This window comes from Aegilops tauschii, chromosome 6, assembly GCF_002575655.3.
Source record: "Aegilops tauschii subsp. strangulata cultivar AL8/78 chromosome 6, Aet v6.0, whole genome shotgun sequence".
In the NCBI taxonomy this organism is placed as follows: domain Eukaryota; kingdom Viridiplantae; phylum Streptophyta; class Magnoliopsida; order Poales; family Poaceae; genus Aegilops; species Aegilops tauschii.
In genome coordinates this window covers 108,533,741-108,605,343 of record NC_053040.3, presented here as the reverse complement: position 1 = coordinate 108,605,343, position 71,603 = coordinate 108,533,741, and the positions used below count along the sequence as shown (strand labels likewise).

The window sequence follows — 71,603 nt, the reverse complement described above, 5'->3', positions numbered from 1 at the left end:
AGTCCGGCGCACAGATTGTCTTCGACATTGCAAGGCGGGTTCCTCCTCCGAATACTCCATAGAAGATTTTGAACACAAGGATAGTGTCCGGCTCTGCAAAACAAATTCCACATACCACCGTAGAGAGAATAATATTCCCACAAATCTAATCTGCTGACGCATTTTGCAGCATGACATCACACCACGGCCTGGTCATTATTCGAACCGTTTTTCACAACCAGCCACATCACATATTGCGAGGCGGTTTCCTTGGCACGTCTTGTCGAAGCAGAGATCGTGTCCCCTTATCACGGGATTCTCATCAATAGGGGTGTGGGTAACCCAGCCGCGCCATCAATTACGATGCTTGGGGAATAAGCGATTTTACCAGGTAGGTGGGGAGGCGCATAGCCTCTTCCGCCCTTATAAAGGGACAAGGATTCACCCTTTTCACCTACGCCTTCTTCCTCCTAGCTCATCCATTCTTGCGCACTCGAGCTCTAGCGCCCAAGTTCGCGTTTTTCTCCTCAAACCACTCCAAGCATGTCCGGAGCGGGAGACAAGTGGATGGTCTCCTCCGTCACGGAGGAGAACATCACAAAGCTACGGGGAGCTGGATATCTAGCCGCAGATACCGCACACCGGCTTCCAGATGCGGGGCAGATCATCCCTACGCCGGAGCCCCATGAGAGGGTAGTTTTCCTTACCCACTTCATCCGCGGACTGGGATTTCCCCTCCACCCGTTTGTCCGCGGGCTCATGTTGTACTACGGGCTGGACTTTCATGATCTGGCCCCAAATTTCATCCTCAACATCTCGGCGTTTATCATCGTGTGCGAGGCCTTCCTCCGCATCCAACCACATTTCGGCCTGTGGCTGAAGACCTTCAATGTTAAACCGAAGGTGGTGGTCGGCCAGCAAGCGGAGTGCAGAGGCGCCATGGTGGGCAAAATGCCCAACGTCACCTGGCTCGAAGGCTCCTATGTGGAGACCATAAAGGGGTGGCAATCGGGGTGGTTCTATATCACCGAGCCGCGCGACACCAACTGGGTGGCGGCCCCCAAATTTCGATCCGGAATCCCCATGCGGCTCACCTCCTGGAAAGAGAAGGGCCTGTCCTGGGGTTCCCCGGTAGAGCTGACCGGACTCCAGAAATGCATCAGAAACATGATGAGCGAGAAAATCAAGCTCGTCAACGTGGTCCAAGTCATGCTCTTCCGCCGGATCCTCCCGTGTCAACGACGGGCATTCAATTTCTGGGAGTTCGACCCGGCCGAGCACCAGACGCTGCGAGAGCTCTTCGACACGACGCACAAGGACGTCTGGAAGGTGCTGTTCAAGGGTGCCGAGGTACCTCCTCCCCTCACCGAGGACCGCGGACTCAGTGCAAAGCGTCCTGCCAATCCGGTGAGTTTTTCATATCTCATAGGATGTTTATTTTCCCCAGTTTAATCATGTGCGGGATCTAAGCCTCCATGCTATTTAACAGGACTGGGTAGAGACAGCGGAGCAGATCGATTGCCCTGCCCCCCTGCCTGAAGATCCTGCAGATGCTCTCCTAACGGAGATGCTGGTTCCGGCGCCTTACGGGGTGCCGGTGAAGAAGGCCAAGAAGAAGGCCGCGGGGACCCGAAAGGGTTATATTGGACTCATCGTCCGAAAACTCCGAGGCGCACTCCTCCCACGAAAATGAGGAGGAGGAAGAGGAAAGTCCCCCCCCCCAGCCGGGGGGGGGGGGACAAGAAAAGGAAGGCCGCCCCAACCGGGGAGGCTGAAGGGTCCAAGAAGGGAAGGACCCTCCTCCCGGACTGCTCCACGACGGCCGCCTACAGCGACGACGAGTGGTTGCCCAGGGACAAGCCCCTGGCGAAGCCGTAAGTATCCGGATTCCATAGTAATTCATGGTATGTTTTATTGCACTGCTTCTCATCACGCCGAACATGATTATGCAGTCCATCCCGAGCCCATGTCGACGTATCTTCGTCGGATGGTTCTTTGGACCCGTCGGATATGAATAGCGATTCACTTCCGACCGCCTCCACCCCTCGCCCTACGGACAACGTCGAGGTGTTGTCTCAAAGGGCACCAAGCCGAGGGGAGGTAGTCCTGGAGGCGCCTCAAGGCGATGTTCCGGACCCTGGGCGCAAGGGGAGCAAGACTCCCACAGGCTCCGAATTCGGCCCCCAGCCGAACACTGCGTCGGAACCTCCAGTGGTTCCGGACTCTGTCAGGCGACCCCCCGTTAAGAGGGGCAAGCCGCCTGTGCCGGTGGCCTCTTCCATCCAGAGGCATCAGACAACTTGCTGGAAGCGCTTCGCGGCGCTTCCATTGACGAAGAACACCGCACTATCATGAGTGCAGTGGCCAAGAAGGTTCAGTCTGCCAAGAGCGGACTGACTGAAGCCTGTGCCAGCCTCCTAACAGGCTTTGAGGTAAGTGACCAGATTATAAGAGAATGTTACCTCATAGACACTAGCCCCTGATGCTCTGTTCGGCTTTTGCGAAGAAAGGCCGAATAGAGGATCAAATAATAACCGCAGGAGTCTAATCGAAATATGTCTATGTGCATATGCAGGCTTCACTACTAGCCGCTGCCGCACGTACTGCGGAGGTCGTCGCACTGAAGCGGGACCTTGAGCGGTCCAAAGAAGAGCTCGGCCTTGCCAAAAGGCAGCTCGAAGAGAACAAAGGTAAGTTATACCCCGTCTGTATGTTGATAAGAAAAAACAAGGGTGGTTGCTTAGATCATAGGATCGTCATGAATTTTGCCAGGGGCCACGACCGAAGTGGCGACCCTGAAGAAGGCGCTGACCGAGGCTGAGGACAAGGCGGCCAAGGAGCGCATTGAGCGGGAAAAACAAGAGGCCCGGGTGGGCGAGGTGCAGCAAGAGCTCCAGGCTCTCGTCAAGAAACACGAGTCCTTGGAGCTTGACTCTAAGACGCGAGAGTCCGAGCTTGCGAAGGCCCTCGAAAGCGCACAACACGCCAAGGCCGAAGCCCAAAAGGCCCTCCAGTAAATTGAGGCAGTTAAGAAGATAGCGGCGGGTAAGGCATTCATTATGCAAAGCAAGCATGTGAAAGAAAATTTCCTTTTACTTACCCGAGTTTGGAGCTCTCCAGGAGCGTTCGCAGATCTGCCCCGCAGTGTGTCAGATGCCGCGGAGTTCTACCGGGCCGAGGAGGGGAGCTCAACGGAGAAATTGTTATGGTCTTAGTATATTGGGACCGAACGCCCCATGCCATTGAGCGACCAGCTGAAGCAACTGGTCGAGCTCCACAAGGCAGCCGAACAGGCCATGAAGGGTCTTATAGTCCGGATGTGGCCTGGCGATCCCCTGCCCGATAGCTACTTCGGCCTGGTGAGGCGGCTTGTGAATGCCTGCCCACGGCTTGAAGTCATAAAGCGGTCCGTCTGCATCGAGGGCGTGCGCAGGGCTTTTGCCCAAGCAAAGGTGCACTGGGCGAAGCTGGACGCCAGAAGCTAGTGAAGGAGGGGCCGCCAGAAGGCAAGGAGCATCGCCACCCCGAGATGTATTATAACAGTGTCCTGAAGGGTTCTCGCCTTGTGGCGGAGCAATGTACTAAGGATGTAATATTCGAATGAATGTACTCATGCGATCCTGTAATATGAAACGAGTTCATTTGTGCTATGCAACGCTTGTGAATTTAAAATATTACCTTCTGTGCGGCCGTTTATAAAATCTGAGAGTTGGCCAGTCGTCGGCTTCTGCCCCCATGTAACTAGTACTGAGGTGTTCGGGATAAACCTGAGCACTCTTTATCCCAATTTTGGGTCCTTCGAGGGAGGTGTTCAGCACAACGAACCAGGCAATCAGACTATAAGGCTTTATCACTCCCACTTAGCCATAGAAGTCTACAATTTTAAATTTTGGCGAAGCCCCTAGTACTCGGAAGGCCGAATTTGGGGCACTATATACGCCTAAGTCGGGCAAGGCCGACTCCTCGCCCGATGCGGAAAAAGTCTTTAAGGACTTGAGACCTCTCGACCAGCGACCAGCTCTCGCCTTATCATGACAGTCAGTTTTCGGCTTTCTCTACTGAGGTGATCGTCCGGAAGAACTGGGGCACAATCGCAGTAGTTCTCCCAGTGCTACCTTAGCCGATATTGCGAAACGTAGGGTACCAAAACATGGGAGCCGGGCAAACCCAACTATTGACCCAAGACATGATTCGGAGCTGATGCATATAATGCTATAAGTTCAGGGTGCCGCACTGTCGAAAGTGTTCAGACTTCTCACGCCGTATTATGGGGTATACTGAAGCCCCTAGCGTACTGGTCGTACCAGAATGTACGGGTGCAAGTTGTCGTAAACAGACAAGAAAAAAGAAGGGTAATGCAATTATAGACTAATGCTACACATTGTTATTTAAATAATACGTCGAAGCGTACTGATACAAGTAGTGCAATAAGCAAAAAATAGGACTATTTGACATGTCCTATCCAAGGATAAGCTGTGTATGGGTATTAAAAATGGGTACTTTGATAGAGACCACCTGGGGATTCCCTTGTACGTCTTAGCTTCTTGCCTCCTTGGTTGTTCTTATCCGTAATGTGTCCAGCAATCAGACTGCCGGAAAGGGCTTCCAGAGAATAAGATCCTGAAAGAGAGGAAATGATAAAGGTATACAGCCCCTGGGGCGGTTGAGCCGCATTGTGGGACGTGCCCTGGTCGTGCCCCCGCCTATTCCCATGGTATTTTTAGTGCGTAATTATGTACGCGCGGCACAGATTTCGTCGCTTGACTGGGACTAGGACGGGGGCCGAATTGCTAGGCAAGCTCTGAACGTGCTAGGCGATCCTGTTGCAGGTTACTCCGGACTCGCTTGAAGGTGTCCGGGGGCTTTATCGCCGAATTGGCGGTTTGCCTTGAAAGGCTGCTTTGTGCCTCAGGTGCGAGGGCCGCGGTGTGCTCCTCCATGCGGAGCGAGCGTTCTGTGTTTCCATTGACTGTTATAACCCCGCGGGGTCCTGGCATTTTGAGCTTGAGGTATGCATAATGCGGTACCGCATTGAATCTGGCAAATGCGGTTCGCCCGAGCAGTGCGTGATAGCCACTGCGGAACGGGACGATATCGAAGATTAACTCCTCGCTTCGGAAGTTGTCCGGAGATCCGAAGACCACTTCCAGTGTGATTGAGCCCGTGCAATGGGCCTCTACACCTGGGATGACACCTTTAAAGGTGGTTTTAGTGGGTTTGATCCTCGAGGGTCTATACCCATTTTGCGCACTGTATCCTGATAGAGCAGGTTCAGGCTGCTGCCGCCATCCATAAGGACTCGAGTGAGGTGAAATCCGTCGATGATGGGGTCAAGGACCAATGCGGCAGATCCGCCATGTCGGATACTAGTGGGGTGGTCCCTGCGATCGAAGGTGATCGGGCAAGAGGACCATGGGTTGAACTTTGGGGCGACTGGCTCCGTCGCATAGACATCCCTTAGTGCATGTTTCCGTTCCCTCTTGGGAATGTGGGTTGCGTATATCATGTTCACCGTTTTCACTTGTGGAGGGAACCTCTTCTGTCCTCCTGTGTTCGGCGGCCGGGGCTCCTCCTCGTCGTCGCTATGCAGCCCCTTGTCCCTGTTTTCGGCATTCAACTTGCCGGCCTGCTTGAACACCCAGCATTCTCTGTTGGTGTGATTGGCTGGCTTATCGGGGGTGCCGTGAATTTGACACGAGCGATCGAGTATGCGGTCCAAACTGGACGGGCCTGGATTGCTTCTTTTGAACGGTTTCTTCCGCTGACCGGGTTTAGAGCCGCTGAATCCGGCATTGACTGCCGTGTCCTCGGCGTTGTCGCCGTTGTTGCGGCGCTTGTGTCTGTTACGATGCGGTCTGCCGTTAGTATCCTTTGTATCTGAAGTGCCATGACTTCTTGATGTGTTGTTGCTGCGAGCCAACCAGCTGTCTTCGCCCGCACAAAAGCGGGTCATGAGTGTCGTGAGGGCTGCCATAGACTTCGGCTTCTCCTGGCCGAGGTGCCGGGCGAGCCACTCGTCACAAATGTTATGCTTAAATGCCGCTAAGGCCTCTGCATCCGGACAGTCAACAATTTGGTTTTTCTTAGTTAGGAACCAGGTCCAGAATTGCCTGGCCGATTCCCCTGGCTGCTGAGTTATATGACTCAAGTCATCAGCATCCGGTGGTCGCACATAAGTGCCCTGGAAGTTGTCAAGGAATGCATCTTCCAAATCCTCCCAACTGCCAACGGAGTCTACTGGCAAGCTATTCAGCCAATGCCGAGCTGGTCCTTTGAGTTTTAGTGCGAGGTACTTGATGGCATGTAAATCATCACCGCGAGCCATGTGGATGTGGAGGAGGAAATCCTCGATCCATACCGCGGGGTCTGTTGTACCATCATATGATTCAATATTTATGGGTTTAAAACCCTCTGGGAACTCGTGATCCATTACTTCATCACTGAAGCATAGGGGGTGTGCGGCGCCTCTGTGCCGGGCTATATCACGACGCAGTTCATATGAGTCTCGTCTGTTGTATTCGGCCCGGCCGGATTTTGCTTTTAGTGTATCCGGCGTGACGGTCATCCTCCCGCGTTGGCGTGCGCCCCCGTGTTCCGTAGATCGATCTTGCATGTTTTGCCTTGTTTTCCAATACGTCTCGCAGGTCCTGCGTGTTGCCCCGGGCCTTGGTATTTTTGTTTGAGTGGCAGCGGGGTGCGGGCTGGACTTCGGGCTGATATGCCTCTCTGTCTCGGCCACGAGGTGGCCGATCTGCCGCATCATACGTTGGTGGTGTATGTTTTAATGCTTCCTCCTCGAGTCGAGGTAGCAGCCTGCGCTTTGGGTAACTCTTGGTTGGGCGCTCGAGTTCGTATTCCTCGGCTGCCAGGACTTCGGTCCATCTATCCGCTAGCAGATCTTGATCAGCTCGAAGCTGTTGTTGCTTTTTCTTCAGGCTGTTTGCTGTGGCTATAAGCCGGCGCTTGAAGCGCTCCTGCTCGACGGGATCCTCAGGCACGACAAATTCTTCGTCACCGAGGCTCACTTCGTCTTCGGAGAGAGGCATGTAATTGTCATCCTCTGATTCTCTGTTTGCTGCCTGTTCCGGAGGGCTAGCTTGCTCATCCTCCCGCTCGAGGTCTGGCTGGAGGGGATTATCGTCGTCTTCGGCACTATCCGGAGCGTTATTGTCTCTTGTGCCGGTATCGCTGCTTTTGCTATGGCGAGACTTGGAGCGGCGCCGCTGACGTTGGTGCTTGGGTTGCTTCTTGCAGGGGTCATCCTCCGCTGTCTTATCGCCATTGCCTTCTTTGGGGGTATCCACCATGTATATATCATATGATGAGGTGGCGGTCCAGCGCCCTGTGGGCGGTGGTTCCTGTTCGTCTCCTGCATTGTCGTCCATACCGTCGATGTCTTCGGAGTCGAAGTCGAGCATGTTGGGAATCGTAGCATAATTTAAAATTTTCCTACGCTCACCAAGATGCATCTATGGAGTCTACTAGCAACGAGGGGAAAGGAGTGGATCTACATACCCTTGTAGATCGCGAGCGGAAGCGTTCCAATGAACGTGGATGACGGAGTCGTACTCGCCGTGATCCAAATCACCGATGACCGAGTGCCGAACGGACGGCACCTCCGCGTTCAACACACGTACGGTGCAGCGACGTCTCCTCCTTCTTGATCCAGCAAGGGGGAAGGAGAGGTTGATGGAGATCCAACAGCACGACGGCGTGGTGGTGGATGTAGCGGGTCTCCGGCAGGGCTTCGCCGAGCTTCTGCGAGAGAGAGAGAGGTGTTGCAGGGGAGGAGGGAGGCGCCCAAGGCTTAGATGTTGCTGCCCTCCCTTCCCCCCACTATATATAGGGCCAAGGGAGAGGGGGGGCGCAGCCTTGCCCCTTCCTTCAAGGAAGGGTGCGGCCAGGGGGGAGTCCTTCCCCCCCAAGGCACCTCGGAGGTGCCTTCCCCCTTTAGGACTCTCCCTTCTTTCTTATCTCTTGCGCATGGGCCTCTTGGGGCTGGTGCCCTTGGCCCATATAGGCCAAGGCGCACCCCTTACAGCCCATGTGGCCCCCCGGGGCTGGTGGACCCCCGGACCCCTTTCGGCACTCCCGGTACAATACCGATAAAGCGAGAAACTTTTCCGGCGACCAAAATAAGACTTCCCATATATAAATCTTTACCTCCGGACCATTCCGGAACCTCTCGTGACGTCCGGGATCTCATCCGGGACTCCGAACAACTTTCGGGTTTCCGCATACATATATCTCTACAACCCTAGCGTCACCGGACCTTAAGTGTGTAGACCCTACGGGTTCGGGAGACATGCAGACATGACCGAGACGCCTCTCCGGTCAATAACCAACAGCGGGATATGGATATCCATGTTGGCTCCCACATGTTCCACGATGATATCATCGGATGAACCACGGTGTCGAGGATTCAATCAATCCGTATGCAATTCCCTTTGTCAATCGGTATGTTACTTGCCCGAGATTCGATCGTCGGTATCCCAATACCTTGTTCAATCTCGTTACCGGCAAGTCTCTTTACTCGTACCGCAATGCATGATCCCGTGACTAACGCCTTAGTCATATTGAGCTCATTATGATGATGCATTACCGAGTGGGCCCAAAGATACCTCTCCGTCACACGGAGTGACAAATCCCAGTCTCGATCCGTGCCAACCCAACAGACACTTTCGGAGATACCCGTAATGCACCTTTATAGTCACCCAGTTACTTGTGACGTTTGGCACACCCAAAGCACTCCTACGGTATCCGGGAGTTGCACGATCTCATGGTCCAAGGAAAAGATACTTGACATTGGAAAAGCTCTAGCAAACGAAACTACACGATCTTTTATGCTATGCTTAGGATTGGGTCTTGTCCATCACATCATTCTCCTAATGATGTGATCCCGTTATCAATGACATCCAATGTCCATAGTCAGGAAACCATGACTATCTGTTGATCAACGAGCTAGTCAACTAGAGGCTTACTAGGGACAGGTTGTGGTCTATGTATTCACACATGTATCACGATTTCCGGACAATACAATTATAGCATGAATAATAGACAATTACCATGAACAAAGAAATATAATAATAACCATTTATTATTGCCTCTAGGGCATATTTCCAACAGTCTCCCACTTGCACTAGAGTCAATAATCTAGTTACATTGTGATGAATCGAACACCCATTGCGTCCTGGTGTTGATCATGTTTTGCCCTAGGGAGAGGTTTAGTCAACGGATCTGCTACATTCAGGTCCGTGTGCACTTTACAAATATCTATGTCTCCATTTTGAACACTTTCACGAATGGAGTTGAAGCGACGCTTGATATGTCTGGTCTTCCTGTGAAACCTGGGCTCCTTCGCAAGGGCAATAGCTCCAGTGTTGTCACAAAAGAGAGTCATTGGGCCCGACGCATTGGGAATCACCCCTAGGTCGGTAATGAACTCCTTCATCCAGACTGCTTCCTGTGCTGCCTCCGAGGCTGCCATGTACTCCGCTTCACATGTAGATCCCGCCACGACGCTTTGCTTGCAACTGCACCAGCTTACTGCTCCTCTATTCAATATATACACGTATCCGGTCTGTGACTTCGAGTCATCCAGATCTGTGTCGAAGCTAGCGTCGACGTAACCCTTTACGACGAGCTCTTCGTCACCTCCATAAACGAGAAACATATCCTTAGTCCTTTTCAGGTACTTCAGGATATTCTTGACCGCTGTCCAGTGTTCCTTGCCGGGATTACTTTGGTACCTTCCTACCAAACTTACGGCAAGGTTTACATCAGGTCTGGTACACAGCATGGCATACATAATAGACCCTATGGCCGAGGCATAGGGGATGACACTCATCTGTTCTATATCTTCTGCCGTGGTCGGGCATTGAGCCGTGCTCAATTGCACACCTTGCAATACAGGCAAGAACCCCTTCTTGGACTGATCCATACTGAACTTCTTCAATATCTTGTCAAGGTATGTACTCTGTGAAAGACCAATGAGGCGTCTTGATCTATCTCTATAGATTTTGATGCCTAATATATAAGCAGCTTCTCCAAGGTCCTTCATTGAAAAACACTTATTCAAATAGGCCTTTATACTTTCCAATAATTCTACATCATTTCCCATCAATAATATGTCATCCACATATAATATGAGAAATGCTACAGAGCTCCCACTCACTTTCTTGTAAACACAGGCTTCTCCATAAGTCTGTGTAAACCCAAACGCTTTGATCATCTCATCAAAGCGAATGTTCCAACTCCGAGATGCTTGCACCAGCCCATAGATTGAGCGTTGGAGCTTGCATACTTTGTTAGCATTCTTAGGATCGACAAAACCTTCCGGCTGCATCATATACAACTCTTCCTTAAGGAAGCCGTTAAGGAATGCCGTTTTGACGTCCATCTGCCATATCTCATAATCATAGTATGCGGCAATTGCTAACATGATTCGGACAGACTTCAGCTTCGCTACGGGTGAGAAAGTCTCATCGTAGTCAACCCCTTGAACTTGTCGATAACCCTTAGCGACAAGTCGAGCTTTGTAGATGGTCACATTACCATCTGCGTCCGTCTTCTTCTTAAAGATCCATTTGTTTTCTATGGCTCGCCGCTCATCGGGCAAGTCAGTCAAAGTCCATACTTTGTTTTCATACATGGATTCTATCTCGGATTTCATGGCTTCTAGCCATTTGTCGGAATCCGGGCCCGCCATCGCTTCTTCATAGTTCGAAGGTTCACCGTTGTCTAACAACATGATTTCAAGGACAGGGTTGCCGTACCACTCTGGTGCGGAACGTGTCCTTGTGGACCTACGAAGTTCAGTGGCAACTTGATCCGAAGCTTCATGATCATCATCATTAACTTCCTCCCCCGTCGGTGTAGGCACCACAGGAACATTTTCCCGCGCTGCGCTATTTTCCGACTCGGAAGGGGTGACTATCACCTCATCAAGTTCCACTTTCCTCCCACTCAATTCTTTCGAGAGAAACTCCTTCTCTAGAAAGGACCCGTTCTTGGCAACGAAGATCTTGCCTTCGGATCTGAGGTAGAAGGTGTACCCAATAGTTTCCTTAGGGTATCCTATGAAGACGCATTTTTCCGATTTGGGTTCGAGCTTTTCAGGTTGAAGTTTCTTGACATAAGCATCGCATCCCCAAACTTTTAGAAACGACAGCTTAGGTTTCTTCCCAAACCATAATTCATACGGTGTCGTCTCAACGGATTTAGACGGTGCCCTATTTAAAGTGAATGCGGCAGTCTCTAAAGCATAACCCCAAAATGAGAGCGGTAAATCGGTAAGAGACATCATAGATCGCACCATATCCAATAGAGTGCGATTACGACGTTCGGACACACCATTTCTCTGAGGTGTTCCAGGCGGCGTGAGTTGTGAAACTATTCCACATTTCCTTAAGTGTGTACCAAATTCGTGACTTAAATATTCTCCACCACGATCTGATCGTAAGAATTTTATTTTCCTGTCACGTTGATTCTCAACCTCACTCTGAAATTCCTTGAACTTTTCAAAGGTTTCAGACTTGTGTTTTATTAGGTAGACATACCCATATCTACTTAAATCATCAGTGAGAGTGAGAACATAACGATATCCTCCGCGAGCCTCAATACTCATTGGACCACACACATCGGTATGTATGATTTCCAATAAGTTGGTTGCTCGCTCCATTGTTCCGGAGAACGGAGTCTTGGTCATCTTACCCATGAGGCATGGTTCGCACGTGTCAAATGATTCGTAATCAAGAGACTCCAAAAGTCCATCTGCATGGAGCTTCTTCATGCGCTTGACACCAATGTGACCAAGGCGGCAGTGCCACAAGTATGTGGGACTATCGTTATCAACTTTACATCTTTTGGTATTCACACTATGAACATGTGTAACATCACGTTCGAGATTTATCAAAAATAAACCATTGACCAGCGGGGCATGACCATAAAACATATCTCTCAAATAAATAGAACAACCATTATTCTCAGATTTAAATGAGTAGCCATCTCGAATTAAACGAGATCCAGATACAATGTTCATGCTCAAAGCTGGCACTAAATAACAATTATTGAGGTTTAAAACTAATCCCGTGGGTAGATGCAGAGGTAGCGTGCCGACGGCGATCACATCGACCTTGGAACCATTCCCGACACGCATCGTCACCTCGTCCTTTGCCAGTCTCCGTTTATTCCGTAGTTCCTGTTTTGAGTTACAAATATGAGCAACCGCACCGGTATCAAATACCCAGGAGCTACTACGAGTACTGGTAAGGTACACATCAATTACTTGTATATCACATATACCTTGGGTGTTGCCAGCCTTCTTCTTGTCCGCTAAATATTTGGGGCAGTTCCGCTTCCAGTGACCACTTCCCTTGCAGTAAAAGCACTCAGTCTCGGGCTTGGGTCCATTCTTTGACTTCTTCCCGGTAACTGGCTTACCGGGCGCGGCAACTCCCTTGCCGTCCTTCTTGAAGTTCTTCTTACCCTTGCCCTTCTTGAACTTAGTGGTTTTATTCACCATCAACACTTGATGTTCTTTTCTGATCTCTACCTCAGCTGATTTCAGCATTGAATATACCTCGGGAATGGTCTTTTCCATCCCCTGCATATTGTAGTTCATCACAAAGCTCTTGTAGCTTGGTGGAAGCGACTGGAGGATTCTGTCAATGACCGCGTCATCCGGGAGATTAACTCCCAGCTGAGACAAGCGGTTGTGCAACCCAGACATTCTGAGTATGTGCTCACTAACAGAACTGTTCTCCTCCATTTTACAGCTGAAGAACTTGTCGGAGACATCATATCTCTCGACCCGGGCATGAGCTTGAAAAACCAGTTTCAGCTCCTCGAACATCTCATATGCTCCATGTTTCTCAAAACGCTTTTGGAGACCCGGTTCTAAGCTGTAAAGCATGCCGCACTGAACGAGGGAGTAATCATCAGCACGCTGCTGCCAAGCGTTCATAATGTCTTGGTTCTCAGGGATTGGTGCTTCACCTAGCGGTGCTTCTAAGACATAATCTTTCTTGGCTGCTATGAGGATGATCCTCAGGTTCCGGACCCAGTCCGTATAGTTGCTGCCATCATCTTTCAGCTTGGTTTTCTCTAGGAACGCGTTGAAATTGAGGACAACGTGGGCCATTTGATCTACAATACATAGTGTAAAGATTTTAGACTAAGTTCATGATAATTAAGTTCATATAATCAAATTATTTAATGAACTCCCACTCAGATAGACATCCCTCTCGTCATCTAAGTGAAACATGATCCGAGTTCAACTAGGCCGTGTCCGATCATCACGTGAGACGGACTAGTCAAGATCGGTGAACATCTCCATGTTGATCGTATCTTCTATACGACTCATGCTCGACCTTTCGGTCCTCCGTGTTCCGAGGCCATGTCTGTACATGCTAGGCTCGTCAAGTCAACCTAAGTGTATTGCGTGTGTTCCGAGGCCATGTCTGTACATGCTAGGCTCGTCAACACCCGTTGTATTCGAACGTTAGGATCTATCACACCCGATCATCACGTGGTGCTTCGAAACAACGAACCTTCGCAACGGTGCACAGTTAGGGTGAACACTTTCTTGAAATTATTATAAGGGATCATCTTACTTACTACCGTCGTTCTAAGCAAATAAGATGCAAAAACATGATAAACATCACATGCAATCATATAGTGACATGATATGGCCAATATCATCATGCTCCTTTGATCTCCATCTTCGGGGCACCATGATCATCTTCTTCACCGGCATGACACCATGATCTCCATCATCATGATCTCCATCATTGTGTCTTCATGAAGTCGTCACGCCAATGATTACTTCTACTTGTATGGCTAACGCGTTTAGCAACAAAGTAAAGTAAATTACATGGCGTTATTCAATGACACGCAGGTCATGCAAAATAATAAAGACAACTCCTATGGCTCCTGCCGGTTGTCATACTCATCGACATGCAAGTCGTGATTCCTATTACAAGAATATGATCAATCTCATACATCACATATATCATTCATCACATCTTCTGGCCATATCATATCACATATATCACTTGCTGCAAAAACAAGTTAGACATCCTCTAATTGTTGTTGCAAGTTTTACGTGGTTTGTAGGTTTCTAACAAGAACGTTTTCTTACCTACGTATGACCACAACGTGATTTGCCAATTTCTATTTACCCTTCATAAGGACCCTTTTCATCGAATCCGTTCCGACTAAAGTAGGAGAGACAGACACCCGCTAGCCACCTTATGCATCTAGTGCATGTCAGTCGGTGGAACCTGTCTCACGTAAGAGTACGTGTAAGGTCGGTCTGGGCCGCTTCATCCTACAATGCCGCCGAAACAAGAAAAGACTAGTAGCGGCAAGAAGAATTGGCAACATCAACGCCCACAACTTCTTTGTGTTCTACTCGTGCATAGTAACTACGCATAGGCCTGGCTCATGATGCCACTGTTGGGAATCGTAGCATAATTTAAAATTTTCCTACGCTCACCAAGATGCATCTATGGAGTCTACTAGCAACGAGGGGAAAGGAGTGGATCTACATACCCTTGTAGATCGCGAGCGGAAGCGTTCCAATGAACGTGGATGACGGAGTCGTACTCGCCGTGATCCAAATCACCGATGACCGAGTGCCGAACGGACGGCACCTCCGCGTTCAACACACGTACGGTGCAGCGACGTCTCCTCCTTCTTGATCCAGCAAGGGGGAAGGAGAGGTTGATGGAGATCCAACAGCACGACGGCGTGGTGGTGGATGTAGCGGGTCTCCGGCAGGGCTTCGCCGAGCTTCTGCGAGAGAGAGAGAGGTGTTGCAGGGGAGGAGGGAGGCGCCCAAGGCTTAGATGTTGCTGCCCCCCCTTCCCCCCACTATATATAGGGCCAAGGGAGAGGGGGGGGCGCAGCCTTGCCCCTTCCTTCAAGGAAGGGTGCGGCCAGGGGGGAGTCCTTCCCCCCCAAGGCACCTCGGAGGTGCCTTCCCCCTTTAGGACTCTCCCTTCTTTCTTATCTCTTGCGCATGGGCCTCTTGGGGCTGGTGCCCTTGGCCCATATAGGCCAAGGCGCACCCCTTACAGCCCATGTGGCCCCCCGGGGCAGGTGGACCCCATTGGTGGACCCCCGGACCCCTTTCGGCACTCCCGGTACAATACCGATAAAGCGAGAAACTTTTCCGGCGACCAAAATAAGACTTCCCATATATAAATCTTTACCTCCGGACCATTCCGGAACCTCTCGTGACGTCCGGGATCTCATCCGGGACTCCGAACAACTTTCGGGTTTCCGCATACATATATCTCTACAACCCTAGCGTCACCGGACCTTAAGTGTGTAGACCCTACGGGTTCGGGAGACATGCAGACATGACCGAGACGCCTCTCCGGTCAATAACCAACAGCGGGATCTGGATATCCATGTTGGATCCCACATGTTCCACGATGATATCATCGGATGAACCACGGTGTCGAGGATTCAATTAATCCGTATGCAATTCCCTTTGTCAATCGGTATGTTACTTGCCCGAGATTCGATCGTCGGTATCCCAATACCTTGTTCAATCTCGTTACCGGCAAGTCTCTTTACTCGTACCGCAATGCATGATCCCGTGACTAACGCCTTAGTCATATTGAGCTCATTATGATGATGCATTACCGAGTGGGCCCAGAGATACCTCTCCGTCACACGGAGTGACAAATCCCAGTCTCGATCCGTGCCAACCCAACAGACACTTTCGGAGATACCCGTAATGCACCTTTATAGTCACCCAGTTACGTTGTGACGTTTGGCACACCCAAAGCACTCCTACGGTATCCGGGAGTTGCACGATCTCATGGTCCAAGGAAAAGATACTTGACATTGGAAAAGCTCTAGCAAACGAAACTACACGATCTTTTATGCTATGCTTAGGATTGGGTCTTGTCCATCACATCATTCTCCTAATGATGTGATCCCGTTATCAATGACATCCAATGTCCATAGTCAGGAAACCATGACTATCTGTTGATCAACGAGCTAGTCAACTAGAGGCTTACTAGGGACAGGTTGTGGTCTATGTATTCACACATGTATCACGATTTCCGGACAATACAATTATAGCATGAATAATAGACAATTACCATGAACAAAGAAATATAATAATAACCATTTATTATTGCCTCTAGGGCATATTTCCAACAGAGCATGTCGGTTAAATCGTCGATAGTGGCTACTAAGTGGGTGGTGGGTGGGGAGCGAATTTCTTCGTCGTCCGCATCCCATTCTAGCCGGACATAGTTCGGCCAAGGTTCTCCTGACAAGGAGAGAGACCTTAATGAATTTAGCACATCGCCAAAAGGCGAGTGCTGAAATATATCCGCGGAGGTAAACTCCATGATCGGTGCCCAATCGGATTCGATAGGCACAGACGCAGGCGGCTCGGAGCCCGTGGCCGGGGACGAATCCAATAGTTCGGCAACACGGCTCTCGTAAGGGGTGAAGTCAGTATTCGGCTCTATCGCCACTGAGAGTGTGGCCTCCATGGCGGGGTCTATCCACCCGTCCTCGGATGGCGCAATTTGCTCCGGATTGAGGGCCGGAGTAGTTGCAGGTGTGGTCTCCCGAACACACTGTCCAACGGCAGAGTTACGTCATGCTCGTCGTGATTGTGCGGCGCACCCGACATGGGTTCGAATCCGTCGAAGATCAAGTCTCCGCGGATGTCGGCAGTATAGTTCAAGTTTCCGAACCTGACCTGATGGCCAGAGGCGTAGCTCTCGATCTGCTCCAGATGGCCAAGCGAGTTGGCCCGCAGTGCGAAGCCGCCGAATACGAAGATCTGTCCGGGGAGGAAAACCTCACCCTGGATCGCATCGTTGCTGATGATTGAAGGAGCCATCAAGCCTTGCGGTGACGGCACAGTGGAACTCTCAATGAAAGCACCAATGTCGGTGTCAAAACCGGCGGATCTCGGGTAGGGGGTCCCGAACTGTGCGTCTAAGGCGGATGGTAACAGGAGGCGGGGGACACAATGTTTACCCAGGTTCGGGCCCTCTCGATGGAGGTAATACCCTACTTCCTGCTTGATTGATCTTGATGATATGAGTATTACAAGAGTTGATCTACCACGAGATCGTAGAGGCTAAACCCTAGAAGCTAGCCTATGGAATGATTGTTGTTGTCCTACGGACTAAACCCTCCGGTTTATATAGACACCGTAGGGGGCTAGGGTTACACAGAGTCGGTTACAAGGGAGGAGATCTACATATCCGTATTGCCAAGCTTGCCTTCCACGCCAAGGAAAGTCCCATCCGGACACGGGACGAAGTCTTCAATCTTGTATCTTCATAGTTCGGCCAAAGGATATAGTCCGGCTATCCGGGGACCCCCTAATCTAGGACTCCCTCACCCGGGTCTATTTTCCATCATATAAGTTTCCGATCTACAATTCTAGTTTCCTATTTATTTTATTTTGCAATCTTTATTTTCCAATCTATACAACAAAAATACCAAAAATATTTATCTTACTATCTTTATCAGATCTCACTTTTGTGATTGGCCGTGAAGGGATTGACAACCCCTTTATCGCGTTGGTTGCAAGGTTCTTGATTGTTTTTGCAGGTACTAGGTGACTTGCGTGTTATCTCCTACTGGATTGATACCTTGGTTCTCAAAAACTGAGGGAAATACTTACGCTACTTTGCTGCATCACCCTTTCCTCTTCAAGGGAAAATCAACGCATGCTCAAGAGGTAGCAGCGGTCATGTAATGTCGGTCTGGGCCGCTTCATCCAACAATACCGCCGAATCAAAGTATGACATGCTGGTAAGTAGTATGACTATTATCTCCCACAACTGTTTGTGTTCTACTCGTGCATATAACATCTACGCATAGACCTGGCTCGGATGCCACTGTTGGGGAACGCAGCATTTCAAAAATTTACCTACGATCACGCAAGATCTATCTATGTGATGCATAGCAACGAGTGGGGAGAGTGTGTCCACATACCCTCGTAGACCGAAAGCGGAAGCATTATGACAACGCGGTTGATGTAGTCGTACGTCTTCACGATCCGACCGATCCTAGCACCGAAGGTACGCACCTCCGCGATCTGCACACGTTCATCTCGGTGACGTCCCACGAACTCTAGATCCAGCTGAGGTCGAGGGAGAGTTTCGTCAGCACGATGTCGTGATGACGGTGACAATGAAGTTACCGACGCAGGGCTTCGCCTAAGCACTACAACGATATGACCGAGGTGGAAATCTGTGGAGGGAGGCACCGCACACGGCTAAACAATCAACTTGTGTGTCTATGGGGTGCCCCCTCCCCTGTATATAAAGGAGTGGAGGAGGGGGAGGGCCGGCCTCATGGGGTGCGCCCCAAGGGAGGATTCCTACTCCTACTAGGAGTAGGTTTCCCCCTTTTCCTAGTCCAACTAGGAGGGGGAAGGAAGGGGAAGAAGGAGAGAAGGAAAGCAGAGCCGCCCCCCCTCCCCAATTCGGATTGGGCTTGGGGGGGGCGCCCCACCACTTGGCCGCCTCCTCCTCTCTTCCACCATGGCCCATGAAGGCCCATTAACCCCTTGGGGGGTTCCGGTAACCCCCGGTACTCCGGAAAATGCCCGAACTCATCCGAAACCATTCTGGTGTCCAAACATAACCTTCCAATATATCAATCTTCATGTCTCAACGATTTTGAGACTCCTCGTCATGTTCGTGATCACATCCGGGACTCCGAACAACCTTCGGTACATCAAATCACAAAACTCATAATACATATCGTCATCGAACGTTAAGCGTGCGGACCCTACGGGTTCGAGAACTATGTAGACATGACCGAGACTCATCTCCGGTCAATAACCAATAGAGGAACCTGGATGCTCATATGGGTTCCTACATATTCTACGAAGATCTTTATCGGTCAAACCGCATAACAACATACGTTGTTCCCTTTGTCATCGGTATGTTACTTGCCCGAGATTCGATCGTCGGTATCATCATACCTAGTTCAATCTCGTTACCGGCAAGTCTCTTACTTGTTCCATAGTGCATCATCCCGCAACTAACTCATTAGTTACATTGCCTGCAAGGCTTATAGTGATGTGCATTACTGAGAGGGCCCAGAGATACCTCTCCGAGACACGGTGTGACAAACCCTAATCTCGATCTATGCCAACCCAACAAACACCTTCGGAGACACCTGTAGAGCATCTTTATAATCACCCAGTTACGTTGTGACGTTTGATAGCACACAAGGTGTTCCTCTGGTATTCGTGAGTTGCATAATCTCATAGTTAGAGGAACATGTATAAGTCATGAAGAAAGCAATAGCAATAAAACTCAACGATCATAATGCTAAGCTAACGAATGGGGCTTGTCCATCACATCATTCTCTAATGATGTGATCTCGTTCATCAAATGACAACACATGTCTATGGTTAGGAAACATAACCATCTTTGATTAACGAGCTAGTCAAGTAGAGGCATACTAGGGACACTCTGTTTTGTCTATGTATGCACACATGTACTAAGTTTCCGGTTAATACAATTCTAGCATGAATAATAAACATTTATCATGATATAAGGAAATATAAATAACAACTTTATTATTGCCTCTAGGGCATATTTCCTTCACGCACTTGCTGCCTTGCCCCACGCTCCTCCCCGGAAAAAACGGCCCTCGACCCCGAGGGACTGCCGACACCACCGCCTCTGAGGCAGTGGAGAATGCGCCCCCGCGCCTTCGTGATCATGGGCGGCAACTACTTGGCGGGGCGGTGACGCGGGCCCATTAATGCGGACATACCGGCTGTGTGCCAGTGGCGATGCGGGCTCGTCCTAAGCTCAACCTCCAGGATGCGGCACCCGATCTGGACGTCGCGGTTGTGCGGGGCGACGTCGGTTCCTCCTTGACCCGCCGGAGTGGGGACTGCAGCTCGCGCTTCATGTGGTGGCGCGACGTGGACGATGGCTCCTCCTTGTATCACGCCGACGATGGTGGCGCCAGGCCCATGTGATGCAGCGAATGCTTCGTCGTGATCTCCATCTGACCGACGAATTCTTTGCCCCTTAGAGCGGCCTCGGCGAGATGGTAGGGCCGCTGCTTTGACTGCTGCTGCGTCGTCTGGTCCTCCTTGTCGTTGGAGGAGGACGATCTCCTCCTTGCCCGAGGAGCCGGCCGCCGTGGATGCCGAGTGGCATGGAGAGCAAGGGTGGCGGCGCCAAGATGCCCCGATGAAGAATTGCCACCGCCCCGCCTGCGGCGCGAACAACCATGACTTCGACATCGCCGCTGGAGTTTTTAGGGCTCGGAAAGGAGGTGGTGTGATGTGCATCGCCGGCGCGTGGCTTAAATAAGTGCGGTCACAGCCAGGCGAAGGGGCGGTCAACCCACTTCAATGCGACATAGCAGCCGGAGTTGGTTTCTTTGGACGTGGCATCCGCATTGAAGCGGTGACACCCGAGAAGTTGCGTTCGTCAACGCCGCCCTCACGTCTGGTCACGTCAAGCGACATCAATGCCCGCCACTACATGCTCTGGGCTAGCATGATTGCGACGCGACAAGCGGCTCAGGCGTTTGACTGAAAGCGTGGGAGAGGTGGGTGGATTTTTTTGGTGGACGCGGTTTGAACGCCCGCAAAGACCCCCCCCCCCCCCCAGTTTGTCTCCAGTTTGCAGAAAAAACACGTCCGGACCGGCCTGCGGACGGCGGACCGATACAACCCCTCGTTGGATGGCAAAACACATCTGGACCGTGTGGTCCGAACGGTTGCTGGCATTTTAAGGGTCCACATTGGAGATGCCCTTATATCCTATACTCTTGTTTTCCTACGATTCATTTATATGATTCTTATAGCAAAATTTTCACTCCACTGCAATGTTGCATGAGAAATCATTTGTTTTTTATGTGCACAATCAAACATAACGATAACGATAAGAACTTTGAAAGTCATCACTGATTGGAAGGGTTTTCAAAGGAATTTTGGACCATTCTAATCCTTAAATTGATTCGTAGGATTATATCAAATTTTTTAGGATTCATTTATACTAATTTTTATAGAAAAAATTTCATCCAGTTCAAAAATTAAGCTAGCCTCTTGCAAAAAAAAAAAAAAACGAGCCAAACAACGATAGGTGAATCAGAGAATTGCTGACCAGAAAGTTCTTGGGAAACAGGGGTCCGAACAGCAACAAGAGAGAATGTAATGCAGAAAAAAAGGTTTAAACCACATCGGGTCTCCTTTTCATCAGGGTGTCTTCCTGGTTAGCAAGAAAGATCTCATGTCATGTCATTACCATATCAACAGCTTAAGCTAGCGTTTGCTAAAAAGGGGCAGGTTATAGTACATGCTAGCAATACTGTTGAAGTGGTGCATACAAAAACTTCAGAACTGCTACCTATTGGATCAGCAGCAGCAATTGTGGCCATCATTCTCCTTCCCTGGGATACTTTCAGATGCTACTATGTCAACATAAGTGGGTTAAGTGGGTTCTGCATTTAGTTTTTCATTTGCATGTCAAGCACTATGGGAACTTGTAGTTTGTCCGGTCAAAGTTGATGTCCTATCTTCCTCTCGTTCAGCTTTGAGCGCTAAAACAGAGTGCCAGCCAGCCCGCTTGCTTGTTTGGTTCTCTCAATCAGAGCACAAATATTATGAACCACTCTGCAAAATTCATAGCACCAACCTTTCAACTGAACTGGCAATCAATAGCTGATTCTATTATGTCAGATTCAGTTATTTTGCCCCTGCGAGTCCATCCGCCCTGTCTACTTGAACCCAGAAGTACTCAGCAGACAAAACCTGCAAGAGCACAAGGCAAGTAGTTTGTCAAGTTATAAAATTGTCATCTTTGCCCATGGAATGTTCATCCACTGTCATTGTACAACATATATAAGCATCCTCTGTTTCAAGAAGACATGCTTGTTCTGATGCATGTCATATTATTCAGAATTTCAGATAAGAAAAGAAAGGGGAGATGGGACAATAAAGAACTGGCTGCAACATCCGGTGTAAGCTTTGTACAAGCAACAAGCACTGTGGTGGATCTTCACACACACACTTTAAGACTTCTTTTTTTTCTTTGTATTGGTTGGGGTGCGCCTGGCCTGGGCAGTAGTGCAACGCCCAGGCGACACATGAGAGCCTCACTAGCAAGCTAGTGTGCTGGACCCTTCCTCATAAAAAATAAATTTAATATCATTGTGGGCACATGGCCCACATATCAGATATTAAACTGATAAGAACAGATACTACACTTGATCTTAGCCAAAAGGCCGAGAAAGGTATGCTTCAGAACACTGCCCTGGGTCTTCCTTTATAAACTCTCTGAACCGCTACTCTCTGTTGCACAGGCGAGGTGGTACTAAACCAACAACGGGTCATTACAAACCTAATCCTGTGCGTCCGGGCTATTTCTCCCAGTTTGGACTTGTTGGCCCAGCTAAAGTATAGCAGCCCAGATGCCTCGATAGCCCACTAACGTTGCTTCTTGCTTCATACCCATGGCCTCACGGGTTGCTAAAAAAAACCATGGCCTCACAGGAGTAATTTAGCAAAAAAGAAGGAACTACTTTGCTGGCACATGGCAGCTCATCTGAGAATTCATCTTAGCCGGAAGAACAGCGCCGACACAACATCATCTAGGAATTACTAGAACAGAGCTACAACCCACAAAGAAATGTTCAAGTAAAAAAAATGTGATGAAAAATGTTCAACTAAATTGATGAGCCCAACTCCGATACGTCTCTAGAAATCAGTCATGGTGCCAATGCAAGTCCTCACAAAGTGGCAATCCATGGTCCACAATGATGCACTGATGAAGCCGGAAGAAGAGATGAAGCTAGAAAACCGCACTTCTTCTTGCCATCAGATTCTGGGAAAAAAAAGGCACAACACAAGCGTCTGTCTTGCTTTTGCCACAGCATGCTAGCTGCATTTCACACCATTGATACACCAGGGATCGCGTGAAACTTAATTGGACAAAAGCGATTACTGGGGTAAGAACTCCAAAACGGCGACAAAGGGGGGCCTCCTCTTTGATATGAGCAACCAGCTGAAGAATAAGCATCTGGTTTCCATGATAGCTCCGTAGGAAAATTATGCAGCCACTCCAGTTTTCGTACATGACGGTACATCAAGATTGCACATAACATGCCTTACCTTAGCCTTTGCTCTCGTTCAGGTCATATCCTTTTTGCAGGTGTACATATGAAATAAGCATCAGTTTGTTCTGTTTCAAGAAAACATGCTTGTTCTGATGCATGCCATATTATTCAGAATTTCAGATAAGGAAACAGAATGAGACGAGAAAAAACAAAGAACTGGCTGCAAAATCCGGTGCAAGCTTTGCTTAAACAACAAGCACTGTGGTGCATCTTCACCCACACAATTTTTTTTAATACAAGAGTAGTAACACAACTAAGAAGAAAAATGATTAAATCACATCATAGTTAGCAAGAAAGATGCCATGCCATGTCACTATCATACCAGCAGCTTAAGCCAGCATTTTTAAAAACAGCAAGCAGGTTAAGGGATTGTGGTGCATACAGAAACTTCAGAACTGTCACCTATTTGATCAGCAGTAGCATTTGTAGCCACCATTTTCCTCTCTGGAGATAGTTTCAAATGCTACTACGTCAAGAAAAGCGCAAGCCCTCACTTCTTGAGCATTTAACTTCTCATTTCCAAGACAACCTGTAACAGAATTTTGTAGTTTGTCCGGTCAAAGTTGTTGTTCTATCTTCTGTGGTGACACCGGTCCTCTCGTTCAGCTTTGAGCGGCAAAACAGAGTGCCAGCCAGCCAGCCCACTTGTTGCTTCTCTCAATCAGAGCACAAATTTTATCAAGCACTCTGCACCGAGTAACACTCAAACAACTGGAAAGAAACCGTAGTACAGCCCAACCCGCACATACTGAAGACTGAAGAGCATCATAACTTTTCAACTGAACTGGCGATCAACTAATACGTCTGTAACTAAATATAAGACATTTTTTTTAGTTACAGAGGTAGTAGCTGATTCTGTTCTGTGAGATTCAGTTATTTTGCCTCTGCGAGTCCACACGCTACCCTGTCTACTTGAACCCAGAAGTAACAACAGGCAAAATCTGCAAGAGCATAGGGCCCTCCGAATGTTCCTTGACTATACCGCTGAGATTATACAACATAAGCATCTAGCTTCTTCTGTTTCAAGAAAACATGCTTGAGGCATGTCATACTATTCAGGATTTCAGATAAGGAAACAAAGGGAGATGGGACAAGAACAAAGAACTGGCTGCAACATCCGGTGTAATATACTACTTGTGCAAAGCTTTGCACAAGCGACAAGCACTGAGGTTGATCTTTTCACAAGATTAGGAAAACAATTATGTTTGGCAACATGGGGTGTAAGCTTTGCACAAACAACGCTCATTTTGGTGGATCTTGACACACATTTTTTTTGTTAATAGTACAAGACTAAATCTTTTCCTTTGTATTGGTTGGGGTGCGCCTGGCCTGGGTAGTAGTGCAACGCCCAGGCGACACATGAAGGCCCCACTAGCTAGCTAGTGTGGTGGACCCTCCCCCATAAAAAATAAATTTAATATCGTTGTGGGCACATGACCCACATATCAGATATTAAACTGATAAGAACAGATACTACACTTGATCTTAGCCAAAAGGCCGAGAAAGGTATGCTTTGAAATGATGTCCTGGGTCTCCTTTTATAGCTCTCTCAACCGCTCCCCTGTGTTGCGCGGGCGAGGTGGTACTAAACCAACAATGAGTCATTAGAAGAAACCTGTCCATGTGCATCCTGACTCTATTTTCTGCCGTGTTGGACTCGTTGGCCCAACCAAACTATAGCAAGCAGCCCAGATGCCTCAACAGCCCAATAACGTGGCCTATTCGTTCAGACTCATGGCCTCAGGGAGGGGAGCCCCTATTTGACGCGCTCTGCGTCAAATTGGCGGCCTGACGCACAGAGAGGGACCTGACTGGGCCGGCCCATTGAGTTATACCACGGGACGAAAAATATAGCATGGAAAAACAAAAGCGCGGGACCTGGGAATCGAACCTGACACCAATCGCCTACTATCAAGCACAACTAGCCACTCGGGCAAACGAGTACTGCTGCCCATTAAGCAGTGCGTTACTTATAGAACTAACCATACATGTGGAACCGGAATGATATATTTTACTTAAAGAACTAACCATAGATGTGCGTTTTTATTTTGAATGATTTCATTTAAAAAAACTGAGTGTTTTGTCAAAACAAACACTTTTCAAATTGGCGAATTCCTTGAAAAAACTGATTTTTTTAAAAGCAGGAAATTGAACTTGCGACAAAATTTGAGAAAACACAATGAAATTTTGAAAATTCTGAGTATATTTTAATTTTCAACAAAAATATGACGCATGTGATCAATTTTTCAGAATTGCGAACAAATTTTGAAACATGAATAAATTTCAAATTCATGAACAAAATTATAAAAACGCAAACATTTTTCGAATCTGTGAACAAATTTTGAAACTGCGAACATTTTTCAAAATTTTGAACAAATTTTGAAACATGAACAAATTTCAAAATCGTGAACAAAATTATAAAATTGTGAATATTTTTCGAATTCTGAACAAATTTTGAAACCATATTTTTTATATTGTGAACAAATTTTAAAGCATGAATAAATTTCAAATTCGTGAACAAAATGATAAAATTGTCAACATTTTTCGAATCAGCGAATTGTTTTTGAAAACCGTGAACATTTTTGAATTGTCAACAAATTTTGGAACATGAATAAATTTCAAATTCATGAACAAAATTATAAAAACGCGAATATCTTTCGAATCTGTGAACAAATTTTGAAACTGCGAACATTTTTAAAATTGCAAACAAATTTTGAAACATGAACAAATTTCAAAATCGTGAACAAAATTATAAAATTGTGAACATTTTTGGAATTCTGAAATATTTTGAAACCGTATTATTTTATATTGTGAACAAATTTTAAAACATGAATAAATTTCAAATTCGTGAACAAAATTATAAAATTGTGAACATTTTTTGAATCAGCGAACAAATTTTGAAAACAGTGAACATTTTTTATTTGTGAACAAATTTTGGAACATGAACAAATTTCAAATTCATGAACAAAATTACAAAATTGTGAACATTTTTCGTTAAACCGTGAACATTTTTTTAATTGTGGAAAAAATTTCAATTATGATGCAATTTCAAAAATCGTGAACAAAATTATAAAATTGTGAACAAATATTAAAACCGTAAACTTTTTTGAATTGTGAACAAATTTTGAAACTGTGAACATTTTTCAAATTTTGCACAAACTTTTAATCCGTGATTTTTTTAATTTTGCACAAATTTTAAATTAATATAAAAACGAAATAGAAACAAAAGAAAAAAAGAAAAAGGAAAATGATTGAAAGTAAAATAAAAAAGAAAATAGAAAAAACAGAATAAAGAAACAAAAGAAAAAAAAGAAAAAGGAAAATAAGAGAAAAGAAAAAAAAGAAATTAGAAAAAAGGAATAAAGGAAAAACCGATTCAAGGAATCTTCTAGAAGTTTCCCAAACCAAAAAAACCAGCTGGGAACCTTCTAGAAGGTTTCCAAAAACAGGGGCGTTTGAACGGTTAAACGGGCCGGCCCGCTGCGTCGCTGCTCGGTCGCTCGTCTGTGCGAAGCGTCGGCAGTTTGACGCAGCGAGCGGCAAATAGGATTTTCCCTCAGGGAGTGCTTTCTGATCTGTCGAGTAACACAAAAGGACATATCTTAGCCCGAGTTAGCAACACTTTCTGAATTAATTTAGTCATAAAAACGTAATAAAAGCAAACTTTTTTTTCTCGAATACGCACAAGCATGCGTATCATATATTAAAGCAAACCTTTTGTGATTTGGGTGGGCAGGGATTTAACTTCAACAACTTGATGGACCTGTGTACGCTATTTAAACGACTTGTTTGTATTTCCTAATCAGAAGAGTGTAATAGTAGCCACAGGTACAGTGATACTTTTGCTCTCTCTTTTTCAAAACTGAACCACTCTGCTACACTTTCTTCTCTTTTTCTTTTTTTGCGAGTCACTCTGCTGCACTGGTTATTATTGTCATATTGCCACCAGCAGCCAGCATCATCTAGACATCAGAACGGAACTATAACCCAGGCAAATGTTCAACTAAGCTGACAAGCAATTAGCCCGATTCCCCGATATGTCTCAGACTCGGAGGAATCAGTCACGGTAAAACTGCAACTCCTCACAGTCCACCAGGCAACGCCGGCATGCTTCCCATGACTATGCACCTCTTCTTGCCGTTAGACCTCTGAAGACTGAAGACTAGCTGCATTTTCACACCATTGCTTTATCAGAGAGATAGGATTGTGTACAACTAAATTGAACAAAAGCGACTACTCGAAGAAGAAATCCAGATTCCAGAACGGCGCCAAAGGAGGGCCTCCTCATTGATATAAGCCAGCAGTCTATATTAGTCCCTGAGGAAAACTATGCAGCCACTCTAGTTTTCGTACACGACGTACAAACAGCACAGCATTTCACATACCTTCCTCTTAGCCTTTTGCTATTGTGCAGCTCATCTCCTTTATTGCAGGTGCACATGGAAAATTTCAGGTCGCCTTGTGATGCAAAATATTACACAAGTACTGTCATTACGTGGAGCTGAATATAGGGGTGCAGTGCTGTTTTGTTGAACTGAATACAGTACAGAAAAACATCGCTTGCAAATATTCAGAAGATCAACTCAGTAGCACATAAAACTAGATAGATAGGTTCTATTCAGCAGGAAAGCAATCTCACACATCACAGGGAGATCTATTCAGGTAATGCTCCCAAGTGAAAATAAAGGCTGTCCAGGTTGCCGCGTCTCTGGCTGATCGTGCTGCTGCTAGGGGGAGGCTGCGAATTGCTGATGGTGCTCACTGCTCAAGGTTGAGTGGTTCGGCTCCTTCTCTGTTTAGAGCAGATCATCATTTTGGCTGGTGCTGCAAGGCTCTATTTTGTTCACTGGGGTTTGATGCCCGCTGAAAAACTGTTGCCTAGCCTATCTATTCTATGTTTTTGGGTAGCAGATTGTCCCCTGTTCGGTGATGTTGGTGTTAACAGGTTTTTGCCCCACGGCAGGTGCTCGAGTTTCGAGCATTTTTTTCTTTTAGAAAAGGAGAATGACCCCCCGCCTCTGCATTTGGGCAATGCATACGGCCACTTTATTAATTATTCTCATAAGACCTTACAAAGTCATATAACAGCAAGACTAAAGCCACCGTCTAAACAACAACTGTCGCTACACCTATCCAATTGATGAATGGGCGCAGATAGTCTGAGCCTAATACCAAACAGACATCGCAGCCAAACCTAAACATCTAAGACATGAGGTCCCAACCAGGACGCCTGCCGGGTATGGGGCACCTACCAGTCCGGCGCACTCCTCAACCAGGACGCCTGCCGGGTATGAGGCCGCCGCAGCCACCTGCCATCAATCCATCTTCAGAGTTGTACTGTTGCATGTACCGTGCTAGGTCTCCCTGCCATCGACGCCACCACGACGCCCGACAGTGTCGTCCTCCTGCGCGAGCCCATCCTCCCACAGCGAACTCCGAATCTGCACTGCGCCATGCCGTCAAGATCCGTCGCCATCAGTGTGTAGGATGAATCACCGCTCCACCAAAGAATCCATCATCTGGTCCCTCGATCACGTGTGTACCTCCAAGAATGACGCCCCCAAGGGAGGAAGCGCCGCCGTCATCCGATCATCCAATCTAGGGTTTCCCCCGGAGATAGCAGAGAGTGGTCTTGAACTTCTCCACAGCGATGCCTTCAAGAAGGGAACGACGCAGATAGCACCGCCACCGCCGGCCTTAGAGCATTTCTAGTAGTACCCCTAAACCCTCAAACCCTCAAAAATAACCGCTTTTTTACGGGTTGAGACGAAAAATTCCTAAAGAATAGAACCCCTTAACCCTTAAACCCTCAAAAAAATTTAGAGGCTCAACCCCTATTCTCCTTCCCAGCCTGTAGAAACAGGGGTTGGCCAGCCCAACCCCTCCCCGACCCGGTTCCATCGCCAACGACGCGCGGGAGGGAATTTTCAGCTCCCCCTCCTCGGATCCGGCCGCCGCGGCCTCCGGCCGCCCTCCCGCCGTGGCGCGCCGGCGCTCCATCCCCGGCCGCCCCTCCGCCTCCCCGCCCCGCCGTGCGCCCTCCTCCCCGCCCCGGCCGCCCTCCCGCCGGCCGCCCCTCCCGCCTCCCCTGCGCCGCCGCGGCCCGGCCGCCCTCCCGCCTCCCCTCCCGCCTTGACCGGCCGCCCAGGAGCCGGCATCGAGGAGCCGCGCCGCCGCCCTGCCCTCCCGCCGGTCGCCCAGGCCGTCCAAGCCGCGCCGCCGCCCTGCCCTCCCGCCGGCCGCCCCGGCCGCCCTCCCGTCGGCCGCCTCCGCCGCCTCCTCCGAGTGAGGATGCAACCACTCATGGTCGGCTCCGGGATGATCTAGTAGAGCACCACTGGCAGTTGGATGGGCGGCGCATTGGCCCATGATGTATCTTTGTTTTACTTTTCTATGTCCTATTTGATTAGAACAATTAGTGTAATTTGCTCAAACATTGTTGTAATAATTTGAATGATTATTGTTTTATTCGGTGTTGTAATAGTAACTAGAATAATTATTGTTTTATGTCAAATGTGATGGAATTTATGATATGTCATATGATGAAATGTGATGAAATGTGTGATATATGAAATGACAGTTTTAAAGGTTGGGGTTGAGGCAAAGACTAGAACCCTCAAATCCAACCCTTAAAGCAGTTTAAGGGTTGGGTTTGAGGGTTCTAGTCTTTGCCCCTGTTTTTCAACCCTTAAAAGTGTCAAAAACTAGCACTTCTCAACCCTTAAAACTGCTATAAGGGTTTGAGGGTTTGAGGGTTCTACTAGTAATGCTCTTAGCAGACGCCGAAGGCAAGTTTTCACCCAGATCCGTTCGAAGGGATCCAACTCTCGTGCACGGGCCGCCGTCACCACCAGCACCACCAGGCAGAATCCTAGAGCACCAGCAGATCAGCGAGCCGCCAGCACCACCGCATCCAGATCGCCGGCCACGCCGGGCCGCCGCCATCCCCCGCGCCGTCCGGGTCAGAGACGGAGCCGCCGACCGCGCACAGGGACCACCGCCACCTGCACACGCCGGAGCGCCGCCGAGAGCCCAGCGCCCACCACCGCTTGCCGAGGGTCGCCGCCGCGCACAACCAGCCAGCCGACCACCTCCGGCAGAGGAGAAGGCCACCACCGCCGCACTCGGGGCCGGAGACCCCGGCTTCCTCATGCTGCGGAACTAGCCCAGGAACCCGCAAACTGACGTTGGAGACCTTGACCGTCCGCCATCGCAGTTGCAGATCCTGGCCGCCGAGTCCCCGTGACACTAACGTTGAACGGACGGTGCGGAACGCCGCCGCCTCGATCCAATCTATGGCCGAGGAGATCCACCGCCGCTGCCACGCCACACGGGCTTTGCCCCGCGACGCCTCCGTCAGCGGCGGCGGGAGGGAGGAGCTTGGTGGGGAGGACGCCTCGAGCCGGCCGGCGGGGGCTGCCCCGGTGCGACCCGGCGTGGCCGCACGGGAGCAGGGGTTGGGCCTTTTTTCTTCTGCGGATCCCTCTCTCACGTTTCGAGCATTTGTGTGTTGGGTTTCTTGTTATATGCCCCAACTCGCCTCTCCCCTTTCTAGTTTCCTTCCATCTGGTAATAATTGTTGAATCTATCATTCTGGAACTTGGGTACTGAATATTTCCGTTATGAAATTAATGAAAAGGGGTGAGAGCCCGGTTGGAAAAAAAGGCTAAGCATCCTTTGTCTTCTGCGATGCAGCAACAAGAATTTGCTTTCAGGCAACCTAACTAATTCATATAACCAATCAAGACTAAAAATTATTCTTTTATACTATTATAATCATTTTTTTACTTTAAACAATCAAGACTAAAATTATTCTTTTATATTACAATCAAAAGGCTTTTTTTACTTTGTATTGGTTAGGGTGCGCCAGGCTTGGGCAGTAGTGCAACGCCCAAGCGACACATGAGGGTCCTACTAGCAAGCTAGTGTGGTGGATCCTCCCTCACCAAAATTAAATTTAATATCGCTGTGAACACACGGACCACATATCAGATATTAAACTGATAAGAACAGATACTACACTTGATCTTAGCCAAAAGGCGAGAAAGGTATGCATTAGAACGCTGCCCTCTGCCTCCTTTATCGAAAAAGGGTTTCCCCCGCTTTGTATTCCAAAGCAACCAACGCCGATACAAGGATCGCTGGGGCGAACAGCACAACAAGCCCAAAAGAAAAAGAAGAAGAAACAAATGCCAACAACGGCAGCTCGACAAAGCGCGGATGACCCGCCACTGCTACGCCCTCCAGAAACAAACCACCACAACCCGAGGCTCCGAACCGCCGCGTACCAAGCAGCACCTCCAAGAAGGAATGCGACGCCGACGACGCTGCTGCCCGGACATGTCCTAGAGTTTCCCCCGGCACGCGGAGGGAGGTGGGGGATGGATATCACCGACACCCTCCAGGAAGGAATGGTGGCACCCGTAGGTGTCACCGCATCGGAGCCGAAGAACCGGCAAGGATTTCTCCTGCACTCCATCCCCACCGCCCAACGGACCGGAGCCGACCAGCCAGACCGCCGTCCACCACCATGCGTCATCGCGGTTGCGCCGCCACCCACGCCGCCTCACTGCGGACACCAACACGAGGCCAAGAGGACCGGAGAGAAGCGCCCCACGGAGGGAGAAGCAACACCGAAGCCCAACGGGAGGGAACCACCTCCACCGCCGTCATGCGGGAGGCCAGAACCTCCGACACCGTCGCGGTAGCCGTTTGGACGCGGCAGCAGGGCATGCCAGGCCACCCCTGGCCCGGCCAGGCCCGAAACGAGCCCGCTAAGCCCCGCCGCCACGCTGCAGCAAGCCCGCGATGGCGCCGCCAGCACCCTGCCGCTCTTCGCCTCTCCCCCGCCTCCTCGAGGACGCGCCGCAGCCGCATGCCACCGCCAGCCCGCCCGGGCCCAAATGGGGCCCGAAGGGCCCAGATCTGGGCCGAGCGGACACCGCCAGACCGCGCCGCCGCGCTACCCCGCCACCAACGGCGATGCCACCGCCCAGCCATCCGCCTGCGCAGCGCCAGGATCCCGCCGCCACGCCGGACCGCCGCCGCCTAGGGACACCCCCCAGCCCGCTCCGTCCAGCGCCAGAGGAGAGCCAAGGGAGGAATTGTGAGGGGGCCGCCGCCGCCAGCGTCGCCCGGGCCAGGCCCGGCGGTGAGCGCCAACGAGGGCGGCGGGGAGGGAAGGAGGGGGAGGGGGCTGGAGAAGAGGGTCACGGCGCGGACGGTTGCCCGCGGGGGCGATGCGGTCGCGAGAGCCCGCGGGGGAAAATTCTCATGTTATCTTTTTTTCTCCTCTGCCTCCTTTTATAGCTCTCTTGGCTCACTGTGCTGCTTGCGTGGGCGAGGTGGGACTAAACAAGTTCATGGTGGGGGAATGCAGCCGACGGGATCCCAGAAGGTTTAAGGGAAGACAGGAAGTCAAGAAGAAAAATTGCTACATCGTGTGAGCCACTGCTATGTACTCTACAATACTTTAGCAAAAGCAACTAGGCCTAAAATGTTTTAACCTTGTGTTAATAATGGTTAATTACAGGGTTAGCCAAAGCAATTAGGACTATTTTTTTTACTTTGTATTGGTTGGGGTGCGACACGTGAGAGCCCCACTAGCAAGCTAGTGTGATGGACCCTCCCCCACAAAAAATAAATTTAATATCGTTGTGAGCACATGGCACACATATCAGATATTAAATTGATAAGAACAGATACTACACTTGATCTTAGCCAAAAGGCCGAGAAAGGTATGCCTTAAAACGATGTCTTGTGTCTCATTACACTTTACATTGTGTTGCCCAGGCGAAGTGGTACTAAACAAGCGGGGGTCAACTAGAACCAAACCTGTCTCTGTGCCTCCCTAATATTTCTCTCGTTTTGGACCTGGCCCAACGGCCTCAAGAGCCCTAACGAGGCTTTAGTTTTTCATGCTCTCGGCCTCACGGAAGCCCAAAAGGACATAATTAATTAACTATTGCTAGCATCTGGTAGCTCATACAGCAGCTACTTCTGATCATGGTCCAATTCTTTTGGACCTAGGACAAAATCAAGGAAATAAGGGCAAACACTGTTTTAAATATGAAAAGATGTGGGAGCAACATGAAGATCTGGCCGGTACAGTTTTCTCTGAATGGGCAGCTGGGGGTCCATGCGGGACTGTCCAGCAGCTTCATGATAAGCTGATGCGAGTCTCGAAGGGTTTAACAACCTGGAGCAGGACATCGTTCGGGAGCGTCAGGTGGGAGATTAAAGATTTGAAGCAGAAGCTGCACGAGCTCCGGAACGACCCACAAAGAACAGCCCCTACGCATGTTGAGCTAAAAATAAATGAGAGGCTTGTTGAGCTCTTCCATTGCGGGGAAATAATGTGGAGACAACGAGCCCGCATCGAATGGCTCTCATCAGGAGACAAAAACACAAAATTCTTCCATCTCCGTGCTAGCATGAGAAGGAAGAAGAATATGATCAAAGCCTTGGAGAATGCTTTGGGGATATTGGTAACTGATCCGGCAGAATTAAAAGTGATGGCAAACAATTTTTATAAGCATCTCTACACATCGGAGGAACCCAGGGTATACAACAGGTTATTGACCTTGTACCTCGTAAAGTGACGGCTTCTATGAATAATGATTTGTGTGCACCTTACAAGAGGGAAGAGGTCAAAACCGCACTCTTTCAGATGTTTCCTACAAAGGCTCCGGACCCTGATGGCTTTCCTGCTCATTTTTATCAAAAACACTGGGATATTTGTGGAGATGATGTAACAGATATAGTGCTCAGAATTGTTAGGGGAGAAGAGAACCCGGAGTGCATCAACGACACCATCCTAGTGCTGATTCCAAAGGTGACAAACCCCTCGCTTCTCTCACAGTTTAGACCTATAAGTCTTTGCAATGTGATTTACAAGATAGCTTCTAAAGTAGTGGCAAACAGATTAAAACTTGTGCTTCCGGACATAATATCAGAGGAACAGTCAGCCTTTGTACCTGGAAGGTTGATAACAGACAATATTATATGTGCCTATGAATGCCTACACTTTATGAAGCGGAACAGGTCAAAAAACAATAGCTCGTGTGCTTTGAAGCTTGACATGATGAAAGCCTATGGCAGGTTGGAGTGGTCATATCTGAGGGCCATCATGATTAAGTTGGGATTCGCACATCAATGGGTTGACACAGTTATGCACATGGTATCTTCTGTTTCTTTCTCGGTTTTGTTTAATGGTGAAAAACTAGAGAGTTTTAGTCCATCCAGAGAAATTCGGCAGGGAGATCCTATCTCCCCTTACCTATTTTTGATTGCAGCAGAGGGCCTTTCGTGCCTCCTGAAATCTAGTTCTCAGTCATCTTTGTCAGGTATTAAGGTGGCCCCTACGGCTCCGGCCATAAACCATCTTTTATTTGCTGATGACAGCCTTTTGCTTTTCAAGGCTAGTGTTGAGGGTGCAGAGCAAGTATCAAACCTGCTGAATATTTATTGTGGAGCCTCGGGGCAAAGGATTACTAATGACAAGTCATCTATATTCTTTAGCAAGGGATGTCCCCAAGCTACAAGAGAGGGAGTGAAGGACCGACTCCAAGTTCAGAATGAGTCTCTCAGCGAGCGCTATTTGGGAATGCCAATCGATGTGGGTCACTCAAAGAATAGGACGTTTAAATACTTACGAGATCGAGTTTGGGAGAAGGTAAAAGGATGGATGGAAAAACTTTTGTCGGCTGCGGGGAAGGAGGTTCTTATCAAATCAGTGGCTCAAGCGATTCCGGTGTACTCTATGTCATGTTTCAGATTACCCAGAGGGCTTTGCGACAGTGTTACATCAATCATAAGGCAATTCTGGTGGGGAAGTAAGAGGGAAAAGCGAAAACCAGCATGGGTGGCGTGGGACATTTTGACAACACCTAAATATATGGGGGGGCCTAGGTTTTCGCGACCTGGAACTTTTTAACTTAGTTCTGCTTGCGAGGCAAGCATGGAGGTTGATGGATGATCCTGGATCTTTGAGTGCAAGAATTTTGAAGTCAGTATACTACCCTGATGTGTGCCTCTTAGATGCAGAGTTGGGACCTCACCCTTCTCAAATTTGGAGGTCTATTATAGATGGAAGAGATGTTATGGCTCAAGGGATAATTCGAAGAATAGGAGATGGAGAATCCACTGATATCTGGAAACACAATTGGATTCCAAGGGAGAGTTACAGACGCCCAATCACTTCGTTGATCCAATCGCCCCCACAAATGGTAGCGCAACTGATTGAAACAACCACAGCCTCATGGAAAGAGGATTTAGTTCGGTCAGTCTTTACACCGTTTGATGCTGAAGCAATACTAATGATCCCTTTGTGTACAAGTAGAGTTGAGGATTTTTTGGCTTGGAGTGAAGAACCTCGGGGCTTTTTCTCGGTCGGCTCTGCATATCGTATGTTGGTCAGGACGAAAATAAATAGGGAGAGCTGGTTGGAAGGCCGGGAGGGGTCCTCAAGCAATCAGGAGAGCAAGGAGTGGAAGTCACTTTGGAAAGTTCAAGTTCAATCTAAACTGAGGGTTTTCATGTGGAGATTGTCAAGGCACTCAATCCCATCCGGGGAAGTTCTGCACCACCGAAACATGGCCACAACTCCGGCTTGTCCTTTATGTGGGGTTCACGATACTTGGAGACACGCCTTATTAAACTGTCCTGTATCCCGCAGCACATGGGCTTTGAGCGTGGATGAGATTATTATCCAGCAAAGCATACATCAGGAGGAGGATGCTAAGGAATGGATTTTCGCCATGCAAGCTGTGCTCTCCGTTGAAGATTTTGTCAGGTTTGTCGTTACTCTCTGGGCGATCTGGGATGCGCGTCGGAAAGCCATACACGAAGGTATTTTCAGGAGCCCGCAGGTCATTCATGGCTTTATTGCTTCTTACTTGTCGGAGATACAAGCTCTTGTCCCGAACAGAGTGAACCATGGGAGTGCAGCGGCAAGGCCAACTGGCTGGTTGCCACCGCCTGAACATCATGTGAAAATAAATGTTGATGCAGCCGTGGGCAGAAGAGGTGAGTATGGCGCAGTTGGTGCTCTATGCAGAGATGGTACAGGTAAATTCCTGGGAGCTTCAGCTTTTGTTTACACCTCCATTGGTGATCCAGCAACATTGGAATCCTTAGCAATACGAGAAGGTATAGCGCTAGCCAAGGACCTGAACGAGCACCGGGTGCATATTGCTTCTGATTGTAAGGGGGTGGTCGAAGAAGTTCATAAAGGAAGCGCTGCTGCATATGGAGCAATTGTCCAAGAGATCAAACTTTATCTTTCTTCGTTTGTTTCTTGTAATTTAGTTCATGAGTTTAGGAGCTCAAATTTTGAGTCTCGCAATCTAGCGAAGCATGCTTTGAGGTTGGGGGCGGGCCGCCATGTTTGGTTAGGCCAGCCCGACGGGATTTCCTTCGTCCCTGTAAATGTGGTGACGGTTTGAAATAAAAGCTACGTGGGATTGTCTCAAAAAAAATCTGGTAGCTCATCCTTGGCTCAAAAGAAAAACAAAATCTGGTAGCTCATCCAAGAATTCATTTCTTCGCCTGGATTAGCAAGGTTTCCTAAATCAGTTTAGTTTTAAAATATGAAAACCAAGCTTTTGTTATTTGGGTGTGCAGAGATTTAACTTTAAGAACTTGATGAATCTGCGAAATCTATTGAAACGACAACTAATCTGCTCCAGCTAAAAACCAGAGACTGTGAAGATAGCTCCCATTGCAAGCATGGAATAAAAACGTCCACAAATAATCTGACAGAGAATTCTCTGCAATGCTCATGCCGTATTCACAGCTTACAAAGTGCCAGCCACCACGTGGTGCTAAATGTTAAGTACAGATATTCGTACAACCTAGAAAATGCATTTCCTATATAGGGATGCCGTGCTACTCTGTTGAACATTTGCAAATATTCAGAAGATCAACTATAGCAACACACACATAGAGAGTGGATTTTCAGTACCCGGGTGTCCAGGCACCCCCTTATCAACACCGTAGGTCCAGATTCCAGCACCTAGGGATATGTACCGGGTACTGTAGCAATCATTTGATTAGGAGGTGCTAACCACGGGAGGCTGGGCACATTTCATATGGAGTTGTGCCTAGTCTGGCACTATGCCTCGTAGGTTGATTCCCCCTAGTAACCTAGGCACTGTAGCAGATTCCACAACCCTCTCTCTTCTGTCTTCTCTCACATACAGGACACAGGCTCTCTCAGTCTCTTTTCTGAATTTCTCTCTCACACACGGGCTAACAAAAAAAAGAGGATATCCCCACGTTTCTTCTCTGTCCCTTCAAGGCCTTCGTCGCTCTCTGTCTTCTGAAAAACAACTCTTTTTCTCTCCTCTGAGTCCTCTCTCCTCTCTCTGACAGCCTCTCTCTCCTTCCATTCCAAAAAATGGCTGTCTCTCCTCACCTTTCGACTCTCTCTTCACTCAAAAGGAATAGAGGAAAAGATACGTAGAAAAGAACGACATGACGCAGTGTGTGAACGAGTTGACAAAACAGCTTGGTTTCTATGAAAATGGGTGACAGTTGAAAAGGACTGAGCAAGGGAATCTCATGTCATTGCCGCTAGGCGCATGCACTCGTCTCTGTGCTGTCACTTCAACGAGCACCGCGTGGGCTGCAAGACCTCCTGCCAGGCCTAGTCCTGCCAGCCCTGTCTCACCTCCCGCCGCTCTTTGTCTCCTTAATAAAGCCTGCTAGTTAGACTGGTACTGCAAAGCGCCTGCATGTGTAATGTAACTAGCACGAATCTTGTACTCGGCGAACGGACCAGATAACCGGGTGTCGGGGCACCCGGGTTTCATCACACCTTTTCGCACACACATATTGATAGATAAGTTCCTTTTGTTAGAAAACGAGAGATAAGTTCTTTCTCAGAAGTAAGATAATCTGACACGTTCATAGGAAAATCTAATCTAGATAATGCTTCTCAAGTGAACACAAGTTGAACCATCCTTGTCTTCTGCTTGACAACGCACCTAGCAACATGAAACTAATTTCAGGCGAGTACAGATAAATCTCTGATTCATATGCATTCTTACATAGGGGCGCAGTGCTATGCTACTGAACGGAATATAGAACATAAAGCCATCACTTGCAAAAAAATCCAGAAGATCAACTCTAACAGCACATAAAACTTGATAGATAGGTTCTGTTCAGAAGGAAAGCAATCTCACACATTCATAGGAAAATTTATTTTGATAATGCTTGCAAGTGAAAATAAAGTTGAATCATTCTTGTCTTCTGCTTGATTTTTTTTAAAATTTTGTTTTGGATAATTTGCTTGATGATGCAGCTAGTAACATGAAATTGCTTTATGGTGAGTCTAAAAGCTTCTATCAGAAGCTTAAGAAGTTTCTTCTATCACAGGTCAGAGGACAAAAAATATTTAGTTTGTATTGGTTGGGGTGCGCCTGGCATGGGCAATAGTGCAACGTCCAAGCGACACATGAGGGCCCCACTAGCAAGCTAGTGTGGTGGACCCTCCCCCACAAAAAATAAATTTAATATCATTGTGGACACATGGCCCACATATCAGATATTAAACTGATAAGAACAGATACTACACTTGATCTTAGCCAAAAGGCCGAGAAAGGTATGCTTTAGATTGCTGGCCTCCTCCTCATCTTATAGCTCTCCTGGACAACTGAGCTGCTTGCATGGGCAAGGTGGGACTAAACAAGTTAACAAGGAGTCATATTCGAAACCTGCGTCTGCGTTTTCCATATCATTGCTCCCGTTTGGACTTCTTGGCCCAACTAATGAATAGTAGGCCCAGATGCCTGAAGTGCTCAGCAATTATGTGGCTTAACTCAGTCATGGCCCGATCATGCTAGTACATCATTATTAGTTGGCCTATCAGCATTTGGGTGCTCAGGGATTTAACCTCAATAACTCGATGAACCTGTGAAAGCTATTGAAACTACATCTAAACTACCCAATTATTGTTCCTGTCAGTTCACTGTGCCGTATTACATGGTTACAGAGTCCTTGCCACTTCCTGAATTTATTCTTATTCAGAACTGTATTGGCAGAGATAATTTTCTTTCTCTTATTTGATCCAAACCGAATCACTCTACGCTGATGAATGCCTATATATGCTGCCATCAACTGGGAAGAAATTAAAGTGCAATCCGCATGAAACACCATGGTCAACACATATTAATTACTGCCGTGAGAAGACTGCAGATCGGCCTAAGGTATCACCATGGCAGTTGGCTACCTTGTTTTGGCAGACAATGCCGTTCATGAGTTTGCCCAGTTCGGGCGTAACATTATCACGACAAGTGCTGCAGCTCACTGACCTAGCTAGGAAACTCCAGAGTGTCCAATCCAACCTCCCCCGCATGCCTAGCGCCAGCACCATCGCTTGCGCGCACAAGCAAGGACCCCTCACTCCGTGAATCCGTGTATATAAGGAGTCGTATGGGCTCACCCATCTTCTCATAACCACACCGATCGAGCCAAGAACATTGCAGTGCGTGAGGGAGTGAGAGAATGGCGGGTGGCAAAGCCGCTCTCCTGGTGGCCCTGCTCTTCCTGAGCCTGGCCTTGGAGACCCAGCAGGCGGACAGCGGCGGGTACGACCCCGCCCCGACGCCGCTCACCACGTCCCACAGGAAGCGGCGTCCGTCTCCGCCGCGCCCTCGCCCCCGCCCTCGCCCCCGCCCACCTACACCTCCCACGCCAACGCCGCCCCCGTACACTCCGTCCCCTCCTGAGCCTGAACCCACGCCGCCCCCGTCCCCTCCGTCCCCTCCTGAGCCTGAGCCCACGCCAACGCCGCCGCCGTACACTCCGTCCCCTCCTGAGCCCACGCCACCCCCATACGCCCCGGCCCCGATGCCATCTCCCTTCCTCGAGCACGGCGCGGAAGCCGACTCTGCTGGCGTACAGGCCGCCGCCGACTACGAGGAGCCGCCATCGACGCCGACCTACAAGCCCAGAGTCTAGGGCTGTGAGTCCCTGGCAACGCATGCAGGGCCATTCTCATCGGAGATCTAATAGTATGTAGTCTGAATAATAATGCAGATTGCTTGGTTACCCGCTGATGATTTGTGTGCGTCCAGAGTTAGCGTACTATTATGTGGATGTGGGTGTTGCTACTGTTGTGGTGTTACTGTAAAACCATTGTCTGCTATAATATGGAAATGGAAATGGGAAACTGCATGTGGTGTGTCCTCTTCCTCCGTTGTTCAACTTCAACAGCATGAGTTCTTTGCATGTCGAAACAGTAAATACTATGGCAAAACCATGTTCTGCAGGATGCCCATGCCACGCTTGAACAAATACGTAAGATCAAGCTCTTAGCTGTGCAAATAAGCCAGCACCGTGGCGCACGCTAAGTTGCTAACCATCTGATGAACGTTTATCTTTTCTTTTTTTATCTCATCCCGATGAACATTTTCCGAATTTACATGAATTGTCCAAGGGTAATTAAACTGTTCCCTGTGAACCAACTTATAATGTTTAATTTGCATGGGAGCCAGCCTACGTGAAGCACGTTTCACTGCGCCCGCTTCATTTCAAAATGAATGTTTGTTTTTCCACAAGTCAGCGACCTAAATCATACCCCGTTGTAGCACCAAAAATGAGAGAAACACTCAACAGAAAGAGAGCAGAGAAACCCACCTTTGTCTAGCAGCAGGGTGCTTATATTACTGTATACTTGCACGGTCTAATTAATGAGGGCGAGAGGTTTTCAATCCATATATATTTAGTACGTGCGAGATCGACTTCAAAAAATCTGACCGCGGTTAATGGATTGGAGGAGAGAGAGCCAATGCAAGTGAAGGAAGATAAGGTTATCAGTCAGTTGAACAACCTCTCCTTTCGGCTGGACATGGTAATGTGTGTCACCTCATTTCTAGGACTACTCGGTGTTACTCGTTTTGTTCAAAGCTAACCTAAATTAAACCTTGATCGTTTTGGTATGCATGAAACCAAACGGGTATGGAGCACTGAAACAGATTGTGCTTTTTTGAAAACGGTTGACGCCCTCATGTTGCGTAAGTGAGAAGAATGGAATCAATTTCTCACAGGAAACATTTCAGTGCTTTTAAGCATATATCGAGGGAAATGCATATGGACGTGCACATGTGGGTGCTTGAGCTGTCCACACCCCCTTTTACTTTGTGATCCCTAAAATATAAAGTAGGTGTGAAATGTTATTTCTTTCTATGAAATCGGAGACATATTGAAACAATCAAAACGAAGGGAGTTAAATCAACGGTGAAATTATTAAAATGGAGATTGTAAGTGACATTACTGCAACTGTACGTGAAATGTCTCAAATTCAATTAAATAAGTAAAATTAAACAATAAAATAACCGACATTCAAATATGATCGAAACAATGAGATCTAAACTAACGACGCTTCTCAAAACCGTTCTAGATTGTTTACCTTGGCCTGGTGGACATTAATCAGTTCCGGTCGGCCTTCACTTGGGAGATGTAGGGTCAGTTCTTTTCAAGCTTATAAATAAGTCAAAAGAACTCGTTTTGAAGAGGTAGCTTGACTTATTTTCACGGCTATTTTCTTCACAATAAAAAAACCCTGGGGAGGGCAGCTTCCCGCATCTTAGAGCATCTACAGTCGGGCGTCTCAAACCCATCTCAAACGCCCGGGCGAACGAACCGGTCAGTAACCGATCACGAAAAACCGACCTAGTCGGGCGTCTCAAACCGGCCTCAAATGCCCGGGCTGTCCGGCGCCCCTCATATCCAGCCCAAAATGTAGGGCGGATATGGGGTGGCCCTGTCACGCCCGGGCATGTCCGCCACGTCAGCCGGGCCCACCACCGACCTCGCGGCGTCCCCAACAAAACCCAATTCGTCCCCTATCCAAACCCTAGTGCTCACTTCACTGTCCTCTCTCGCTCCGTCCCCTCCTTTCCTCTCCAATTCCGGTATAATCCGGTGACATGTCGAGCTCCGGCAACCACTCCGGCTCCGACTCGACGTCGACGAGGAGCTGGCCCTCTGCATTGCGCTGGAGCGGTCGAAGGTGGACACCGGGGGAAGCTCTAGATCTGTACGGTCGCCCCTTCCGTGCCGGCGCAGCGCGAACGCCAGACATGGCCCTTCTCGGCCCACAGCAGCTCCGCCAGGGCAGCGCAGTCCGCTCCACCCCCGTGCCGCCCCCTTCCCCCGCCGGCCACTGCTCGCGCATTCAACGTGAGTGCTAGTGCCCGCTCCATCGGCCCGCACGCGCACTCCGAAATTGGAGGCACGTCTCGTCACGAGAGGCAGGGGCAAGGGACGCAGACGGAGCAGTCCATGTGCCGTTGCTGTGGGCTGCCGGTGGAGCCCGACGAGGACGAGCATTTCCTCGCTTGGGTCTACCGCCGGTCGTTGGCGAGGCAAAGGACGCTCGCCGCCTACGTCGGAAGAACGTGAAGGCGCTCCGGCTTGCCATTGAGCAGTCGAAGCATGAGGCGGCTCGGGTAGCCAAGCTCAAGCAGCGCAGGACAGGTCCGTCCGGCGGGTGAAGGGGCTAATCGTCCTCTCCGACAACTCCGACGATGACAGCGACATCCACAGCTCCACCTTCAACGACTCCGATGATCCACCACCTGCCGCTGACGCCTACAGCTACACCGGCTACCAGAAGGGCAAAGGCCCAGCAAGGAGGTGGTGAATCTTTGCCGTCTTCGTCGTTAATTTCTAGTTATTTATGCCTCTAGTTAGAACCTGACCATTGTATGTGGATTATGTGAACTTTGAGTAGCTGTTGGAGATCCATCTATGATCTTTTGGTGATCGATGCATATCTATATATGCTCATTTCATAATCTGTCTAGTGATCTACGTAATTTACGTTCACGTCGCATGAGTAGTATGGATATAGGGTATCGAATATGAGGAGTGTGGATGTGAATGACTCACATTGACGAGTGCCCGGTCAGTGCCCGCAGACGCACCCGAGTGCTTTTGAGGGGCCGAATTTGGTGCCCTAGCTGTAGGTGCTCTTATCTATACCTAATAATAAAATGGCTATTGCTTCTGGCAGTGCGTCACGGAAATTTCCTCTAAAGAATATTACCCACCAATGCCATCTATAAGTGATAAAAAAAGTTCCGAAATTTTTTAATATTGAGAATTTTGAAACAAAATGTTTAACAAATCATAAAATGTTTGTGGATTCAAGAAATGTTCATGATTTTATAAAAAAAAAATGTTTGCTTATTAAAAAAATTGACACTTTGAAAACAAATGTTTGGGGAATCAAAAAAATGTTTATGATTTTTTTAAAAGTTCATGTTTTTTTATGAAATTGAACAAAATTTCATCAATTCAAAAAATGTTCATGAATGGAAAATATCCTAAAAATTTAAACTGGTCCTGACTTACAAATAATTTATTCATTCATAAAATGTTTCCTAATTCAAAATACTTATCTGTACTTTGCTGCATCACCGTTTTCTCTTCAAGGGAAAAACCAACGCAAGCTCAAGAAGTAGCAGCGCCCCCCCCCCTTCCTTTCTCCCATGAGGAGGGGAAGGCATGAGGGGCTTGCCCCCCTTTCCTTCTCTAGGGCTGGCGGCCAGGGAAAGGGCGCGCCAGCCCCCTTGTGGGCTGGTGTGTGCCTCCCCTTGGCCCATTAGGCCCATAGACCTCCCGGGGCCTCTCGGAACCCCTTTCGGTGATCCGATGACTACCCGGTTCACTTCAAAACCTTTCCGGTGTCCAAATAGCATCGTCCTATATATCTGTCTTTACCTCTGGACCATTCCGAAGCTCCTCGTCATGTTCATGATCTCATCCGGGACTCTGAACAACATTCGGTCACAAAATCACGTAACTCATATAACACTATTTCGTCAACGAATGTTAAGCGTGCGGACCCTACAGGTTCGAGAACTATGTAGACATGACCAAGACACCTCTCCGGTCAATAAACAATAGCGGAACCTGGATGCCCATATTGGTTCCTACTTATTCTACGAAGGTCTTTATCAGTCAAACCTTATGACAACATATGCGAGGTCTATCGGTATGTTACTTGCCCGAGATTCGATCGTCGGTATCTTCATACCTAGTTCAATCTCGTTACTGACAAGTCTCTTTACTCGTTCCGTAATACATCATCTCGTAACTAACTCCTTAGTCACTTTGCTTGCAAGCTTCTTATGATGTGTATTACCGAGAGGGCCCAGAGATACCTCTCCGATATACTGAGTGACAAATCCTAATCTCGATCCATGCCAACTCAACAGACACCTTCGGAGATACTTGTAGAGCATCTTTATGATCACCTAGTTACGTTGTGACGTTTGATAACACACAAGGTATTTCTCCGGTATCCGGGAGTTGCATGATCTCATAGACAAAGGAATATGTATTTGACATTAAGAAAGCAATAGCAATAAACTGAACGACCGTATGCTAAGCTAACGGATGGGTCTTGTCCATCACATCATTCTCCTAATGATGTGATCCCGTTATCAAGTGACAACACATGTCTATGGTTAGGAAACCTTAACCATCTTTGATCAACGAGCTAATCTAGTAGAGGCTTAATAAGGACACGGTATTTGTTTATGTATCCACACATGTATTTATGTTTCCGATCAATACAATTCTAGCATGAACAATAAACCTCTATCATGAATAAGGAAATATAATAACAACAACTTTATTATTGCCTCTAGGGCATATTTTCATCAGCTCCGGCTTGCCATTGAGCAGTCGGAGCATGAGGTGGCGGAGGCGGCTCGGGTGGCCAAGCTCAAGCGGTGGCACGACAGGTCCGTCCGGCGGGTGAAGGGCTCATCGTCCTCTCCGATGACGACAACGACATCCACAGCTCCACCTTGAATGACTTCGATGATCCACCACCTGCCGCTAACGCCTATAGCTGCACCGGCTACCAGAAGGGCAAAGGCCCGACGAGGAAGCGGTGAATCTTCGCCGTCTTCGTCGTTACTTTCTAGTTATTTATGTCTCTAGTTAGAACCTGGCCGTTGTATGTGGATTATGTGAACTTTGAGTAGCTGTTGGAGATCCGTCTGTGATCTTTTGGTGATCGGAATGTGCATATCTATGTCCGTTTCATAATCTGTCTAATGATTTACGTAATTTATGTTCACGTCGCATGAGTAGCATATGGATATAGGGTAACGGATATGAGGAGTGTGGATGTGAAGGACTTAAATTGACAAGTGCCCGGTGAGTGCCCGCGGACGCACCCGAGTGCTTTTGAGAGGCCGAATTTTGGTGACCCTGGCTGTAGGTGCTCTTATCTATACCTAATTATAAAGAGGCTATTGCTCTGGCGATACGTAACGAGAATTGCCTCTAAAAAATATTACCCACCAATGCCATCTATAAGTGATAATTTTTTTCACACAGAGAAATCCTCCGCCTGGGCCGTCCCATGCAGTAGGGACCTCCTATACTACGGTCTGCACTCTGGGAGACGACGCAACGCGCCCGTTTGGGCCGGCCCATGTCCGGACGACCTGTTTTATAAATTTTGTTTTTATTTTTTATTTTTCTCTTCCATTTTATTTTTTCCACTTTAAATAATTTGGTACTTTAAAAATTTATGTTTTTTTAAAATGAGAATTTTGAATTTTTTTAATAAATCATCAAATGTTTGTGGATTCAAGAAATGTTCATTATTTTATAAAAAAATGCTTACTTATTCAAAAAAAATCGACATTTTGAAAACAAATGTTCGGGGAATCAAAAAATGTTCATGTACTATTTTTTAAATGAAATTGAACAAAATTTCGTCAATTCAAAAAATGTTCATGAGTGGAAAAATATCCTAAACATTAAAAAACTGTCCGCGACTTACAAAATAATTTATTCATTCATAAAATGTTCCCTAATTCAAAAAATGACCATGCATTTCAAAAAATGTTCGTTAAATAGAAAATGTCATGAATTTTAAAAATTGTTCCACCAATTTCCATAAAAAATTTCCTCGATTCTAAATGTTTGCTGATTCAAGAAAATGTTTACAAAAATGTTCACAATTTCAAAGAAAATGTTTGCAAATAGTATAAAATGTTCATGAATTCAAAAAATGTTCTTGATTCTAGAAAATGTTCGAAAATTCATAAAAGTGTTCATGAATTTGAAAAATGTTCACGCTTTCAAATATGTTCATGATTTCAAATATGTATCTTGGTAATGCAGCAAAATTTGATCATGTCCATTGAAGATTATGATTTTTTTCTTCTTCCGTATAGTTGCACGGAATTACGCCCAAAATGCCACCGCGCCCTCCCAGTCCGATGCGAAAAAATAGCGCAGCGCAGCTCGCCCCGTATTCCTCTCGTCCCTCTCCTCTGCAGTCTGCACTCAACAAATCCTAGGTTTCACCGCCGCCGCCGACCCCGCCTCCAGCTGCCTTTCTCAACGCCGACGAATGGACGCCGGCGGTGCTGGGTAGACGCGCCCCTCCTCTGTCCCGCGCGACGGCCGCACATCAACCGCCACGGCGTCGGCTGCTGGAGCTCACTCCCCAGGCTGGCCGGGCTGAACCGCTGCGGCAAGAGCTGCTACCTGCGGTGGATCAACTACCCCCGCCCCGACCTCAAGCGCGGCTGCTTCTCGCAGCAGCAGGAGGACCACATCGTCGCGCTCAACCGGATCCTCAGCAACAGGTCTGCACAACTGCAAATTTACAGTGCAATGCGTTCAGTTACAATTGCAATTTTTCAGTGAACTTTGCGTACGATTTTGCAATGCGCGGAGATCGTTCGAGCAGAGCGAGTGAACTGAAAGATTTGGGAGAACATGTATACCGATGCGCGTGCGCGTACATGTGTCTTGAGACAGTAAATGCTTGTTATTTTTTTTAGTGTACGAACAAGATTAGTGCTGCTATATGAGTGTATAAATATTTGTTGCTATATAGTGTGTGAACAAAATTCGTGCTTGCATATGATGTTCTGCCATGAAGGAAGAATAGATGATGTGGGTCTGACATTGTTTAATTTCTGCAGTTCTTGTATCTGTTGCTATATGAGTGTGGGTCTGACCATGAACAAGATTAGTACTGCCATGAGACTATGAATTGCCATGGTTGTATAGGACTCATGATGTACTGCCATGAGTATAGGGTATATCAGAATTAAGCTAGAGGGACAGGAACCGAAAATAACTCGTTGGCTTATTCTCAGGGACTTATTTCCACAGGAGATTATCTGAGGCTTATTTTCACATGAGCTTATGCATAAGCCACACCTCAAAAGAATTGGCCCTTATTGCGTTAGCAAAATCTTATAGGTTATGGATGGATAATGTTTTTGTTTGTGATGCAAAATCTGATGGGTTCTAGATTTTGTTTTCCATTGCGTTCTGCTTGTAGTCGTATGTGAACGAAAACAGATTGATTATTTATCGGTGTTTGTGTTGTCGAGAGATGTTGACTGAATCTGTTTTCAGAATCTGATTGTGATTGCGCTTCTTTTGGCTCACAGCCTGCAACCGTTTGCAGTCCTAGCTATAGTGCCGCATAAACTCCAACAACCGTTTGGATAATATTTTTGTTTACGATAGCAAAATCTGATGTGTTCTTGTTGTAGCCGTATGTGGGCAAAATTGGATTGATTATTTACTGGTGTCTGTGCTGTCGAGAGATGTTGGCTGACTGTTGTCAAAATCTGACCGTGCATGTGCTTGTGCTGTTGTGCTTTTTTTGGCTCACAACCTTCAACAGTTTGCAGTCCTACACATCGCAAAGGGTATGACGAACTTTTCAATTTTCAGATCATCCGAAGTCTGTCAAAGTGCGTTGACTTAACGGTAGCGCCGTACATGGCAAAAATAGAAGAAAACAAATGACGGGTGGCATTTTCATAAATAGCACTAAAGCAATGTCATTGAGCAAGTTTGAGCTGTAACTAGTAGCATTGTTATAATATTTTCTACTTATCAGAACTCAGCTGACAAGTCTTGTTCCTTTGTAGGGGGGGTCGGGATGACAAGTGTTGGAGCAAGCACAGCCACCAGCCAACATTGTTGCAGTGGGTGTGGCGCTCAGAAAGCCTATGTCCTGCCCTGGGAGTCGCTGAATGCTGATTTGCTGAAGCTGATCGCTTACCGGGTACTCTCTAGTGACCTGCTGCACTATGTCTGGTTCCGCGCGGTGTGCAAGCAGTGGCGTGCCAACACTCCTAGCCCACGCGGCTGTGGCGTGGTAGACCCGCGCTTTCACCCACGGCAATGGATGATGTTTCCGGAGGGCAACGGCCTACACCCCGGCCACCCTGCATTGGGCGGCTACATCCGCTTCCTCAACATCTACAGCGGCATCTTCATCCGCGTGCACCTCCCGTGCTTCGAGGACCACTCTGTGCTTGACTGCCCCGATGGACTCCTTCTCCTGCAGCGCAAGAAGGATGCTGCTATCTGCCTCCTCCACCCCTTCACCGGTGATGTTGCCGAATTTCCTCCCCTTGCCTCCCTCTGCTTGTACATGAGTAAGTTCGGGATCTTTCTGAATGGCCCTTATGATCTTCGACTACGGATGGTCCACGCGGCTGTCTCCGTCCATGTGGGTGGCAGTATTACCATCATGGTTGCGCTCAGCCACGCCGAGCGCATGGCGTACGTATCCACCGGTGACAAGCACTGGACTCACACAAGCTGGATGATGACTGGCATGAGGACAGCACTGCCATTCCGTGGCAGCCTCTACATGGTGAGGAGATCGAAAAACAAACCCTCACACATCATGCGCGTTAATCCACCAGATAGCTCCAGTTCCTCCTCGTGGCCGTCTACACCGCCACATGTCCAGCTAATCTGATGGCTAAGCCTTACCTGGTGGAGTGCAATTCTGAACTTCTTCTGGTCGGCTATACCGACAGACACTTGCAGCTTGTGGTTATCCGGCTTGCTGACCTCCTGCTCGGAGTCCCTGCCACGCCATTGACAAGCATCGGCGACCATTCCCTGTTCATTGGTACTTGGAGCATGGCTGTCAACTGCAGCAACCTACCATCCGTTCAGGGGAACTCCGTCACCATCCTCAACCCACCTAGCAGCGGCCGACTGGGGCAATATGATCTGGGCAGAGGTACCTGGTCGCCGCTGTGTGATAGAAACTTCTACACTGTCAGCGGCCCCATACCGAGGCCATACAGTCTTGTCCACCACATTGTCAGTTGTTGCCAGCGTCTTTACTGGATCAATGGGCACATCTGGACCCGCCACCATTACTCTGAACATCGTTGGCATATAGTCGCTGTAGTACATAGAAATGTTTGCACAGTCTGCAGTGATCAGTTGAAGGCTATTCATGCTTCCAAGATCTACGTTGAATGTCTCGGCTTTGCAGGTTATCAAACAGCTTCGTGTGGTACGAACATATGGCGACAGATGGTTTAGGATGTATTTGGCTGTGTGTTTGCCTCTACACTTTGTCTACTTTTGTCAAGACATTTGAGTCTAACTCGGATGAATTCGGAAATATGCTGGGTTGCCTTTATCATTCTGTCGTTCAACTGGGCAACACTGATTTTTGTGTAGCCACTACTGCACTGTGACTCCACTTGTGGGCCAGGTATGGTACTTGCTGAATATTAACTCCTGAATCTTGAAGACGCTGAATTGCATATTTGTCACGCCAGGTGCTCTAAACTGCATACCTAGGAGTTGTATATTTACCATTTTCTCATGTTGCTCCGGTCCAACTTGACTACTACTATGTTATACTCTTTTTTTAACTTTTGGAGCAAGAGTAGAGTAGCGCCCAGAATGAAGGAGGGGCCAGCCATTGGATGAAGGAGGGGCAGCCCAGATTAGGCACTGTAGCAGAAACACTGTAGTTGGCAGTGTAGACGAACACTGTAGATCAGATACTGTGGACGACCTCGTGTACACGGGATCATCACGGACGGAGCCGAGTTTCATGTTCAACTTAATCACGAGAGCGGCTATTCAAGTAAGAACTCAACTCTGGAACATCACCGAAGAAGGGCCTCCCCTTGGAATAAGCTTCTTGCTTCCATGCTAGTTTCACAAGAAAAATATGTTGCCACTTGCATCATGTACCTTTGTAATTTTAGATCGCCTTGTGATGCTAAGCGTTACAAGGAATTGGACAATAAATTGTAAAATACATTGTTGACTAGCGGTGCAGTGCTACTCTATCGCATTAAATAGACAGACAACCATGACTTGCTAATATTCTTTTTTTTTTGCAGGGGAAAATCTGACACATTAATAGGCAAATTTGTTCCAGATAATGCTCGGAAGCGAACACAGGTTTTAATCATTCTTGTCTTCTGCTTGATGATTCACCAAGCAAAAATAAAAGGTTCATTTGAGTATATAAAGAACTGATTCAAATAACAAAGCATCAGGTCCATTAAGCCATTCTTGCCTACAGAAAGAATTAAAATTAAACACTAAAAATTAGTGAGTACTACAACACAAGCACCAGCAATGTTATCATGATTAAAAATAATTCCTTTCAAAAGGCTAAGAATTGTTTAATTTGTATTGGTTGGGGTGCGCCTGGCTTGGACTGTAGTGCAACACCCAAGCGACACGTGAGGGCCCCAGTGGCAAGCCACTGTGGTGGACCCTCCCCCATAAAAAATAAATTTAATATCGTTGTGGGCACATGGCCCACATATCAGATATTAAACTGATAAGAACAGATACTACACTTGATCTTAGCCAAAAGGCCGAGAAAGGTATGCTTTGAAACGATGCTCCTCATCTACTTTTATAACTCCCTCGGCCGCTCTGCCCCCTTCGGCGAGCGAGGTGGTACTAAACGTCATTAGGGATACCTGCCTTTGGTGTTCCCTTTTTTAGGCAAGCCTCTGGTGTTCCCTGTCATTTCAGCGTAGCAGCCCAGAGATGCCTCGAAGGCCCAACAGCGTGGCTTCTTAATTCTCATATTCTCGGCCCAATAACTTGGAAAACTTGAATATAAAACCAAAAGCTTCGTCATTCTCGTACATGACGTACATCAGAAGATTGCACATAACAGAACATCTCCTTTCTTCTTCTTTTTGAACTGAAACATCTCCATAGCCCTTGCTTTGGTGCAGCTCATCTCCTTTCTTGCGGGCGTACATGCGAATTTTCAGGTCTTCTGATGTGCGGCAATACAAAACGCACAAATACAACATATATTCAGTAGTAGTCAAAAGACATCATAAATGATGATTCCGAGGATCATGCATGTCATGTAATCATAGATAAGCGATATGATTAAGCAACAGAAATATTGTTGGCAACAGCCTCAAGTTGATTTTTATGACTCATGGGTAATCGGCTAATCGCTAGTAATTACAGTATGATACTACACTTGAAAAATCCCCTAATAGAAAAGGAAATATGAGCACCAGTGGCCAATGACGAAGTAACTTTGTGAAAGAGACCAATGACCAAGTAACTTTGTGGAAGAGAACGAATCCATGCAGTATGACACAAACCTGATGCTATAAAATGGAAGTTATTGGTCGGTCTTCTGCACATTATTCAAAACAGCTGAAAAGAAGATTGTCATTTATCTCTTGCGAAATCATTCAGCAGCAACACAAGAAAAGGAAGCTAGCAGAATAACACAACATACAGAGACACAGACAGTACAGGTGTGCTGAATAAATATGGTGAATTGGATGATAACTATAGAGCAGAAGCATGACCCTTTTCCAGGCAGTCATTTTGACATTTCAGAGATAAAATCCTTCTCAGCTGCTCGAAAAATGCCAAGCCATTGATATGGATAATCATGCATCATGCTATCATGTTCAGTTGATCAAATGGTTTTTGGTCCAGAGCAGTACGCTGCATGCTTGGTCCATGTATGATTTTAACATCGCGAAAATGAAGTGTGTGTAGGTGCGGGTGGGAGGTTCTTCGTCTCTGCAGAGGGGTTCCCCGTCTGGTGCGAGGGAAGCAGCCATCACGTGAGGAGGTTTGAGGCGCCAGAGGCAGATCTGATCCTGATTAGCAGGTGGCGCATTGGTGGTTCCCGCCGGCTTCTAGCACCGTGGCAATGACTCCAATGGTATGGTGGATGCCACAGTGTGACTCGCACCGATGTGGAGTGGCGGGGGCCAACCCTACTCTGAGATATGGGCATCCACCTGACTGTCCTGTCGGTGGTCTAAGGCGGGAAGATGCACCACCAATCTACTAGTGCTTTTTGGCCCTCGTGTGGAGTACCAGCCGAAGTGACCATTGAACGATCCATCATCAAGATTCTGACTAGAACACCTCTTCGTCCTGATCTTTATTGGTCTCATCTAGCAACGACAAGTTGCGTCATTAAGTAGTTGAAGACGTCGTCTAGTTGTTGTGATGATATTCATTGACTGGTCTTGGCAACCAGGATAATATCATTGTCCGTTGTCTCTGGCCGGACGTGACGGTGATGGCCCTGAGGATGTTTATCCCTTCTTGAAGACGTTGTGTGGAAAATGTCGATTTAGTTATAGGTGTCAATTTCATACCTTGTAATGATTTCATCTTGGTTGTCTCTGTTCTTTACTCTACCTAATCATTAAAAGAAAGAACAAATGCATTTTTGCCCTTGGTCGGAACCACCCCACGGGTTTTGCCCTTACTTTTCGGCTCTGCTCAATTTTGCCCTTATATTTGTCTCTGTGGTTGCCCGAGTGCCCTTTGAGGGTTTGACCAATAGTTTGAAAATAAATAACCAATTCATATGAACTTATAAAAATGCAAACAAGATATCAAAATATTCAAAAATGCATTACTTTTATGTGCATGCCATTTGCATTCAGGAAAAAAGTATTGTTTACATACCTGAGGTTATTAATGTTATTAACTTTATTAAAAATAGAAAGGTATAAACAATACTTTTTTCCTTGATAAAAATCACGTGCAAATGTAGGTGATGTTTTCTAAACATCCTGGTATCTTATTAGCATTTTTCTGATTTCATATCAAATTATTATGAATTTTCAAACTACTTTGACCATTACTTTGAAAATTCATAAAAAGTTGATATGAAGAGAAATGCAAATAGGATATCAAAATGTTCAGAAAACATCACCTATATTTTCCTATAATTTTTATTCATGAAAAAGTATTGTTTATACATCTTTATGTTTAATAATGTTAATAACATTAATAACCTTAGGTTGCTTAAACAGTACGGTTTTCCTGAATGCAAATGACATACACATAAAGGTATTGTTTTTCTGAACATTTTGATATCTTATTTGCATTTTAGAAGTTCATATGAATTTTCAAAGTATTTTTCAAATGGTCAAAGAGCACTCAGACGACCTCAAAGACAAATCTAAGGGCAAAACTGAGCAAAGCCGAAATGTAAGGACACAATCCATGGACTGTCACTAGGAAAAAAGTGTAATCATCCCTTAAAAGAATTATTGTGTGCATCACAATGATGTAGGCGTCGGGGTTTTTAACCTCCTTTTTAAGGGAAAAATATCGTACAAGGGGTTAGGAATTTAAAATAATTGTAAAGGTACATTTAGAAGTTTGAAATGAGAAATGCAACATTGTCCATAAGGAAGTCACTTGCTTATGTTCACAACCTATCAATTGTCAAGAGTGATCGCCAATGATTTTTTTTCACTTGGCCTTCATGACTACTGAACATTGGTGTGGTTAGAGCATCTATAGTCGGGCGCCTCAACCTCCTTCCCCCACTATACGCCCGGGTGGATGGCTCGGTCACTGGCCGATCAAGAAACCCTCACCCAGACGGGCTCCTCATATCGGCCCCTTATGCCCGGGCTGACTAGCACCCCTCATATCCATCCAAATCCGGGGTAGATGAGCCGAGGCCCGGGCATGTCCGCAATGTTGCATCCGGCCCACATGGCCCACCCTGACTAACATATACTCGTCCTGATCGGCTCCCCAGACCAAACTCTAGCCACTCTTCACTTCACTCCACTCGGCCCCCAAGCTCCCTTCTGGCGATCTCTAACCTTCTCCGGCATGGCGGGCAGTGGATCTGACTCTGAACACTCCTGATCCATCGACTAGGGCGTCATCCCATAAGGGGCGGGGAAGGCTATGTTCGTCCGCATGGCCCTCCGCCGCTCTTGAGAGGAGTGCGCCCGACCGACGTCGGAATCGGTCTGGCGGAAATCCATTGAGTCGGCGCAACCGGTGCTCAGATCTGCCAATGCTGGAGGCTCGAGCTCCGTCTGCCGCCCCATCTCCGATGCGGCGGTGTATGAGGGCTACAGGGACCAATGTGCCCTTTGTGGGAAGGAGAGGATGCGGGTGGCCGAGGTCCGCCTCGCTGTCGACATGGCGGAGGTGGAGGCGGCAGGTGCGACATGTCGCACTGCCTTGGAGGAGGAAGCCGTCTGTGCATGCATCCTACAGAAGCGGCAGAGCAGGAACACACGCGCCCTCATCCCAGAGCAAAACCGGGCGGTTCATGCCATGGTCGGACTACCCCCCAAAGAGGAGGAGGACATGGACGTGGCTGACAGCTCTAGCGATGAGCAGATCCAGCTGGATCCATTTTGCGTTTTTTGAGCGCTACTTTTGTGATAAAGACGGTAAGGGCGCCGGCAATGGCAAGGGCAGTCGTGGATGATCTTTGTTCATGACTAATATGTACATAGAACATGTCAATTTTTTTGTAGTCCGATGACATGTGTTGATGTAGTAGCCGACCGCTTTGCGTTGCATCCAGAGATAGTTTACGATGCATGTGGTGTATGGATTTGAGGTTTGCTAAATGAGGTACATGATTGTGTAAGTGAAAATTTAAGGGGTGACCGATCACTGTCTACGGACGCGCCCGGGCGCGTCCACGAAAGTTTGAAGGGGCCAGATTAGCTGTAGATGCTCTTAGAAGGCTAAATTTAAAAAGCACAAAGTATCTGCATGTAACTTGTTTTTTCTTCGCTCAATACTATTACAAAACCTCGATTTCATGGAAGTGTGGTGGAAATTTCAAAAGATTCAGCAGGCCCAAGACTTATCAAGCTTCCTACTTCTGTAGGTGGCTGAGCAAAGAACTGTACATATAAAAGTTCCAGATCAATAAAGCCCAATGCAGTAGAGTTTAGACTAGGGCAAGTTGTGATCGTACTACCATACCAATACACCTTCTATCTATCTGATCGTCCATTTTTGCATCAAAGTTCATGCGAACAAACTTCTCTTTTTTGTTTCTCAAAAAAAAAAAACATTTGAACTCAAAACTTTGCAAATAAAACATCACACAAGTACTCCCATGTGAAGAAATGTTTCGGATTTTTTTGGCGCAATAGAAATTTTTAAAATGGTACTCCCTCCGTCCGAAAATACTTGTCATCAAAATGGACAAAAAGAGATGTATCTAGAACTAAAATACATCTAGATACACCCTCTTTTGTTCATTTTGATGACAAGTATTTCCAGACGGAGGGAGTATAACTCATTCGAAATTTAACAATTTTATGTGTTGTAAGAAAATCAGAAATATTTTATACAAAGAGTGGCACTTGCATATAGTTGACCTGCAAAGTTTCAAGGTCAAATGCTCTCTTGTTTGAAAGAAACCAGAATAAAAGGAAATTTGTAATCATGATGCAAACTGAATGGTCTAGATAGAAGGTGTAGCCATATGAGGGTATGAAAAATCCACACTCGTTAGAGAATGCATTCACAAAGTTACTTCGTCATTGGCCACTGCCCACTCATATGCACTAGGCAACCCCGGCATGTATCCCATAGCTACATAACTGCACCTCTTCTTGCCATCAGACTGAAGTCTTGTGATGTTACTTCCTTGTGATGCTAAATATTACACAAGTGCAGCCAACTTGGAAAAATGAATGCTTGATATAGGGTTTGCAGTGCAGTGCTATTCTGTTTAGCCGTGAGCATCTGGGTTCATTTGATTCAAGAAAAGATGCCTCGGAGTGGGAGGCCGTTAAGCACAAAACATAAAGCCTAATTACAAGATTAGTCAGAATAAACAACTAAAAACACTTGTTTTACTTTGTATTGGTTGGGGTGCGCCTGGCCTAGGCAGTAGTGCGACGCCCAGACAACACCTGAGGGCCCCACTAGCATCGAACCCAGGATGTTATATAAGAAACATCACACTCCAACCAGTTCACCTACCAAGCCTTACTGGTTACAAAGCAGTGCAAAGTATTAAGAACCAATCTGCAGCACAGATACGAATATTTTTTAAATTCCGGTTGCAACAGTTTTTGAAAAAAATACCAGAATGTTTTGTGAAGCGCAAACGCTTTAAAAATTTGTAAACATATTTTTAAAAAATGGAACATTTTTGAAAATCATGAACAATTTTTTCAAACAGGAACATTTTCTAAAATCCAAAACAAAAGGTGGAAACGCAAACATTTTTTGAAACACGCAAACAAAATTGGGAACACACACTCTGGAAAAGAAATTGAAACATGAACATTTTTTTTAATTTGAACAATTTGTGGGACGGGAACATTTTTTTTAATTCCAATAGAAATTCCGAAAAGTTGTGAAAATTTTGAACAAAAACATTCCAAACAATTTTAGAAAAAGCAAACAAAATTTGAAAACACGTCTTTTAACACATTTTCAAACAAATTTGGAAATGGGACATTATTTGAAACTCCTGAAAATGAAAACATGAGCATTTTTAAGAATTGTGAACAATCACTGAAAACAGGAACATTTCCTGAAATTCTGAACATTTTTAAAAAGTTTTGAAAAAATAGGACAAAACCATTCCGAACATACTTTGAAAAACTCGAACATTTTTTGAAAATCCAAAACATTTTTTAATTTATGTACAAATACGAAAACAGGACCATCTTTTGAAAAATTTAAAAGCGCGAACATTTTTTTAGAGAGAAGAGGATTCGCTTGAATATTTATTCCAGCTCGCTTTGATCCACAAAAATCCACCAGTTTATGTACGCCGGATAGTTGTCGAGTAATCATCAAGCCCAACGAAGGGTATGGTGCAGGAGTGAAGGGATTAAGGTTGGCTCTAATTAAATGAAGTTGTTGGAATAGAGCCTAACGAAAGAATTAAATGTTGGCTCTAAACGGAAATGTGGGAAGTATGGCTGGATTGTAGGCTCGGGATGTGCTTGCATGTCCGATGGAGTGTATGGTATAGCTGAATCTAACTAACAAAAGATATAAGATACCTGGTTGGAGTGGTATATATAGCTGGTGAGTGATGGCTGAATCTTAATGCGCACTAACAAAACAATCCATAAGATGTGTGCAACACGAGAGATGCTGCTGCCTTCTTTGCATGGGATCAATCGAGTCTCGCTCGCAAACTACTCAAAAAAGAAAAAAGAAGTAAACGACCTGCCGTCAGCTCTGATTTTTGGGCGACATGTTAACCTTTTCAATGTGCAAGGGAATGTTTTTATTTCTCGGTGTTTTTGCCGCTATCAAGTTTTACTTTAAAAAAAATACCTGGTTAATCTACATGTAACATTCGATCGAGCATTGTTGCTGCAAACGGCATACACAACAGTTTTAGGCCCGCTGCTGTTGCTCAAAGCAGAACACAACGTTGAAAGGCCAATTGCTTGCTACATCCGGAAGCAACTCAATGTAACACCAGTCGCCGCTATTATTTTTCTATTGGGAAGTTGGACCGCCGTGCTACAAAACCATTACATAAACGATGCCAAGACAACAAGGCATACGGACAACATAGCAAAGCCGACCGCATGGACACAACAAGGATGACTGCCATTGGTACAAGTCGGACACGTGTCGTAGCGAGATCAATCAGTGTGCTACAAGTTGGGGGTGATCCTTAGCACCCGTGTTAAGGGTTGTTGCGTGATTAATGTCTGATTGATATGCATTTTTTTAAAGCTTAATGTGCATCTCCCTATCATGCCACGCTGATGAACATGCTAATTTTTACTCCCATTGCAACGCACGGGCGTTGTGGGTGCATAGCCCACATATTAGATATTAAACTGATAAGAACAGATACTACACTTGATCTTAGCCAAAAGGCCGAGAAAGGTATGCTTTGAAATGTTACCCTGCCCCTCCTCTTATAACTGTCTCGGCTGCCCTGCTGCGTTCCGTGAGCGAGGTGGTACTAAACAGACAGGAAGTCATTAAGATGCCTGCCCCCTATGCGCTTCCCTGTTGTTTCTACCAAAGCAGCCCAGCTGCCTCGGAAGGCCCAGTAGGTTGGCCCCAATACGTTGTGGAGAAAAAGAATGGTCCCAATGGCGTGGCTTCCTAATCACGAAAAAAAATTGCGTGGCTTCTTAATACTGTAATAAGTATACATTATTCGTCCAGTTAGCAACATGACGTATACATGAGATGGCATCTGAAAAAAAGCAACCTGAGACATGATAAATGTTGGCAGTTGCAATGTTGAGTGTGCCGTATCCACAAGGTTACAGAGTGCTGCCATCCACTTGCTTGCATTTTTATGAGGGGAATCACCTGCTGCAAAGATATATATTTATTTATAAAGGACGAAAAAGTAGTACCCCTACACGATGTTTACAGGAAGTTAGAGATTCAGCTATGAAACCTAAGTATATTAATCTTTCTTCTGGCTCCATGCAAGTCCAAATTCATCATTTCTTACTTAAAGATTATATCATACATCTATAAAGATCAAGCAGCACTCCATCGAAGATGAATATAAGACCAGCATCATCTAAAGACAAGATCTGGCAAATATACCAGGCAAAGTAAAGAATACATTATACCTGGATTCTATCACTGGTCTCACAAAAACTTTTGCTATTTTTCTCAACCAGAACTATATTATTATCCACATGTACAGTGATTCTTTTGCTCATCACTCTACGCTGGGAACAGAGCGTCAAAACAGCATCATCTAAAACATAACTAATACCCCAAAAGAAATACAAACTCTTTACACCAGCTATGTGTTCAACTAAACTGGCCAGCAACCAGCCCGAATTCCGGCCTGTTGCAATCAACCACCCTGCCATTGCAAGTCCTCGTACGCTATCCTGACTACTTGAAGCCGAGGGAACGGAAAACAACAGCAGACGTACGCACCAGGCAACGCCGGCATGACAAAAGAGGCAAAGAACACCAGGTCACCGCATCCATGAGGCTACAAACATGCCCCTTTTTTGCTACCGGACTCCGAAGTCTTCCTTGACTAGACCTTTGACGCATTACATAGTCAGGGCACATCAGAGGGGGTATCCCTTATTTATCCACAACAAGCAAGCTGCATGTCACACCATTAAGTGCAAAAGTGACTACTCCGTAGTCGGTAAAGAACTCCAGAAGGGCGTCCGAGGAGGGCCTCCTTGTTGATAGAAGCAACCATCTGAAGAAGAAGCGTCATGATAGTTTTACAAGAAAACTATGCAGCCCCTCCAGTTTTTACAGACCTTCCCTTTTTCTCCGAAAAGGGGCATAACACCCAGCCTTAATTTGATATTGCACTTGCACATACCTTCCCTTAGCCTTGCCCTTGTGCAGATCATCTCCTTGGCCTCTTCCTTTCTTGCAGGACGGTTCCTACAGACAAGCTGCTCTGTGTACATGCAAAATTTCAGTGTGATGCAAAATCTTACGCTGGTAGATTCATTAGTACAACTTGCAAAATCTTACGAAATCATGTAACAGAGCACCAGGTTTCTTGAGCTATAAATGTCCATTCTTGCCCTCAGAATGTTCCTTGACCAGACCACTGATACGCTGTACCAAGTCAGGGTACAACATAAGCATCTGGTTTCCTTTTGTTTCAGGAAAACATGTGAGTTACGTGCCGTATCATTAGGATTAGGAAACAAATCTCCATGTAGAATTTAGTTACAACCACAACTTGGGTGGCGGAGTCAATCAATTCAGTCATTGCAAGGCGACCTACTTGCTACAAGTAACAAGTACAGAACAAGGAGGAGCACGCTCTATAATACTGTAGACGCAACCAGCTAAAGAATAAGCATCTGGTGTCCATATGCTAGTTTCATAAGAAAACCATGCAGCCACTCCAGCTTTCACGCATGAGATACGACAGAAAACTACCGATAAGTTCCCTTGGCATTGCTCTCGTGATGCTCATGTCCTTGGCCTCTATCACTAGCTCCTGCACAGAGCAAGAGAAGGCCTCCCTCCTCAAGTTCCTCGCTGGGCTCTCACAGGATGGTGGCCTTGCCGTGTTGTGGCAGAACGGCACAGATTGCTGCACGTGGGAAGGGATCACCTGCAACATGGATGGGACGGTTACTCTGATGTCTCGCTGGCTTCCAAGGGTCTTCAGGGGTATATCTCACCTACTCTTGGCAGCCTCGCCGGATTGTTGCGACTCAATCTGTCAAACAACATGCTGTCCGGTGGACTACCACAAGAATTGGTGTCTTCCGACAGCATCGTCGCCATCGACATCAGCTTCAACCACCTAGACGGAGAACTGCATGGGGTGCCATCTTCAACCCCAGTGTGTCCCTTGAAGGTACTGAACATCTCCAGCAATTTGTTTACAGGACAGTTTCCATCCTCCACATGGGGGGCCATGAAAGACCTGGTCGCACTCAACGCCAGCAACAACAGCTTTACTGGGCAACTACCAACTCATTTCTGCACCAGCTTTCCGTCCTTGCTCGTGCTTGATGTTTAGAATTAATCCGAGGTACGCGGTCGATCCACCGAGGAACAAGCAATCACATCACATGATGACACCGAGATTTGTTAACGAGGTTCGGCGAACTCGCCTACTCCCCGGAGCAATGACTACGGGCGCTCCTCCCCGAGATACCGCAACACCGGCCACCCGGGTGCCGGCACAAGCCGCCAGCACCCCCGTGCGAGCCTGTCGCTATCTAGTCATCATGTGATGTGATTGCTTGTTCCTCGGTGGATCGACCGCGTACCTCGGATTAATTCTAACAAGTGGTATCATGAGCAAGGTTACGAAGAGGTTGACGTACGTTGATCCAGAGGATGGACAGCAATGGAAGCGGCGGGAGTTCTGTTCGGGTCGGAAGCAATCAGAGGCAGCAGGCGGTGTCATCAGCGGTGTGCAGCAACTCGAGGCCGTCTCAACGAGATGCGATGGGCAGCGAACAACGCGTGGGGCGAGCGAACAGCGGCAGTTGGCGTCGACGAGATCGATTCGCTCGATCGAGCAGCAGATCGATCCGAAGCCGCGGCGGCATGTTTCCAGAGGACTCGGCGATGGATCGTGGTGTCCAGTTGGTGGTGTCACGTAGCGTACGGCAGTTCCAAATCGGTCTTGCGGGTCGCCAGTGGTCGGTACCAGTGGTCTGATGGAGACGTGATACTCGACATCAGTCGGTGATGATCGATGGTTCTCTGCAGTGAGGGTTGAGGCAGTGGGGGCTAGCTACCCGGGAGATTCGACCAGGACAGCAGAGGCTCGACGCGGTGATAGCGGCGAGGCGTGCGGTAAGCACGGGACACGGCGACAGGCCAAGGCACTGGTGGTCGGACATGTGGTCAAACAAACTGTGCAAGGGTGCTGAAGCAGTGTTGACGAGTACCAGATTCAAGTTGGTGACTGGGTCTATCGGTGCTAGTTGATGGACAGGAGTTGACCGTGAAGAATCTGAGAAAGTGGCGGAAAGTCTGAAACTGTCGAAAGCTGAGAGAGTACATTGTCGTATATTCTGTGGTGTTCAGTGCACATGGCAAAGTGCGGATGACCAATACAGAAGAAGGCGGAGTGCTATAGCTGTGGGGCATGCCAGAGACTATCCGGGAAAAGGGTGAGACAACTGTGAATTTGACTCAAGGTGACACAGGGCGATGGTGAAATTCCTTCAAGTTTCAGACAGACGGTCAAGAAAGAGGGATGACGTTGAGTTCAGGTAACTCTTATATGTTGCGTTCAGTATGTGAGTTGTTCATTTTTCACGCAGACAGTGGTCGGTGTGTAATGACATTGAACGGATACTCCGGAAGTTGGGTGCACAGAGTTGAGTAATGAGGAACTTAATTTTTGCTCGAGCGTTGACTGTGAGGAAGACGAGAAGTGACTACAGTTGCAGGTGGAGTTACATGGAGTCTGGGAGTAGCAGCGGTGCTCATGGCGTACCTCAAGTCCAATGTACATGGAGGATGAATTCAAGATGGTGAAGAATATTCGCCAAGGTGGAGTTTGTTAGAGTTGTGTCGAATATTATTGTACAAGGTAGGTTACAGTTGGACTTGGTTTTGGACTGTGTGTAGACAGGGTATATATCGGGGATAGACACACGATGTAACCTATGCCAACATAATAGCACGGGCACGCGGAGGAGCCGGCGGCGTGTGTCGGCGCCCGGGGTGCGGTATTGTGACGGTGTCATGGGGAGGAGCGCCCGTAGTCATACCCCGGGGATGTAGCCATATCGGTGAACCTCGTTAACAAATCTCGGTGTCATGCTTTGTGTGATTGCTTGGTCCTCGATAGATCGACGGAGCGTCTCGGATTTATTCTAACACTTGAGCTCTCTTACAACCGATTCAGAGGGAGCATTCCACCTGAATTAGGTAGCTGCTCCATGCTCAGAGTGCTCAAGGTTGGCCACAACAACCTCAGCGGGACTCTCCCAGACGAACTCTTTAATGCTACCTCTTTGGAGTTCCTCTCTTTTCCCAGGAATAGTTTACAAGGAATATCAAGACACATATATCGCCAAGCTCACTTTTTTGGTTACCCTTGATCTTGGAGAGAACAACTTCAGTGGTAGGCCATCTCAAGAGATTGGAGGAACTCTATTTGAACAGTAATATTATGTATGGGGAGCTGCCATCAACTCTAGCAAACTGCACAAATCTCATAACCATCAACCTCAACTGCAACAATTTCAGCGGACAACTCACCAAGGTCAATTTTTCTAGCCTACCCAATCTAATGTCTTTAGATCTTATGCGGAACAACTTCGATGGCATAATTCCAGAAAGTATATACTCTTGCAGAAATCTAATTGCACTGCGACTATCTTCCAATAAGTTCCACGGCCAGTTAGCAAAAGGGCTCGGCAATCTGAAGTCCCTGTCGTTCCTGTCACTTTATAATAATAATCTTACAAACATAACAGATGCACTTCAGATTCTTGGAAGCTCCAAGAACCTCAGCACCCTTCTTATTGGGCGTAACTTCAGGCATGAGATCATGCCAGAGGATGACACCATTGGCAGTTTTGAAAATATTCGGTTTCTTGGTATAAATGATTGCCCATTATTCGGAAAAATACCTTTCTGGATATCAAAGCTAGCAAATTTAGAGATACTAATATTGTCTAACAATCAACTCACAGGATCGATACCAGCCTGGATCAAAGCTCTAAGCTATGTCTTCTACCTTGACATATCAAACAACAGCCTCACAGGGGAAATTCCAACAACATTGACCGATATGCCAATGCTAGAGTCAGCAAAGACGGATGCCAATTAGAACCAAAGGGTCTTCATACTGCCTGTTTATCCAACTCTATCGCATCAATATCGCCAACCTTTCGCTTTCCCTAAATTGCTGGATCTAAGCAACAATAAGTTCACTGGTGAGATCCCTTTGACGATCGGTCAATTGAAAACCCTCCATTCACTCAATTTGAGCTTAAACAACTTAACAGGACAGATCCCAGAATCAACATGCAACCTCACAAGCCTGCAGGTCCTAGACTTGTCCAACAACAATCCCACTGGTGCAATCCCAGCTGCATTGGACAGCCTGCACTTCCTTGCAGCGTTTAACGTTTCTGACAATGATCTAGAAGGTGCTATTCCATCTGGAGGCCAGTTTAACACATTTGGGACATCTAGCTTTGACGGGAATATAAAGCTCTGTGGATCTATGCTCATTCATAGATGTGGTTCAGCAGAAGCACCTCCTGTCACTGTTCTGTCAACAAAACAAACTGATTACAAGGTGGCCTTTGTGATTGCCTTCAGTGCGTTCTTTGGTGTAGGGGTGCTGTATGATCAGATAGTCCTATCTAGGTATTTTGGCTAGTACTACTCCAGTTTACGTATATGTTTAGGTCAATTTCGTTCAGGTTAGGTTGCTATTCAGGTTTAGCAACATGTCCAGCAAATAAGCTTGTCATCTATGTGCAAGTCATAATTACGGCTACAAAACATTATCGGATTAAGAGTGATTCCATTTCAAGGAGATGTACAAGTATATGTAATAATGTGGGGGCAGTTTAAACTGAATCAGCATTAATATAATGGATACTCTGATCTTTTCAGGGCTCTCTATAACTCATATTGGAAGATGTACAAGTATATGTAATCATAATATAAAAATCACTGTAAGTTTAAGTTCACCATTTCCTTTGCTTGCTGAACCAACAACAATGGAGCCATGCTATAAAGTTTTAGGTTCACGGGTAAGTAATGAACAAAATAAAATGTATGGTAAGTACCAGTGCACCACTAACCATAAGTTGTCACAACATATGAAGCAGCACATGCCAAAATCCATCACAAAATCTTCTCAGAGTTTGTTAAAACGAGAGACTGCAGCTGCTACAACAATGGAGGTTTGACCCACCTCTAGTATGCGGACGACACCATCATGATGGTGGAAGGCTCGGACGAGGATATTCGGCACCTCAAGTTTCTCCTCCTCTGCTTTCAAGAGATGTCGGGTCTCACGATTAACTTCGCCAAAAGCGAGGTGATGGTTCTTGGGTACTTTGAGGAGGAGGCCCAGCGAATTGCCAATCGCTTGAACTGTCGGCTGGGATCCTTCCCCACAGCTTACCTCGGCATGCCGATTAGTGACACACGTCTACAGGAGAAAGACTTCCGCCCAATTATTTCCAAGCTCCAACCTCGGATGGAGCCTTGGCAAGGGAGGTGGCTTTCCAAGGCCGCTCGAGTGGTTCTAATGAACTCCTCCCTTATTAGCCTCTTGATGTACGTTATGGGATTCTATAGTTTACATGAATCCCTTCATCATGAGGTCACCAAACTCCTCTCCAGATTCTTCTGGGTTGGAGAGGGCAATAAACAGAAATACCACATGAAGTGGTCTGAGATTTGCAAGCCTAAGGATCAGGGCGGCCTCGGGGTCATCTCATCTAAGCGGATGAATATTGCCCTCCTCTCCAAATGGCTTTGGCGCATTCAGACCGGCGAAGGTGGACTGTGGCTGGAGATTATCCGCGCGAAGTACCTGCGAGGGCAACCTCTGGCGTTCGCCTCTAGATCTGGAGGGTCCCAATTTTGGCAATCGGTGATCCAACTGATGCCGGTCCTACGTATTGGGACCTCCATTAAGGTGGGTACTGGCTCCGGCACCCTTTTCTAGCTGGATAGATGGTTCGGAACTAGACCTTTTGCGGAGCGGTTCTACGCTTTATTCTCTATATGCGCCCGCCCACAACTTACGGTGGGCATGGCATTGGCTGACATGGGCTCTATTGCCTTCCGACGTACCTTTGGGGCGGTGGAACACGCACAATGGGAGGAGCTGCTCGAGTGTATTGCCCTACACACCCCCTCCCTAGAGCCCGATTCCCTGACCTGGCGCCTTGAGCCCAATGGCAGATTCTCGACAAGGTCCCTGTACCAGGCGATTGTGCCCACTCCCGGGCCTATTGAGCTCTCAGTGATATGGGAGATCAAGCTCCCCTTGAAAATCCACATATTCCTTTGGCAATGGGTCCGAGGACGTCTGCCTTCGGGCACGGAGGTGCGTAAGCGTAATGGCCCCGGGGACGGCCTCTGTCCCATTTGCATTGTACCGGAAGACTCCAACCACATTTTCTTCCGGTGCCCTGCGGCGCAGTTCCTTTGGAGCTGCTTCCGGGAGGTTGTTGGTGGCGTTTGGTGCCATGACAACCTTCCGGACTTGTTTGGGGAGATCCATAGGCTCCCCAACTCTAGACGTGCCCCCATCTGGGTGGCTATGGGTACCCTTGCATGGACCCTTTGGTGCATCTACAATAAATTAGTCATCGAACGCGTGATCCCTTGCCGTGTGACTGACGCAATCTAAAAATTGTGTGGCTTCTTACAACTATGGAGAGCGCTTAGCAAGCGGCGTGATCGGGACGTCATCGACAACATCATCTCGGGTCTCCGCTCTTTGGCCTCGGCGTTAGCGCCACCACCACCGCCACCCCCTCCCGAGCCGGATTAGATCCTGTTCTCTTTGTTTGGGGCTTGTTTTGCTGTGCCCCCAGCGATTATTTGAGACCTGCTTGTACTTGAACCGACCTTAACTTGTTGGATGCTTGGTGCTGTTGCTTTATAATATAAAGCGGGGGAAAACCCTTTTTCGTACAACAATGGAGCACATTGTTGTGAGGAGTGCATCCCAATCTTTAGAGTACTCGCAAAAATAACTTGTAACTGCACACCCCATTCTTTTCACAGCAAGTTAATTGCATGACATACCTTGGGAGCGCACGTCAACAACTCAATAGCCGTGCTTCCCTAGCATCATTCCACCGGCGCACGCAGTGCACTCCGAACTCCGAGGAGCCTCTGCGCCAGGGCTAGTCCTCTTTTTCTTCTCTTGGGCCGGTCTACTTGACTACAACTGGGAAGAAATATTCTCAAATTAATGATAAGTGGGATCAATAGCAGGGAAAACACATTATGTATTTTTCATTTGCATGGCAATGACTGCCGTTTTCTGAAAGCCCTATTAGTAAGAATAAATATCACAAAACCATAACTTTTGGGTTGGCATATCAAGTTACCACACTTCAAAAAAATCACAGAATCACAACTTTTGGCACAAGATCGTTTGACAGCACTCAAATGTCTAGGACAGTTCCTAAAAGAAAAATTGACCACTCCACTGATCAATGACAGAAACAACTAGGAAGAAAGCCCACATGAAAACATAGGTAAGGGGAAATCACAGGATCCAAGCTGGCATGAAATTGCAGTTTTAATTTTTCCTGTTCCTGCAAGTCTAGAATCCCACGAATCAAAGAGGTCCTTAGCTGTGTTCATTAGCCCTATAGAGGTTCTGTTGACGCAGTACATAACTGTTGGCTACGAGTTGTGGCTTGGCTTGTACTTCCAGGAATCGTTTCCCATTTGCTATAGAAGATTAGTATTTCGTAGAAATAATAAAGTGCACATGGCATGGATAGCTTAATTATGGATTAAAATAAAAAATGAGACTGATTATTATTAAATTACATCTATAGAAAGAAAGAAATCTTGACTATGGGTGAGAATGAGACGAGCTTGCTTTTTGTTCAGTCTTGGGGGGAAAAAAGAACAGTAGACACCACTTGTTTGTTATGCACAATTAGGTAACATGGTACATAAGTTCAGTTTCTTGCTGATTCAGTTGCACCTAGTGGGTGTATTTTTATTAAGAAAAGGGAAGTCGTTGTCAATAAGTTGTAAAAAGAAGAATCAGACCTGTTGAAGTCAAACCAAATACAACCAACCTATATACATGATGTTACTCAAGTGTAAAAGATGCACGCATTGTTCAGCAACAACCCCTTCACATAAAACTAGTAAGCAAAACGGACAGATTAAGTATCAACACGGCAATTCCTGCTTGGACAGACTTACCAATAAACTACAGTAGATAGGACAAGCAATAGCAGCTAATCCTTGACCCAAATTTTCTTTTTATAACTAACGACCAGAGACCGGATCAAACAAAATGGAGAGCAGAGCAGGTTGCTCCTTTCCACTCTTGCTCTTTCTTCATCAGATAAATTAGCAGTTCATCCTGGCAGACCAAAGCTAAGTTTCCAAGCTAGTTTCTCAAGAAAACCATGCAGCCGCTTAGTCATTCACACAGGAACCAGTTTCCCATACCTTTCTTTGGTTTGACCGTTGTGCTACTAGTCACCTTGGCTTCTCCCACCAGCTCTTGCACGGAGCAGGGAAGAGCTCCCTTATCCAGCTCCTTGATGGGCTCTCGCAAGACGGCGGCCTCATGGTGTCATGGCGGAACGACACAGACTGCTGCAGGTGGGAAGGGATCACCTGCAGCCCCAATAGGACGGTCACTGATGTTGAGCTGGCTTCTCGAGGTCTCGAGGGGTCCATCTCGCCGTTCCTTGGCAACCTCACTGGCCTGTTACGTCTCAACCTGTCGCGCAACTCACTGTCCGGTAGCTTGCCACTGGAATTGGTGTCATCCAGCAGCATCATTGTCCTTGACGTCAGTTTCAACCGCCTGACTGGAGCTCTGCACGAACTGTCATCTTCAACCCCTGCCCGGCCTCTGCAGGTACTGAATATCTCGAGCAACTTACTTGCAGGACCATTTCCATCCACCATATGGAAGACAATGGATAACCTGATAACACTCAATGCCAGCAATAACAGCTTTACTGGGGCGATACCAACTTATTTCTGCAATAGCTCACCATACTTCACAGTGCTTGACCTCTGTTTCAACAAATTTAGTGGCAGCATTCCCCCAGGGCTTGGTGAATGCTCCATGCTGAGAGTGATCAAGGCCGGCTACAACAATCTCAGTGGAACACTCCCAGATGAACTCTTCAATGCAACCTCATTGGAATACCTCTCTTTTCCTAACAATAATTTACACGGTGTTATTGATAGTGCACGCATAATCAGCCTCATAAATCTCCGTACCCTTGATCTTGGATGGAATAACTTCAATGGCAGGATTCCAGATTCTATAGGTCAGCTCAAGAGATTGGAGGAGTTCCATTTGCACTACAACAACCTGTCAGGGGAACTGCCATCGACTCTGAGCAACTGCACAAATCTTGTAAGAATTGGCCTCAGGAGCAACAAATTCAGTGGAGAACTTATCAATGTCAATTTCTCCAACCTGCCCAATCTGAAAACTTTAGATCTTTGGTCCAACTTCTTCACTGGTACAGTTCCAGAAAGCATGTACTCGTGCAGTAATCTGACTGCGCTGCGGCTATCTAGAAACAACTTACACGGGCAGCTCTCATCGAGAATAGGCAATCTGAAGTATCTGTCCTTCTTGTCACTTGGTGGAAACAATTTCACAAACATCACAAATGCACTTCAGATCCTTAAGAGCAGCAAGAATCTTAGCAGCCTGCTTATTGCGCACAACTTCAGAGGAGAGCTCATGCCACAGGATGACAGAATTGATGGCTTTGAGAATCTTCAGGTTTTGGACATGGATGGTTGCCAATTATCTGGAAATATACCTCTATGGATATCAAGGGTCACAAATTTGGAGGTGTTAATTTTAAGAAGCAATCAACTAACCGGACCAATGCCAGGCTGGATCAATTCCCTAAACCATCTCTCCTATATAGATGTGTCAAACAACAACCTTAAAGGAGAAATCCCATTAGCCTTGATGGAGATGCCAGTGCTAAAATCAACTGACAACTCAAATCATTTGGATCCATGGGTCTTCAACCTGCCTGTTTATTCTGGGCCGACGCTTCAATACCGTGTGTTTACATCTTTCCCAAAAGCATTGAATCTAAGCAACAACAACTTCACAGGTGTGATTCCCCCACTGATTGACCAGTTAAAAAAGCTTGGTGTACTTGATTTCAGCTTCAACAAGTTATCAGGACAGATCCCCCAATCGATTTGCAACCTCACAAAGTTGCGGGTGCTAGACTTATCCAGCAACAACCTCATAGGTGCAATCCCAGCTGCATTGAACAGCCTGCACTTCCTTGCTGCATTTAACATTTCTGACAATGATCTAGAAGGTCCTATTCCATCTGGAGGCCAGTTCAACACATTTGAGACTTCTAGTTTTGATGGGAATACAAAACTCTGTGGATCAATGCTCATCCACAAATGTGGTTCAGTGGAGGCACCTCCGGCCACTATTCTGTCAATAAAACAAACTGATTACAAGGTGGCCTTCGCAATTGCCTTTAGTGTGTTCTTTGGTGTAGGGGTGCTGTATGATCAGATAGTCTTATCGAGGTATTTTGGCTAGTACTACTCTAATGTACATATCTGTTTATTGCCAACTTAGATCATATTCGGTTGCTATTCATGTTGTGCAACATATCCAGTGAATAAATTTCTCCTCTAGGTATGAGTCATAAACTCATAATTAGGTCTGCAAATTTAGGATTAAGAGTTATTCTATCTCTTGGAGATGTGAAAGTATGTAATATTGTGGGACAGTTTAAACTGAAGCAATATATGAATACAATGAAAATTCAGATATTCTCGACTGTGTGTAAATCTTTTCAGAACAGAAAAATCGTTGCAACTTAAATGTCACCATTTCCTTTGCTTGCTGAACATTGAATAATATTACCTCCATAACAAATTACTCCCTCCGTTCCTAAATATTTGTCTTTTTAATGATTTCAAATAGACTACCACATATGGATGTATATAGACATGTTTTAAAGTGTAGATTCACTCATTTTGCTCCGTATGTAGTCACTTCTTGAAATCTCTAGAAAGACAAATATTTAGGAACGGAGGGAGTAGTTGCCTTAGATATTTCTAGATACGACGAAGAGAGTACATAACACTGGAGCCATGCTAAATTTTTAGGTATACGAGTAACACTGGAGTCATGTTTAAGTGCTAGTGCACCACTTGCCGTAATCTGTAAAAACGGACAAAGCGGGGCGTCCAAAAATCATTGAAAAAAATAGCGTGGCTCTTAAAATATGCTATTAGTGTGCTATAAATCGCTATAGCGTGCTATTAGCAAGGCATTGTATACTGATTTATTTAGCGAGACATTGCTCAAAACGCTATATCGTGCTATTAGCGGCGCTATAGCGCGCTATTTCTTTCCCTGCCAAAAATACATCACACAATCTTGTCAGAGTCAACTAAAACGAGAGACAGCAGACCATTTTGTGTTCCCGCGACGCAGATTTGTAGCCACGCGCCCTATTCTTGATTCTTTTCCGAGCAAGTGAATTTGCACGACGTACCTTGGGAGCGCGCGTCGACGGCCCTGCTTCCCTAGCCTCCCTCCGCGGGCGCCGCGGGCAGCGCACTCTGCGCCGCCGCTGCGCCGGGTCACGGCGAGTTGAATAATCGGCCTCTTGCGGGAAGCTGCGGAATCAGAGCACGGGTCACCGATGCATCCCGAGCTGATCCCCTTCCAGGCCTCCGGCCACCGGACGAGGTAGCACCTCTGCGCCGAGGCACCGCCCGCCGGCGTACTGGTTGCGTTGTGTACGAAATGGGCTCAGTTTGCATCGTCCGATAAGAAAACTTCGCGCATTGCGGGCAAGGTGGGCCGGCTGCGAGGCCACAAGGCTAGGCGCTCGTCCGTGTGGCGTGTCGAGCTTTTCTTGTCCAGCGATTTGTTTTTAGTTTTACTGCTGTTTCTGGTCATGTTTTCCATTACCGAAAAAGGGTTTTCCCGCTTTGTATTCCAAAGCAACCAACACCGATATAAGGATCGTTGGAGCGAACAGCACAGCAAGCCCAAAAGAAAAAGAAAAAAAACAAATGCCAACACCGGCAACTCGACAAAGCGCGGATGACCCGCCATCGCTACACCCTCCAGAAACAAACCACCACAACCCGAGGCTCCGAACCGCCGCGTACCAAGCAGCACCTCCAAGAAGGACGCCACCGCCCAGCCATCCGCCCGCGCAGCGCCAAGACCCCGCCGCCACGCCGGACCGCCGCCGCCTAGGGACACCCCC

General features: G+C 47.1%; 1 protein-coding gene, 1 long non-coding RNA gene, 5 other non-coding genes and 4 pseudogenes across 10 annotated transcripts; 3 read left to right on the top strand and 8 right to left on the bottom strand.

Moving 5' to 3' along the window:
* Positions 1 to 22,049: 22,049 nt before the first annotated feature.
* Positions 22,050 to 22,246, bottom strand: LOC120967743 (U2 spliceosomal RNA). Its single transcript, XR_005761460.1, has one exon. It is a non-coding gene; the product is annotated as a U2 spliceosomal RNA (small nuclear RNA).
* Positions 22,247 to 24,437: 2,191 nt separating this feature from the next.
* LOC120967744 (U2 spliceosomal RNA) lies at positions 24,438 to 24,634 on the bottom strand. The gene has a single exon (XR_005761461.1). It is a non-coding gene; the product is annotated as a U2 spliceosomal RNA (small nuclear RNA).
* Positions 24,635 to 30,980: 6,346 nt separating this feature from the next.
* Positions 30,981 to 31,176, bottom strand: LOC120967747 (U2 spliceosomal RNA). The gene has a single exon (XR_005761464.1). It is a non-coding gene; the product is annotated as a U2 spliceosomal RNA (small nuclear RNA).
* A 1,524-nt stretch (positions 31,177 to 32,700) lies between these two features.
* On the bottom strand, positions 32,701 to 32,865 carry LOC120967494 (U2 spliceosomal RNA; annotated as a pseudogene).
* Positions 32,866 to 38,535: 5,670 nt separating this feature from the next.
* Positions 38,536 to 38,732, bottom strand: LOC120967742 (U2 spliceosomal RNA). The gene has a single exon (XR_005761459.1). It is a non-coding gene; the product is annotated as a U2 spliceosomal RNA (small nuclear RNA).
* Positions 38,733 to 46,422: 7,690 nt separating this feature from the next.
* Positions 46,423 to 50,452, top strand: LOC109783832 (uncharacterized). 2 transcript variants are annotated; one of them, XR_012187306.1, is made up of 3 exons: positions 46,423 to 46,751; positions 48,060 to 50,038; positions 50,301 to 50,452. XR_012187306.1 is itself a non-coding variant. In XM_020342425.4 (2 exons), the coding sequence occupies exon 2, from the start codon at positions 48,071 to 48,073 to the stop codon at positions 48,899 to 48,901; it is 831 nt and encodes a 276-aa protein (XP_020198014.1). In that variant the 5' UTR covers positions 46,467 to 46,751; positions 48,060 to 48,070; the 3' UTR covers positions 48,902 to 49,172. The 2 variants fall into 2 exon arrangements, 1 of the variants encoding a protein (XP_020198014.1); XM_020342425.4 differs by lacking the exon at positions 50,301 to 50,452 and having other exon boundaries at positions 46,467 to 46,751; positions 48,060 to 49,172.
* A 150-nt stretch (positions 50,453 to 50,602) lies between these two features.
* On the bottom strand, positions 50,603 to 50,799 carry LOC120967739 (U2 spliceosomal RNA). The gene has a single exon (XR_005761456.1). It is a non-coding gene; the product is annotated as a U2 spliceosomal RNA (small nuclear RNA).
* Positions 50,800 to 57,955: 7,156 nt separating this feature from the next.
* Positions 57,956 to 58,072, bottom strand: LOC120967500 (U2 spliceosomal RNA; annotated as a pseudogene).
* Positions 58,073 to 58,795: 723 nt separating this feature from the next.
* LOC120966229 (uncharacterized) lies at positions 58,796 to 71,368 on the bottom strand. 3 transcript variants are annotated; one of them, XR_005759543.2, is made up of 4 exons: positions 70,878 to 71,368; positions 66,409 to 66,553; positions 59,507 to 59,587; positions 58,796 to 59,377 (listed from the first exon to the last, which is right to left on the bottom strand). It is a non-coding gene; the product is annotated as an uncharacterized lncRNA (long non-coding RNA). The 3 variants fall into 3 exon arrangements; XR_006665118.2 differs by having other exon boundaries at positions 58,796 to 59,751; XR_005759542.2 differs by having other exon boundaries at positions 58,796 to 59,587.
* LOC109783828 (tyrosine-sulfated glycopeptide receptor 1-like) lies at positions 59,746 to 66,402 on the top strand (annotated as a pseudogene).
* Positions 67,086 to 70,870, top strand: LOC109783833 (receptor-like protein 2; annotated as a pseudogene).
* Positions 71,369 to 71,603: the final 235 nt, after the last annotated feature.

Bases quoted from the DNA above. Each gene is read 5' to 3' on its own strand.
- LOC109783832 (XM_020342425.4), top strand. From the start codon at position 48,071: ATGACAAGTGTTGGAGCAAGCACAGCCACCAGCCAACATTGTTGCAGT.